The 72,089-nt window shown below is 45.8% G+C and overlaps 1 protein-coding gene across 2 annotated transcripts; it reads left to right on the top strand.

Moving 5' to 3' along the window:
* Positions 1-12,727: 12,727 nt before the first annotated feature.
* Positions 12,728-52,587, top strand: LOC134965028 (phospholipase A2 inhibitor and Ly6/PLAUR domain-containing protein-like). Of its 2 annotated transcripts, none has more exons than XM_063941614.1 (6): positions 12,728-12,749; positions 14,236-14,330; positions 22,094-22,210; positions 48,294-48,437; positions 51,537-51,680; positions 52,268-52,587. In XM_063941614.1, exons 2-6 carry the CDS (start codon positions 14,285-14,287, stop codon positions 52,462-52,464), a joined length of 648 nt encoding a protein of 215 aa, XP_063797684.1. In that variant the 5' UTR covers positions 12,728-12,749; positions 14,236-14,284; the 3' UTR covers positions 52,465-52,587. The 2 variants fall into 2 exon arrangements, with proteins under 2 accessions (XP_063797684.1, XP_063797683.1); XM_063941613.1 differs by lacking the exon at positions 12,728-12,749 and adding an exon at positions 13,046-13,144.
* The last annotated feature ends 19,502 nt before the right edge of the window (positions 52,588-72,089 follow it).

Below are 72,089 nucleotides of genomic sequence, written 5' to 3'. Positions count from 1 at the left end.
CCACATTGGAGCGCAATCTACTACACTGCGAGCTTTAAGCTAAGCGACTACTAAGAACTCTGTCTGTATATAAAAAGGACAGATCTGAATACAAGCTTTAACTAATTGCCGGCAATGGATTAGAACTCACAGTGGCCAAATAACAATGCTTCATGATAAGGTGTTGTAATTATACAGCTGTGGACAGCCTCTCTGACAAATATATTGAGGACACATTTCACCTTTTTAAAGTGGTTAAATAGTATCTGTTTTAGCTGTGAATAGTTAGTAAAGACCAAACTGTTGCAAGTTAATGTCATTTATCCAGGCTCAGCTGAAAATGCTAGTATAATTAAATCTGCTAAAATAATGCATTTCTGAACTAGGATAAATGAAATAAAAATTGGAATATATGGTTTATGAATATTGCATATTGTATGTTAAGATTTTATATATGTATGAGATATAAATCCTATTTTAGAAAAGAATAAATAGAATATATCAAATAAAAGTAAAGCCTTTTTTACACGGTTACCAGCGCTTTCTATTATTTATTTATCCCATATCTGTGACGATGTCATTCACAGACACATCACAGGTTCATTTAGCTGAGAACGCTGCAGTTTGAAGTTCAGCTTTACATTAAAGCACATTTCACCTTTCACATTTCATGAAGGGCCTAATTCAGACCTGATCGCTAGCAAGCGATTTTTGCAGCCCTGCGATCAGATAGTCACCGCCTATAGGGGGAGTGTATTTTAGCTGTGCAAGTGTGTGAACACATGTGTAGCAGAGCTGTACAAACAGGTCTTGTGCAGTCTCTGCGCAACCATGGACTTACTCAGCCGCTGCGATCACATCAGCCTGTCTGGGACTGTAATTGATGTCAGGAGCCTTCCCTGAAAAAGCATGGACATCCCTGCATTTTTCCAACCACTCCCTGAAAATGGTCAGTTGACACCCACAAACGCCCTCTTCCTGTCATTCTCCTTGTGAACGCCTGTGCGAATGGATTCTTTGCACAAACACATTGCTGAGAGGCGATCCGCTTTGTACCTGTGCGACGTGCCTGCACATTGCGGAGCCTACGCATGCACAGTTTAGACCTGATCGCCCGCTGTGTGAAAATGCAGCCTAGCAATCAGGTCTGAATTACCGCCGAAGTGCGCTCTGGATTCATGTATTATTCAATTAGAGATGGCATACCCCAATGTTGTACATTAACTCTGCAGTGTGTGACCTATGTGTAGAGTGGGGGATAATCCTGAACCCCAAAATGGCAAAAAAGATAGTAGGAAGCTTTTATTGGCCATAAGCAAAGCATTGGAGGCTGATAAATGGTGTAAAATTGTTGATTTTAGCAACTTTTATAAAAGATGGAAAAATGAGAATGTCCAGGGTTTTGTGGGGGACATTAAAATGTCTCATTGGGATTTTTTACGTATATACAAACAAGTTCAAAAACTGGGGGGGGGGGGGGGACACTTGCAACTTCCATCTGTAAGTTCAGAGACCCTTTTCCCATGAATACAACACCTCAACATTCATGTCCCACATCATTACACCCATTAATCTGGTTTTTAGAGAAAATTACATTTGGCAGCATGGCCCTCATATGCAATATTGCACATCTGACCTGCATACAGGCCCGGCGTGAGATGCAGGTTACGACCAGTAGCGGACCTTGCCACTGGCAAGCAGGACTTTTGCCCGGGGCGCTGCCTTCCGGAGGGCGCCGTCGCCATCCGGAGGGTGCCGCACCATGGCAAGATCCGCTACATGGCAAGATCCGCTGCCTGCTGTGTCCCCCTGGTTCCCCGCTGTCCTTCGTAGAGAGGACCTTTGCTGTGCGGTGCGCGATGACCTCATCGCGCACCGCACAGCATTGTGGGACTGACAGACGCTAGGGGTCATAATTGACCTCTAGTGTCTGTCTATGGCAGATGCGAGGAGAGGAGCGGCGCCGGCGGAGGTCTGCAGCGGTCGGGAGCGGGGATAGTAAGTATTCTTTTTTTTTTTTTCATTTTCAGCGGCGCTACTCTACTGTACAGGGGGCGTAACTGACCACGCCCCCTGTATGAAGCCATGCCCCTATTTCCCGCCCGGGGCGCCAAAAGGGCAAGAACTGGCCCTGGTTACGACCCACGGAACGTGCATCATATCCTGTATCAAGCATACACACTATTCAATATCGCAATGAGCAGGCCGATATCAGCCAGATTGTATGCGATATTGCATAGTGTGTACATACCCTTAAGGCTGCAGACAGGGGTGCCGACAGCTGTGCTGGGCCCAGATAATGGGAAGGGGCTTAGCCAATGCAGGAAGGTGTGGCCAGTCGCCTCCTTCGGAAATATAAAAAAAATGTAGGTATTGTCGGTCACAAACACTGCACGGGGGCACTGGCATGGGGGCAGTTGGGCACCGGTGGCAGGTGGGCGATCGATCACCCTCCGTGCTTTCCAATAATATCCCCCAAAAAGGTGGGAGATGAACTCATGGCCAATTATCATATGAAATTCTACAAATACCAACATTCGGTACATTTACTTCCATTGTGACCCCTTCCAGCTAGCACTATATAAATACTTTGCACAGTAGCTCCCCACTGTCCTTATTATTATATAGTATTTATTATTGTATTGCAGTCAGCAACACACATTTATCTTTGCCTGTAGATTAAAAATTAAATTGCACCAAATGCTAATTTAACTTGAAAAAGAAAATTACATCTGGTTTAAGTCTAGAAGAAATGCAAATTTCTATGAGGTAAATATTACATTAAATCAATATAAGCAGATGGAACACTTATATTCCCAAATACCATACACAATGCCTTATATACCCTAATTGTATTATCCAGATTGCTAATGTTTTCTTTTCCATCCAACACAAAATACTCCAGACTGTAATTTACACATGCAGTTACCTGTGCTGACCAAATGAATGAATGACAGTGTGGTTTATTTATTTTAAACATACATATAACTGCACTAATAAATTAGATGGAAAGTACCAAAGCACAGCATTCCCAGCTGTGGGAAAAGGGACCGCTTTGCAAGTTAGGGATCACTAATCCCTTAGTATCATACCATACCCTCCAACATGACCCGCCCCACTAGGTACAAAATGCTCTGTTTCTGGACTTCCCTCTTAATTTATTTTTGCCATCACCTGTGAAGAAACAGCTTTCTTATCATTTAACTAGTTCAACACAGGTGATGGAAATCATAAATTAAGAGGGAAGTCCAGAAACAGAGCATTTTGTACCTAGTGGGGCGGGTCATGTTGGAGGGTCTGTCATACACGTGTCTTGAGTTCGGATAAGTAAAATAAATCTGGTCACGCACCTGTAGATATAAGAGCAGATATTGCACATACAGCAATGAGTGTCACCCTCATGGTTTCGGCACAAGTTACATAAGCGATATCTTTCCATACTGTACCCAGACTGGGAGTCTGTGAACAGGTGGCTCAGCCTCCTACAGCTGGGAAATAATGACTGTCACTCAGGGGAAACATGTTTTCTGAATAAGAATCAGTGAACTGTTTGACAAGAAGAAGACACTGAACTGTTTGTAGGAAATGTCAGAGAGCTAATCCTCGTAGTTAGAGGGCTGCTACTCAAAATGCTGTTTGTTCCCACGTAGGTAGGTCTTTGGGAATGAAAGTACAGTAACTTGGTCATCTTTTAAAATACCTGGATTTGTAAGGGGAAGAAAAACATAATATGAATAAAGAACAAGGGGTAAATTTACTAAGATGGGAGTTCTATTTAAGATGGGATGTTGCCCATAGCAACCAATCTGATTCTTCTTCTCATTTATCTAGCACCTTCTAGAAGATGGTACCTGGAATCTGATTGGTTGCTATAGGCAACATCCCATCATAGTAAATTTAGCCCCAAGTGTATGTAGTCAGTTAGTCACATACATAACATCAACATTGACAGAATGTCTACACCCGATTTCAGGGTTAGACTGCGGGTAGAGTTAAAATTAAGACGGGTACAAAGTAGACGATATCATGGATGATGTTCCCAATTCTGGCACATCGTTCACAATATCGTCTAGTGTGTATGCACTATGTTGCTGACAATGCGTGTCGTCAGCAACATCGTCCGTCGGACCTGCATGCAGATCCGATGGGCAAGATCGCCAGCGAGGGCCATGCTTCCAAAAGGAGTTTTTAATTTTCAGCACTGCATCACTTTACTTAAGAGTATGTTGAGGTTTCTTTCATTGCATGTGATCTGTTCTGTATTCCAACCTCAAAATAGCACAAAATAATACAATAGATACAGTATGAACCATAAATAAGTCCGCAGGGGAAGCAGTTACTTTCCCAGCGAACAGGATCCTGTTGGTCAATATACCAATGCCGGGATCCCGACTCAGGACAGAAACCTGGCGTCACTACACCGACACTGAACAGGATGCCGGCATCAAAATACCGACAGCTGGCATCCCAATTGTTATCCGGGAGTGGGGTGGGGGGGGGGGGGTAGGTTTAGGCTGCAGAAGGGGGGATAGGGTTGGGCTGCAGCACCGGAAAGGTTAAGGTATGCATCGGGGAGGGAGGGTTACTTAGAGTTAGGTATATAGAGGGGGAAGTTAGGTTTAGGAACTTATGTTGGAGGATTAGGTTTAGGCAGCGGGGAAGGGAGGGTTAGGGTTAGACACCTAGCGAGGAGGGTTATTGTTAGGCTGCGGGGAAGGGAGGTTTATGGTTAGGCAGCGGGGAAGGGAGGGTTATGGTTAGGCACCTAGTGAGGAGGGTTATTGTTAGGCTGCAGGGAAGGGAGGGTTAGGGTTAGGCAGTGGGAAAGGGAGGGTTATGGTTAGGCACCTAGTGAGGAGGGTTATTGTTAGGCTGCGAGGAAGGGAGGGTTAGGGTTAGGCAGTGGGAAAGGGAGGGTTATGGTTAGACACCTAGTGAGGAGGGTTATTGTTAGGCAGTGGGGAAGGGAGGGTTATGGTTAGGCACCTAGTGAGGAGGGTTATTGTTAGGCTGCGGGGAAGGGAGGGTTAGGGTTAGGCAGTGGGAAAGGGAGGGTTATGGTTAGGCACCTAGTGAGGAGGGTTATTGTTAGGCTGCGAGGAAGGGAGGGTTAGGGTTAGGCAGTGGGAAAGGGAGGGTTATGGTTAGGCACCTAGTGAGGAGGGTTATTGTTAGGCAGTGGGGAAGGGAGGGTTATGGTTAGGCACCTAGTGAGGAGGGTTATTGTTAGGCTGCGGGGAAGGGAGGGTTAGGGTTAGGCACCTAGTGAGGAGGGTTATTGTTAGGCAGTGGGGAAGGGAGGGTTATGGTTAGGCACCTAGTGAGGAGGGTTATTGTTAGGCTGCGGGGAAGGGAGGGTTATGGTTAGGCACCTAGTGAGGAGGGTTATTGTTAGGCAGTGGGGAAGGGAGGGTTATGGTTAGGCACCTAGTGAGGAGGGTTATTGTTAGGCAGTGGGGAAGGGAGGGTTAGGGTTAGGCAGTGGGGCATGGGAGGGTTTGGGTTAGGCACCTAGTGAGGAGGGTTAGGGTCAGGCAACAGCCGGGAGGGTTAAGGTTAGGCACATGAGGGTAGGGGAAACATGAGGGTTAGGGGGCTTACTGGGGGACTGTCAGGATTTTGATGGACGAGATGCCAGTGTTGGTATACTGAACTGCCGGCATCCCGTCCATCCCTTATGAAAATTTCAGTGCAACAATATTTGGCCACCACCTCTTATTGAATATGTTTGACGGTGTTACCACCAAATCGTAACGCAATTGCTGAATATGGGCCGTGTTAGGCAGTTCTTGGTGGTGTGTCTGGAACCACTTAGAATAAGATGACATCAACCGTGAATAGTTAATAACCAGAGGATAGTAAAACCTGATAGTGTAAAACTGTTTAATTAAGAATCAAACATAACGAAGGAAAACACAAACTCCTGTGTACTCTAGCCATGGGCCTTATTCAGGTTTGTTAGCAAACCAAAAAAGCAAGCAACTGGGCAAAACTAGGTTGCACTGCAGGTGGGGCAGATGTAACATGTGCAGAGAGATTTAAGGTGCGCTCACACGCACCGATGCAGGCTAACAACCAATACTGACTACATTGTGCCCGGCGGCATGTAGTCAGTATCAGCACCGCCTGCACACACTATATTTTCTTGCAATGCCTATCCCACAGGAACGTGCATCGGCATCGTAAGTGCATACACACAGGCCCTCATTCCAAGATGATCATAGCTACGATCATTCACACTGACATGCGGGGGGACGCCCAGCACAGGGCTAGTCTGCCCCGCATGTCAGTGCCGGTCCCCCCCCCCCGCAAAAGTGCAAAGGCATCGCACAGCGGCAATGCCTTTGCACTTCCAGAGTAGCTCCCGACCAGCGCAGCTTTAGCGTGCTGGCCAGAAGCTACTCGTCACTCCCCGGCCCGCAGCGGCTGCGTATGAGGTCACGCAGTCGCTGCGGACCACTCCCCGCATGGTCCGGCCACACCTGCAAAACAGCGGCCAAACGCCACCGTTCCTCCCCCTCTCGCCCAGCGACTACCTCTGCTGTCAAACAGGCAGAGGCAATCGCAGCCTTTGGCTGTCTGGCATGTGCCGGCGCACTATGGTGCCGGCGCATGCGCAGTGGGTATCCGTTCGCTCGGCTGCAATAAAAAGCAGCGAGCGAACGGGTCAGAATGACCCCCACGGTGCGATATGCACTATGTTTCCGTGCGATATAGACTATATAGTCCTTATCGCATGGAAAATCGCACAGTGTGTGTGCAGTTTTAGATTTGGGTGGGGTGGGTTCAAACTGAAATCTAAATTACTGTGTAAAAAGAAAGCAGCCAGTATTTACCCTGCACAGAAACAATGTAACCCACTAAAATCTAAATCTCTCTGCACATGTTACATCTGGCCCATCTCAGAGCAACATGGGCCCTCATTCCGAGTTATTCGCTCGCTAGCTGCTTTTAGCAGCATTGCACACGCTAAGCCGCCGCCCTCAGGGAGTGTATCTTAGCATAGCAGAATTGCGAATAGAAAATTCTTAGCAGTTTCTGAGTAGGTCCAGACTTACTCCTACATTGCGATCAGTTCAGTCAGTTTCGTTCCTGGTTTGACGTCACAAACACACCCAGAGTTCGGCCAGACACTCCCCCGTTTCTCCAGCCACTCCCGCGTTTTTCCCTGAAATGCCTGCGTTTTTCCACACACTCCCAGAAAACGGTCAGTTTCCGCCAAGAAACACCCACTTCCTGTCAATCACTCACCGATCAGCAGAACGATGAAAAAACTTTGTTACGCCGTGAGTAAAATACCTAACTTTTGTGTAAAATAACTAAGCGCATGCGCTATGCGAACCTTGCGCATGCGCAGTAAGCGATTAATCGCAGTATAGCAAAAATCGGCAACGAGCGAACAACTCGGAATGAGAGCCTTGGTTTTGCCCAAGTGCTTACTTTTTTGGTTTGCTAACAAACACATATATACACATATATATATACACATATATACACATATATATACCGTATATACACCTATGTATATATTTATATACATATACACATAGCATATTAAACGTGTGTGTATATATATACATACAGTACACGTATATATACGCATGTATATATATCATATGTGTGTGTGTTTATATGTATGTATATGTATGTATGTATTTGAAAAAGTCACGTTAATCGTGACGAAACGCGTTAGGCTCCTCCCTTTCTACTCTGATTCACCGGCACTACAGCTCTAAGGAACTTTGCCTATAGCGGAGAGTTCATTTGTCTGCACGGTGGCTCCATTGCGGTCTCTGTACGGCACCAGCCTGTATTGTCTGACGGCTGCAATTGGCCGCGGGACATCGCCAGCCTGCATCATCTGACGGCTGTGTGATGACGCCAGCCCGTCTCATCTGACGGTAATATCTGGCTGTGGGACAGCGCCAGCCTGTATCATCTAAACGGCTACATTCAGCCGTGGGACAGCGCTTCAGTCCTTGAAATTCAGTGCCAGCAACGGCTCCGGCTAACGTTACACCTGTGCATCTTCTCCGCAATTAGTGGCCACAGCGTGTGCTCCTCTGATGTCTTGGAAGATGTGTGATTCCCTACATCTAGGGCAATAAAAGGATTTCCACCAGCCCAAGGGAATATACAGGCATCTGTCCTGCATCCGGGACTTACAGATTAAGGAGCAAGCTTAAATAATCACTCCCTCATTGAATTTCTCTCCCTAGCATCACACTGTGGGCTCTATATAGGACTTTACCGAGGACGCTCGGTAATACCAGCCCCTAGGAGAGGTAATATTGCATATTGCTCATTGTATATTTGACCGCTGGGCCCTCCTTTCTTCTCCTATTACTGGAGAAAAAGTTCTGCTGCTTTTATATATTTTAGTTACAATAAACTGTAGAGAGTAAAATTGTAACTATTTAGTTACATTATTGTTACAATTTCATAGAGTATCAACCTTATACCCTGAATCAGGGGAATACTATACACAAGCTTTGATTGATACTGTGTGTTCATACAACGGTGTTTTAGAGTACAGATATTCATCTTTTTACATATGGTTAATTTTATTTGCTGTTGATGTATTTAACACTATAATAAACAATTTTATATAGAAGACTGTCAACTCTCCATGATTTACACCCATTTGCAACACCCTAAGCGCAGCCGTTTTTCTTTTTTTACATGTGTATATATGTATGCACAAATTGCACATGGATATATATATATATATATGTACTATAATTAAAATTAAGTAAACTTTTATTAAGCACTTACAAGTGCCACCAGGAAGAAAGCAGGCTGCAGAGGACGCTAGACAGCCATTAATAATACTCATGAAGCAAAAAAAAAAACATTTTTTTTTGGTGGAGGAGGGTTTCTGGGTGCTCGGAAACCCCCCCTGGGTGCGCCACTGATCTAGTGTGTGTGTGTGTGTGTGTGTGTGTGTGTGTGTGTGTGTGTGTGTGTGTGTGTGTGTGTGTGTGTGTGTGTGAAATGCAACAGAGAGTAAGCAGGAATTAGACCACCTAAATTAAATATGATACGTATCATATAATGCAACCTAAGGGGTCCATGTGTTAGGAGCCCTCAGAACGGTTCATTGCAGCAGCAATAATAATTACAAAAAATTGGTCATTATATGAAAAAGGTACCTGATCAGCTGAGCAATGCTCGCCCCCCGGCCACGTTGGTCAGCAACAGCAGAAGAAGTTTCACCACTTCTTGTAATGGCTCAAAAAACATTGAAACCTGTTAAGGTGTGTACACACGGTGAGATATTTTCTTTCGATTTTGACTATATAGTAAAAATCTCAAGAATAGTGCAGATCGCAAGGTGAAAGTCACCTTGCGATCCCGATTCGATCCCGATGCGCGGTCCCGCCAGGTCAGCATCGCAAGAAAAGATAGACTGTGCAGGCAAGTCAATCCTTGCTAGATCAGTGTACTGCAGTGGCGTCATGAGGTGGGTGCGGGGGGTGCGGCCCGCACCCAGGTGTCACCCTTCAATAGGGTGACACCAAAAAGAGCTGTACACCCGCCTGGCCTGACTACTTTCACCGCCGCGGCGTCGCCAGGTCTGTACTGCCGCAATCAATAGATGCCGGGTGCAGTATGTCACTCACCGTGACGTCATGCCGCTCTTAGCAACCAGCCGCTGGCTTCCTTAACTACCCACCCGGCATGCTCCCGGCAGCGACACGCCTTTCCCAGCAACCGCCCGCTGGTGTCCTTAGTAACGGACCCAGCATGCATCTCGTCCAGCTGCCCAGAGTCACGTTCAGTGCGCCGGTTACGTCACAGTACCGGCGCCACCCACGGAGAGGCGGGAGAGACACACTGTTGGACTCACATTCCTCTTATATATAAGGTATGTTCATCTTTTATCGCTTTTATTGCACCTGATGAAAAGGCATTTGGGCCTTAAACGTCGTTCTATTAAAAGCAACAGCTTATTTGAAAAAGTCCGGAGGAGTGCCGCCTGTTCCTTTCTCTAAGGGGGGACACCTGCATTTGTCTATTATTCATTTGGGAAGGCACCCCGGCTATTACAATGGATATCCCAGAGTGCCCTTTCCAGTGACTGTGTATATATATATATATATATATATATATATATTGTGTGAGTGTAATGTGTATATATATATATATATATATATATATATATGTCATCACGCACGCCGGCACCGCAGGGCAGGCCATTCGGGGGGGTAGACCGTAGATGTATTATTCTGGGAGGAAGAATGGGAGTCCAGTGTATGGTGCCCACGTGGGGTGCGCCTGGCTCCTGTCTTTGCAGCTAGCGGGTACCCGGGCCGGCTCTCATCCCTGCCTGCCACCGCCAGAGCACCGCCGGGCGCGCACGGGAGATGCGCATGGATCTCGTCACTGCCGCTGAAGGAGCACCGCCGGGCGCTTGGTTCCTGTACCTGCCGCCGCTGGAGCTGGTAGGCTTTAAAATGAAATGACAGTCTGTCCAGTATGTTTCTCTCCAACCCTGTGTCCCCAGTCTGTCCCCATCCCACTCTGCATCCTCTCCCACCCGGCGTCCCATTCTCTCCCACTCTGCATCCTCTCCCACCCAGCGTCCAAACCTCTCCCACTCTGCATCCTCTCCCACCCAGCGTCCCAGTCCCCAGCATGTCCCCCTCCCACTCTGCGTCCTCTCCCACCCAGATCCCAGTCCCCAGCATGTCCCCTCCCACTCTGCATCCTCTCCCACCCAGCGTCCCAGTCCCCTGCATGTCCCCCTCCCACTCTGCGTCCTCTCCCACCCAGCGTCCCAGTCCCCAGCATGTCCCCCTCCCACTCTGCGTCCTCTCCCACCCAGAGTCCCAGTCCCCAGCATGTCCCCCTCCCACTCTGCGTCCTCTCCCACCCAGCGTCCCAGTCCCCAGCATGTCCCCCTCCCACTCTGCGTCCTCTCCCACCCAGCGTCCCAGTCCCCAGCATGTCCCCCTCCCACTCTGCGTCCTCTCCCACCCAGCGTCCCAGTCCCCAGCATGTCCCCCTCCCACTCTGCGTCCTCTCCCACCCAGCGTCTCAGTCCCCAGCATGTCCCCCTCCCACTCTGCATCCTCTCCTACCCAGCCTCCCAGTCCCCAGCATGTCCCCCTCCCACTCTGCGTCCTTTCCCACCCAGCATGTCCCCCTCCCACTCTGCATCCTCTGCCACCCAGCATCCCAGTCCCCAGTATGTCCCCCTCCCACTCTGCGTCCTCTCCCACCCAGCATCTCCCCCTTCCTCTGTCCCTCTATCCATTATGTCCTGCTCCCACCCTGCATCCCCCTCTCACCCAATGCCCCCGTCCTCCTCAGTCCCTTCCTCCACCATGTGTCCTCCCTCTCACCCAGTGCCTCTTAAGGATACCCCCCTTCTGATTGGACACTACCCCTTTCAATTTTCCATATCCCCACTTCAAAATTCCTTCTTCGATCACCGTATGTGTGTGTGTTTACATATATATATATATATATATATATATATATACACACACGCACGCACGCGGAGGTCCATGGGGGGTGACACCATGAGTTACCACACCGGGTGACACCAACCCTAGTGACGCCTCTGGTGTACTGTCTAGTTCATCTCACATGTCAATGACATGTCACATAAGCCAAAATCTCACATAAGCCAAAATCGTAAGCACACATAGTCCATATCTCAAGAAAAGTTAGTCAAAATCGGTGGTGCTGGGCTTCGGGGAGTTCAAGGGAAATAGCATAGTCAAAATCGGCCATAGCAAGGATCTCACCGTGTGTACACACCTTTAGATTCTCAAGAACAGTGGTTCTCAAACTCGGTCCTCAGGACCCCACACAGTGCATGTTTTGCAGGTAACCCAGCAAGTGCACAGGTGTATTAATTACTCACTGACACATTTTAAAAGGTCCACAGGTGGAGCTAATTATTTCACTTGCGATTCTGTGAGGAGACCTGCAAAACATGCACTGTGTGGGGTCCTGAGGACCGAGTTTGAGAACCTGTGCTCTAGAATGAAGCAATTGAAAAAGAAAAGAAAAAATAGCGAAAAATTCAAGACATTTTTCCAAATGTTACATTTTTGGAGTGTGCATTAAAGGTCATTTTGAGCAAATGTCTCCTTTATCCTCCTTGTACAGCATGAAATAATTCTGTGCATTATTTTGCAAAATATTGGGTGCAGGTAACAAGGCATATGGGGGTCTATTCATGAAGCATTGAAAAGTGTGGAGAAGTGAGCCAGAAGAGAATTTGCTCATGGCAACCAATCAACTGCTACTGCAATCATTTTATAGAATGCATTTTATAAATGTCACTTCAACACTGATTGGTTGCCATGGGTAACCTCTCCACTCTTTTCACTGCTTTAGAATAGACCCCGTGGTATGAAGGATAAAAAGGGTTACCACCTCATCCCTTTAATTCTGGATACATATTAATTACACAGGTTCTGTGGCTGGCTGACTTCAAGACTTTAACCTGGTTTTAATCTGCCACAGAACCTGTGTAATTAATATGTGTCCAGAATTAAAGGGATGAGGTGGTAACCTTAGTAACCATGTAACCTCAAACTCCACCTACTGTGACATACAGTGTCTCCCAACATGACCCTTTCCAGTAGGAACAAAATGCTCTGTTCCTGGACTAACGTTTTAATTTATGACTGCCATCACCTGTGTTAAACTAGTTAATGGTTAAGAAAGGGGTTTTGCTACATGTGATGACAATCATAGATGAAGAGGGAAACAAAGCATTTTGTCCCTCCTGGAAAGGGTCATGTTGTGAGGTATGCTATGATTGTGCCAGGGTTAATTTAGTAAATGTCTTGAAGCTGACAAACCTCACTGGATAAGATAGATATCTGTGCAATGCACATCAGCTATTTAACATTTACCTGTGTCTTCATAACTTAACTGGTAACAAGGCAAACTGGGATATCTTGGAACAGCTCTAAAAATATAATACATGATTACATAGATCAGGTCTACATATTGTCTGATATAGGTTCAGGGGGATGGAGAACAGGGCTAATAACCACTGAAAAAGACCTTCGTTTAAAGAGCAAATCAGCTGAATCCTATTAGAGAATTTGGTATTGGCTACACCCTCTATGTGACTCCACTTTTACGCAATACAATAAATAGGGAGCCTGGCTTTCTCACTTCATTCAAAGTGATCAGGGTAAGTGTGAAAAGAAATATAGATCAAAGTTGGATATTTAATAAAAGTGGTATATGGAAGAAATAGGGAGGGAGTTTTTTGGGTGGTAGTTAAGGAATAGCCAAATCTTATTTAGAAATACATGTTTAGTGTTGGTACACAGAGAAGATGTAATCATATTAGTGACAGGATCTGCACTAGCTACAAATGAGAGGCAAAGGGAGATATTCTATTACAATTGCTCATGGTGCTAGTAGCTAGTGGAATTTCCATGGGAAATGTATATATTTTTAAAAAATATATTTTTCTAGGTCTCTCTCAGCTGATCCACTGTGCATATATATATATATATATATATATATATATATATATATATATATATATCTCCCCCCCCCCCCCCCCCCCCCCAGTGTACAGGAGAGCATGCACATTAAATGCCTGTCCGTGGTTTGAATCCGCTCTCTTGATGCTGAAGAGTCTGTAAATGCAGTTTGCAGGAACATGCACTGTCTCTGACGTAGCAAGTTTAGCCCCCTACACACTGGCTGTTATAGTGAGCGATATGGATGATATCGTTCATATTTATTTAATTTTTTTTTTTAAACAATATATCGTTCATATCATTGTGTGGAGTCACCAACGATAAACGATACGCGTCCCCGTGCTCGTTCATCGTTTGTCTCCCGTCGTTTGAACGTGCAGGTCGATGTGGACGACCTGCATGTTCGGAAATGGGGCTGGGTGACTTGGGGAGTGAAAAAAACTTTCACTCCCCTCGGCACCTGCGGCGGGTTGGCCATCAGACACCTCGGCCGCAGGTTTGGCGAGTGTGTAGGAGGCTTTAGTGAAGGGGTCTATTTAGCTGTGGATGGAGATAAATTACCAGCCAATCAGCTCCTAATTGCCATTTTTCGAACACAGCCTGTAACATGGCAGTTAGGAGCTGATTGGCTGGTACTTTATCTCTGTCCACTTTATCTTAGTCCAAGGCTTAGTAAATAGACCCCTAAATTACTGTAGATCTCATCAATCACTTACTGTGTTATGTGGGTGCTACAACCAACTTGGGATGGGTATGCTCTGCATTTTGCTATGTACCATTTATTTTAAAGTGCAAGGAGCTGTGACCTGTCCTGCAGGCTTTGACCATCGCTCTCCATTATGAACAGTCTACTTATTTGTGTCTTACTGAGCCTGGTTACCACAGGTGAGTGTATGTTACAGTACCCCTCTCCTTTGTACAGCATTGTGAGATCTTTTTTACCATTTTTTTTTTTTTATGGCCTTGCTCTCTGATCCAGTGTTGTCCATCAATTGTTTTGCCATCCATGGTGGAGTTGTGATGTTTCTCCACCATCGCTAGCAGAGATGTGGTGACATCATGTGCTTAGCCCTGCCCCCTTTCCCTGATTGGAGTGTTGCACATTGCTGGTTAAACCATCAATGCTTTCCTGCCTTCATTATAAAGTGTCAGTGGCCCCACTGAAGGAGTTTACAATGGTCTGTTGTAGTATATAATCAATGGGCAACATTCTGGTGAGGTAGAATTTTTAACTCAAACCAAAACATGCAAGATGAATTTCCTTATTTTATAACTGTATTGCTCTTATTTTTATGAATGGGAGAGTACAGTATATAGAGCCTGATGCAGAGGTGCAATGTTGGTCGCAGTGGAGCGGGTGTGCATAGTAGTTTGGGTATATTAAATTTAAACCAATGTTGTAATTTAGATTTAAACTAAAAATGCCTGGGCACTATTTGTAGCTCCACATAATAGACGGATAACTATTTTTTATAAGTTTTCTTGTGAATGTGCTCCCCATCAAACAGATCAATTGTCTAACTGTGTATGACAATGTCCAATAAGTGGTCTGTTTATCTGATGCCGAGTTTTGTCTTAAGGGGCATACACACTCAGGGAGAAATGAACAACGTTCCTCATTTTCATTTCCTGAGCGACAATGTTGATTTTCTCGTCAAGTGTGTATGCCGGCAATGACCCTCGCTCTCGGTCATGCATGCAGCTTAATTTGGACTATTATCCAAGAGCTGTCTGCCCAGCTGCGGCATGACATCACTGAGTGATATGGTCGTCAAATTGCTTAGTGTGTATGCACTGCTGCCGACCACCCGGCCTGAGAGGGGGAAACACTAGGCGACGCCGCTCATAGAGCACATCGCCTAGTGTGTACTCGCCTTTAGTGTATAGCTAACTTTTAGGTAAACTATCATAGTATTGACCCTCAGATGGGAAGCTTAATCTTGGTCCATTGCACATGATCTGTGGAGTCCTTAAATTCTGTGTTAAAGGGACATCTTTCAAAGTTGCCAGAGGAGTCTATTCAAAGTTGCATGCGCTGGTGAAGCAGGTAGGCCAGTCCGGAGCAAATTGGTCTTCTACATGCTTGATGAAGGGCTCTACTGCAGCTTCCAGTGACTCTGGTAATACCACGCCTCTTTGTGGGAACAAGAAGTCGCAGGAGGCCAGGTCTGGACTGTACGGCAGATGACCAAGTTTCTGGATGCGATCATAAGCCAGAAAATTCACCACTTTCCTGGCCTTGTGGGCAGTTTCATTGTCATGAAGAAGGGCACCAAGTGTGTAAGTTCTTGGAAGGTACCTGGAAATGGCTTTCAGCACTCGCAGCAGGCATTGGTTGGCATACCAGTCCCCAGAGATGGAGCACTGCTGCACGAGAGCTACGGTAGCTACATGACCAGTCTTGGCCACAAAAATAGCCACCATTTGCATGGTGACACTGCACTCATGTGTAAACTGTAGTAGTGCACCTCCAACTGGGGTCCACTAGGCCAACTGTCTGGTCTTGGGGTTGACCAGAGTATGAAGTGGATGTATCCTAATGAGATGCGATCTTCTTCTCTAACTGATCCATTCTCGCATGGCACCAGCATGGTCCTGTGGTGGACACAGGTCCGCAACAGCACTCTTTGTCTTCCAGGGACTGTCTCCCGCACTGAAATTCTGGAAACCATTTAAACACAGTGGTTTGGGACAGTGCAGTGTCTCACAGTCAAACTCTTCTGCTGTAGTAGACCAGTCTTAGAGGATCATGGCTCTCCAGTGGCCTCTGTTGAGCTCCATAACGAGTTTGTGAAGAAGTGAACATGCTGACTTTTTCAGTGTGCAGTGCATTTGATTCCTTAGAACTACTGTACAGTATATTTGCTCTGGGAGCAGACTCTACATTGCAAAGGTCTAAAAAACTGAGTTTAAGGGAGCCCTATTGATGCATTATTGAATGTCATATTCCTTACTGTGACTTCTGGGAAGACTGTGAAAACAATTACCTGGTCCACTAGGGAAGATTGTTTACTTGATAGTGAACCTCTCATCTAGCAGGAAATTCTCCATTGTTTACTTGTAGAAGCCACAAAACTGAGGCACACATCAACCAGTTAAAAATCTTAAGGGCCCCATACACTAGAACGATAATGCTCGATTTCATCCAAATTCAGGCCAATATATCGGGTGAAATCGGGCATTTTGGAGGTGGACCGGATCCGATCCAATCTGATGCGCGTTCCCGTGAGGGTCGGATCGGCTTACCTAGATCGTTAAGGGCCCCATACACTACAACGATATGTCTGAGGCGATTTCCATTGAACTCTCCCGGGAGCGGTTCCATACGATGCCATACATTTTGCATGCGATATATCGTATGCGATCCCAGCCATACCTGCGGGAACTGACATATCACGACTGCAGCACTAATGATATAGGGGAGCCGATCTGACCCTCATGGGAACGCGGATCAGATCGGAAGCACATCCAAAATGCCCGATTTCACCCGATATATCGGCCCGAAATTGGATGAAATCGGGCATTATCGTTCTAGTGTATGGGGCCCTTTAGTGCTGCACTCGTGATATGTCTGTTCCTGCAGGCATGGCTGGGATTGCATATGATATATCGCATGCAAAATGTACCAAATCTGCTGGAACCGCTCCCGGGAGAGTTCAAGGGAAACTGCCTCCGACTTCAGCCTCAGGACATATCGTTGTAGTGTATGGGACCTTTACAATCATACAGTACCTTTTTAAAAGAAGCACTAAGATTCAGATGTTATGTGCTGCAAAAGTTTAAAAGTATTACTTGCTCAATTATTAGGATTTGTCTTTGAGAGTTTCATCTATAGCAACCCCCAGTCTCATGGGACCCAAAGGGCCAAATGCAATTGATGGCAGTGATCTCAGTGAGCTACTGTAGCAGTCAGATGCAATGTTGAGTGCGTTTTGTCAGATTTGAAATTATGATTTTTTTTCTTGCCACTTTCAAAAACCCGTTACCTAGGTACACTGTATGTTCACCAGTACTTTGATCTCCTCAGGATTTAACATCAAGTACTGTTTATGTAACAGGTGCACCATATGTTGTAGTAAGATACAGATGTGGCCTCATGCACCTATCCTGTTTGTCATATGCAGTGAGGCACCTAGGGCAACTTAGAATGAACACTCCATGACTGGATGTATCGCTGCAATAGGGATGGCCATCGACCATTAATGGTTAACAACAATCCTATGGATTGCAACAGATGGTCAAAGGTTTTATCATCAATGACGGAGATCGGATGGTTTTCCACCATTGAAATGTACCTGCACCATGTACGCTGACACTGTGCTGTCCCACTTGTGCCCCCACTGTGTATACAGTCACTGTGCAGCCCCCCTCTGTGTATAGGACACTATGCAGCTCCACCTGTGCCCCAACCCTGGTACCAGTGGCGGCTCCTACTTGCATTTACTACGGGGGCTGCCGCTACGCCTGTCTTCGAAGAGGAGACAGCCAGTACCCAGGTCCTGACAACTGCGCAATGGATCTGACATGTGCCAGGACCGGTGCATGCACAGATGCCGCTGTGTGACTGCCCATATGCAAACCCCTGGCTTCTATGGACTGCAACAACTGCAGCCAATAGAAGCCAGATAGGGCTGTGTAAAGGCAGAGTGGCTTCCTACAAGAAGCCAGCTCTGTTTATCGCAACCCTGTCTGGCAGTCCCAGAGGAGGAGACCCCTCCCAGTGGGACTCATTTGTGTGTCTGTGACTGACAGGTAGGGCTTCCAATCAGAAGTCACTGCCAGTCACAGTGAAGCCAGTGCAGTCACAAATTGCATCTAGCTTCACTGACACTGAGGGGGGTGGTGGATCTTACCTGCAGCCATGAAGTCCTGCAGCCCATAGGTAAAATCCACAATTGACTGGTACGGGATGCAGTTATCTTACCAGCATTCGTGATCCCAGCAGTCAGCATGCTGACGCAGGAATCCCGAATGCTAGAAATGCTGGCACATTGAATGCTGACCCACAGGCTCTATTCCCACTCGTGGGTGTCAATGACACCCACAGAGTGGGAATAGAACCTGCAGCGAGCCACTGAGCCTGCTGTGTGGAAAGTGCAACAAGGTCAAACTGTGAAAAATTCCTGCCTGTTTTTGTATTGTAAGGCGTTACGCAGGCTGATTGACAGGAAGCGAATGTTTGGTGGTAGCAACTGTCCATTTTCTGGAGTGTCAGGAAAAACGAAGGCTTTCCAAAGCGTTTTCAGGGAGGTTGTGTGATGTCTGCTTAGGCACGATCAGCCTGTTTGTATCTCACTGTAGGAGTAAGTCCTGGGTTACAAACAGACTGGAAAAATCATTCGACGGTGAGTGAGTTGCGAACTGATTTGCAGATGTCTGGCGAAGTTTCCGCATGGCATACACATACATTCGCACAAGTTGCACGGGGTAGGTTTTCACTCTCTGTGGGCGGCTAGCTGATTGCATCCCTGTGCAAAATTTCAGAGGCGTGATCAAGTCTGAATTGGGCCCTGTGTCATCTGTATGCTCCCGGAACAGTGATGTTGGTTTATTGTGATTTATGAATTGCTTATTCAAAAGCCTCAGTATTGTGAATGTTTGTTAAATTTTATGTCATTTGGACATTGAGGGAGCTGAGGGAGGTGGTTACTGTACAATATGTTGGACCTCATTCTGCTCCTGTTGTTGTTGCTGCTGTTGGTTATTATCGGTACTTTGCTCATGAGCAGAACCCATTGAGCACAAATGGGTCCTCCGATGTAGGAAGTAGAATGGCAGCAGATTGTCAGTGATGGACAGTCTGCTGCCATTTTGGCTCGGGAAGGGCTGGCAATGCCCAGTTTCCCATAATGGAGGCATGTCGCTGATGTTTAGTGGAGGGAAGAGGCCAGGAATACCCACAAGCTGCCCGATGGGGAGTCAGTGATTCGATGCCTGCATCCTAGGACGCAGGTTTGAGCACTAATGCAGCAGGAGATGTCTACTTGTTATAGACTCATACTCTCCAACATTTTACACACACAAAAAAAAAAGGGTACAAATTCGAAAAGGGGGCGTGGCCACGTCCCTTTTCCTATACTTTCAATGGAAGTTTGGAGAGCCAAAAATCGGTACAGACCATAAAAAAGGTACTGTACCTGCTAAAAAGCTGGAGGGTATGTAGACGCCTCCTGCTGTATCACCATACAGCGCCATCACTGCTGCTTCCAAGTAAGTGACAGCCACTCCATCCATATCTGAATTTGGCCCATTGTTTCCTATGTTTAATATCAGTCATTAGAATGGTTTCTGTTTGAGACAGGGCTGGTAGGCGATGTATTTGATTATTGTCTTTAGACATTCTGATGATTCGGATATTTTACTACACATTTAAATGGCTTCCACATTAGATAAACCACACAGTTTTTCTGCCACATCCATTTTGCCATTGCTGCATGCTGGCAGAGAAGCTGGGGCCACTTGTTGCATTTGCCTCCCAGGCTAAAAGTTGCAAGGCAGCCCCTGCTGGTGGTGTTACTGTGGGGTGTAGTATGGTATTCCTGCGGCCAGCATACAGGTGTCGGGATCCCGACCACCGGCATACCAACAGCTGGGCGAGCGCAAATGAGCCCCTTGCAGGCACGGTGGAGCACTACACACACCACGCTATTTATTCTCCCTCCAGGGGGGTCGAGGACCCCCAAGAGGGAGAATAGTTGTCTGTATGCCGGGTGTCGGGATTCTGGCGCTGGTATACTGAGCGCCGGGATCCCAACAGCCGGCAAACTGAATACCACCCGTTACTACTGTGTACAGAGCTGCAGAATATGGGCATCTCGGTGCTTGCACCTTCCATCACACGCTACCAGGGTCGGACTGGCCAACAGGGGTACCAGGGAAACTACCGGTAGGCCCCACTGCCTGAGGGCCCACTCCTTCCTCTCGGGATCAGGTTCCAGACTGTGCACCTGTATTATACATGGTAGATATGTTGCATTACACTGCACAAGACTATTGTGTATTTCAAGCCTCTGTGGCGGCTGGCCACACCCACTAAGTATGGGCCCCTATCACTGCATTCCCCCGGTGGGCCCTTTATACCTCAGTCCGACGCTGCACGCTACTGCACAAAGGGAAGGCCGAAACCAGCATTTACATATTATCATGCCTGCGTATCTAGCAAAGGGCATTAGGGCAGATAACATTTCGTCCACCTCTGTATCAGGCCATGTATGTTTGGGTGCTGACAGTTGGCTGGAAAACCTGACCACTATCTTCAGTGTCCTCAGTATGGTCCTGATTCAGTCGCACGTTATGCTGATATTCACACAGGTGGGCGATGTTTTAATGCTGTGCACGGCGCGTACCTCCTGACTGTTACTGCACTGAGACACAGAGTGAATGTGGACGCAGGAAGTGTGGATATTAGTGGGCATTCCTATGATGTAAGATGGAGGCGAGTCAGATCTGGGATTGTTGCTGACAACGGCTGTGTCTAAAGATGCTCATCTGCTCACACACGAGGCTGCAGTTCGTTCAGACATAGAAACTGCACCTGCCATAGCGCTGGTCCAAGTTCCAATGGTGTATCGAAAGACGCACAGAGAGATTTACAAACAATAACGTGGCATCTCAGTATTTGGTAAATCGCCTGTGGAAGTAGCAGAAGATGGAGCTGAGGCAAGAGCCACGTCTGCATCCAACTTAGGATGAGGCCCTATGTGGTGTGTGTTGGTTTTTTTTTTTTTTTTTTTTTTTTTTATATATTTACAATGATTGAAAATGATAGAAATGTATCTATAGGAGGACGTACTTTGTGATGGAATTATGGGGGGTAATTCAGACCTGGCCGTAGATGTGCTATATTTAGCACATCTACGATCGGTTTCACAGACATGCGGGGGGGGGGGACGTCCAGCACAGGGCTAGTCCACCCAACATGTCTGGCTCTGCCCCCCCCCCCCCCCGCAAGGGTGCAAATGCATCACATGATGGCGATGCTTTTGTACCTGACAAGTAGCTCCCTGCCAGCACAGCTCCTGTGCTGTACCAGGGAGCTACCCACCATGTAGTCGCGGCTGCGTGTGATGTCACACAGCTGCCGTGCCCCACCCAACGGTCTGGACTCGCCTCCATTGTCCAGGCTGTGCGCTGCAAATGGCATTCTAATGCCGTTGGCACGCCCCCTCCCGCCTCTCGACCGCCTTTGCCTGTCAATCAGGCAGAGGCGATGGCACCAATGAGATGCTGATAGCATCTCACTAGGCCTCCTGGGGTGCGCACGCGCAGTGCGCCCAAAAGTAATTCAGAATGTGATCGCTGCAGCGATCCAGTCTGAATTACCCCCTAAGAACTGTACTTCATTAGCAGCACCTGACTCAAGTTAATTTTTCATTTAAACAGTAAAGGAATACAGACTTCACATGTGGGCTATTTTATTGTGGCTATCAAACTTAAGGACTTGGCAAGGGACTGGGTTTTGTGTAAGACCTAAGAGTGTGTATACTAGTATCCCATGAATGTGTGCCTGCATATTCCTTATTTCAGTTTTTTGTTTTGGGCAAAATAGATTTGCTTAGTTCCTGTACTAAATAAAGCTGAAGTTTCTGGAAATATACATGAACTCTGTTCCCGTCTTATGCTGACGCTCTTTGTCTACCTCTCCCCAGGGCTCTGTCTGCAATGTATAGAATGCACAAACACCTCTTCATTCTGCAGCGGTCCAGTGGTGAATTGCACTGCAGGAAAAGTATGTGTGTCTGCACTTACACAAATGACACCTGCTGGTAAGTGTCTTCATAGATAACATTAGAATAATGTACAGTATTGGTGCGTTAATTCTAGATCCAAACCAAGTTTAATGAATAGAAGTATAAGTGATATGTGAGGACGTGACATGTGTGACCAAATACACTGAGAGGTGTAACAGTTTTTTTTTGTTTTTTTTTGTGTTTGCAGTCTTTTGTAAAGTAATACAGCTTCCCCTTTACCGAACTTGGTGATAGCCAAGGGCAAAGCTACAGTGAGTGCAGTTGGTGCCAGAGGTTTAGGGGGCCCAGGCTTAGGAGGCATGTCTCTTGAGATTCCCCTACTCTCAGGTATACCAACTTTCTGGAATTATCCACTACGCAATTGTGTTCAGCCTGTTGCCTGGCCTGAAAAAGGACTTGTCGGAACTCATATTGGTCGTGGTCGGTCTGTCTGTCTTGCTCAGTAAAACTCCACACTGGTATGATTCATCTCCCACACTCCTGTTCTAGCCTCACAGGCCATACTTGCCTACTCTCCCAGAAATTATAGGAGACTCACGATTACAGGGTGTAAGTCCCTCGGAATGACCTGTCAAAGATGGCCCTTCGGCGAGAGCTGCTCTGGCCCAGATTTGGCTGCTGTTGCTGCCATGACTTTCCTGTTCCTGTGCTGCTGAATTAATCCGCAGGATGCAGGCTTAAGGAGGCAGGGATCGCTCATAAGCAGCAGCACCCAGAGCCTGCCATTAGCTCACACTGGTGAGCGGCAGCAGCTCCTGGAGCTGGGACTTTGGCTGGGAGAGACAAGAGGCGGCAGCCTCTACCTGGTAGGTGGAGAGGGCTGAGTGCTGCAGAGGCATGAGGGCCCCCTGTCTTAAGTAACCTGGCCCCTGAAGGCTTAATCTGGCCCTGCTTGCGGTGTCTCCTTTCCGGGCTTCTCCCATATAGGAGACAATAAAAGTAGGTAAGTAGGGGGGAATATTGTGAACTGGAGCACTACACTCTGGTGTAATATGAACTGAACTAGGGAAATTGTGTGGAATAATGTGATCTTGGATACTACTAAACTGTAGACTGTACATTTAATTAGGGAACTACAATGGTTCCTAAAATGAACTAGGGTACTACCTGGGCAATAAAATGTACTGGGGAAACTGCTATGAGCATAAAAATAACTAAGGCACTACTATGGGGGCATAAAATTAACAACCTCTTCAGAGAGAGGTGTCTCTCTAGAATCATTGGGACATGGGCCCCTTCAAAATGTTGCAATATGGCTTACAAAGTTATGGCTATACCCCTGGTGGTAGCTTTTTCTCTATCATTCCTTCTCTGCAATGTTGGTTGAGAGAGTTTTTAGACCAGTGGTTTCCAAACTTAGTCCTCAAGGACCCCCAACAGTTCATGTTTTCCAGATCTCCTCACAGAATTACAAGTGAAATAATTACATCCCCCTGTGAATATTTTAAAATGTCAGTGAGTAATGAATACACATGTGCACCTGCTAGGTGACTTGGAAACGTGAACTGTTGAACGTCCTTGAGGACTGAGGGGCAGATGTATTAACCTGGAGAGGGCATAAGGAAGTGGTAAACCAGTGATATGTGCAAGGTGATAAATGCACCAGCCAATCAGCTCCTAGCTGGTAATTTACATATTGGAGCTGATTGGCTGGTTCGTTTATCACCTTGCACATATCACTGGTTTATCACTTCCTTATGCCTTCTCCAGGTTAATACATCTGCCCCACAGTTTGGGAACAACTTTTGTTGTGGAGGGTATATTTTTGTTTACTAACCTGTTTTGTTCTAAAATGCAGCCCGGTGGTCTCTCCTTTGGATAGAGATTGTGCTGGCAGTTACTGTCTAATTTCACTACACCTCCCAGCATACTACTTTTTGATTTCCTGTTTTGCTGGCCCTGGGAAAGAACTTGCCATTAGTCATGTTTTATTGTGGCTTTAAAAGAAAACAGGGCTGGGGAAGTGGTGTCAGTCTTTCCAAATCCTGTGCTGCTGGAAGCTCCTGGAAACTGTGTATGTGTTTGGCAGCACAAGAGAAGTGAGAGGCAGCAGGAGCTGGTTATGCTAGCATAGCCTAGGCAGCAGGTATTTTGTAGGCACTGGAAAGTCTGCTGAGGTATCCCTGTAAGCTGCAGATTATAGGACATAGGGGTCTATTCACGAAGCAATGAAAAGAGTGGACAAGTGAGCCTGTGGAGAAGTTGCCCAGCTGCTCCATACAATTGTGTAGTATGCAAATTATAAATGTTACTTCAATGCTGATTGGTTGCCATGGGCAACTTCTCCACTGGCTCACTTCTCCACCCTTTTCACTGCTTCATGAATAGACCCCATAGTTGCTGGGACCCTGCCATGTTGGTGAAGCACAGTGGCCTAGCGGCCAGGACTCTGAAGAGTCTTCTAGAGTTGCTACCTGGGATCTGGGTAGGAAATGTATTAAACTGGTGTAGCTGCCTCTGAGTTTTGGGGACTCTGCTAGGACTTTTGTGAGATTGGTGTTCAATCCAATAATTATGATAAGTTGTTAAAAGCCCTTGATAATGTGATGTTACCTAGGAACAGGGGTGTATTAAAAGAGGAGGGGGCCCGTGTGCAGTCTCCATCCAGGCCAATTCCTCACTAGCCGACAGCATAATCGCGGTTCCAGTATATGGATTCTTATTACTAGGTGGTGAGCTAGTAATTCTATTTACCCAGTGAGTTTACCTACTGTGCAACATGCCAGGAAAAGGGATGCCATGTCATTTTACTGGTGATTTGAGCAGCACTGCTTCCTCAGGACTCTGGAGAATTAAGTATTGCAAAAATGGGTGCAGGGTGTGTGGTGTGGGCCCATGTGCACTGCGCACCTTCTACCCATTATAAATATGCCACATCCTAGGAGGTTTTTATTGGTGGTTACAGTACATTATCTTCCAATGAATGTCTGAATATAAAGGGGGGTACACACCGAGCGATGTTCACTTAATTTCTAAGCAATCTGACCAGATTGCTTAGAAATTAAGCACACATCGCTCCGTGTGTAGGGGTGTCGGCGTCAGCGATTTATGGCGCCGCGCGTCTCTATCACCGGCTATAGATTTGGCATGCATGCCAAATCTAGTATATCGCTTATTTCTCTGGATGAAATGAGTGGTCCTACCGTCATCCCCCTCGTTCAGCACACATTGCGCTGTACTGAGCAGGGGGAGAGATGTGTGCTGAGCGGTCTGTGATAGATCACTCAGCACACATCTCTGGGAGAAATATCCTGTGTACCCCCCTTTAGACACTTTCTCCTTATCTGTGTTAGTGCTGAATTTAAGGGGGGGTCTGAGAATAAAGGTGGGCTTTACATCCTAAATGTAGAGCCTGATATGCGATCAGGCAAAATTTGAGTGTTACAGCATGTTGTACCTGCTCAATTCAAGGTTGTCTGTTGACCAGGGCCGTAACTAGATGTGTGCAAATGGTGCCTTACCCACAGCGCACATGCACTGAAGAAGCACCATCGGCAGCACCCCCCTTTCCTCCCCCCGCACGGCCGCAGCCACTGTCAGCAGTGATTGCAAAATAAGCGCTATAGCACATCTTTACGCGCAACAGGCAGTGAAAATGAGCGGGTCCCGCAGGACACGCTGTCTCTCACTGCCCTGTGCGTCTCAGCCAATACAGTTCCTCATTGCCGGGTTCCTCCTCCAATTGCCGCCGACAGCGTCTCCTCCATCCAGAAGCAGACTCGCAACCTCCCGCCCATCACACCGAGCCAGGCAAGACCGTCTCCAGTGCTTCGTCCCCTGCCACCTGAGATTGGCACCCGGGGGACAGGCTGAGGCCAGCTCAGGTGAGCAGGACAGCGGCACGTAGCATATACCACTCATGAAGTCAGCATATGAGGGGTGAAAGGATGCAGGGTAGAGGACTCTGTTACCGTGTCAGGTCAGGCCATACTTGCCTACCTGACCCTCTCCATGAGGGAGAGAATGCTGTTCCTGGACTTTCCTGGTAATGTATGATTGCCATCACCTGTGGTGAAACGCCTTTCTTTTCAATTAACTAGCTCACCACAAGTGATAGCAATCATACATTACCAGGAAAGTCCAGGAACAGAGCATTTTCTCCCTCATGGAGAGGGTCAGGTGAAGGAGTGATGAGGAGGGGCAGGAGCAGGATACATGAAAGCAAGGGGCCCTACACACTCGGCGATGCGCCGCCGAGGTGCCCGACGGCCGACGAGCAACCCGGCGGCGGGGGGGCAGTGAAGTTTCTTCACTCCCCCCGTCACCCGGCTGCATTGAAGTGCAGGCAAATATGGACGAGATCGTCCATATTGGCCTGCATGCACAGCCGACGGTAGATCAGCGATGAACGAGCGCGGGGCCGCGCATCGTTCATCGCTGGAGTCTCCACACTGAAAGATATGAACGAGTTCTCGTTCAATTATGAACGAGATCGTTCATATCTTTCAAAATATCGCCAAGTGTGTAGGGCCTATAAGTTATAACAGGGACTTATGGAGCTGTTATAGTGAAACCTGGGATTGCAGGGACAGGTGAGGCTATGATGGTGACACAAAAGCAACCTCAAACTTAGAAAGCGCTAAGCTCTTGTGTGTGTCAGCTGTGCAGCTCCTTAAAAATACACCTCCTCTCATTTGTGCACTGCTGCTTTCAATAGTGGGTTTGTTGAGTCCCAATAATTTAAATATAAATCAAGGAAAGAAGTTGAAAGCGCTGTCCACAATAAAAGTTTTTTATTTGATTAAAAATTATAAAATCACTATTCACATATATCCTTATCAATACTGATCTAAAGGTTTAGACATTAAAACATATTACAGACCATAGCTGTTTTCAGTGGTACCTATTAGTGAAACAGTTTAAACACAGTGGGTAACTTGCATTAAATTGACACACTCTGCATCCAATTAAACAATTGTGTTAGATGTCACACACTAATCCCCTCAGTGTTTATTCCTTTTTGATGGTTCACTCCTTTGGGCAGCCTCCTATAAACATAATTGGAAGGGTTAAATGCCGACAGTCCCAGACATATCCGGAGAGATATGTTCACCACAAATCTGAATTAAATATATATCCTCCCGCTGGGACAATAATACATCCAAAGCCACAGATTGAGAGCACGCAATGTCAAATTTAAGGAGATAAAGTAGCTACTTTTCTTGGTACAATCCCTTAATTGGCGGCTATTGATACTGAATAAATTGCCGTTCTGACGGGCGTCCCCGTCTGGTGATAAAGTTACTTATATACAGTAGGACTCCTATTTAATAAGCATGCTCCACAGTTCATTCGTGAGTTCTTATTCAATAAATGGAGGCCGCATGCACGGCTGATCTCACCCCTGTTCTTATCGGCTACTGCTCCCGCCGGGCGTCCGTGGATGTCTTAGGCAGCATCTGGCTGCTTCTCCTGCACAGAGATTCTCGCGGACCGCCTCTCCCAAAACAGTACCACAGAAAACTTGCAGTGGTGTGGTCTGTCGGGCTGGTTCGCTCCGGCGGTATCTGTCAGCGGCTGCGCGCTGCCTGCACAGCTCCCGAGATTTTGCCAGGTGTCTTGCCGACAGGGGGGAGATCAAGACTGTTTTCACAATAAGGTCCACATACACAAGGGACACTCTTGACGCGTTTCTCAGCCGTATGTCTATGGCTGTTTCCTCAGAAGAATGTGCTCCCTTTCCTATTCACTGCTTTTATCCTCAGTGAGATCTCAATCAGTATCTTAATAGGGTCCTTCTGTTCATTAACCCTTTTGCTTTCAGGATCCATTCATATACCTGTAGTTGCTAACAGCAACCTTATAATTATTGATCCTAGAAACCTACACAGTATTGAAACATCTCTAATAACAACCTATATAGGAACTGTTTTGTCACACAGCCGACACACACTATAAGACATCCTCTAAATCACAAATAAATTATATAAAATAAACCATGTCACTTATAATAGATGTTTACTGCTTAGATCAGCCATCCAATAATTTATATCTATTAATAATCCATATTGTCATGAACAGGCTATATACATTTAGCATCAAATTTCTACAATATATAGAGTTAAGAATGAAAGACAGACTATGAATCATATATAATTAAAAAATATATATTGTGGAAATTTTTTTTTTTTTTTTTTACATACCCCTATTTCCCACAATATAAGTTTAAAACGTAGGGAAATACCCATACTATGCATTTTACATGGACAAACACGTTATGGTAATTTATCAAGGACCCAGTTAATAATTATGGGTTCATTATAGACTAGAGACCCAGGTTCACATTACACCCATATTTAACATAGGGAATTGATCAATTAGTAATAAATCCTAAACCAAATATCCACGTACCAATGTTATTAATATTAATAATAACCTCAATATTTAATATTAAATAAAAAATACTATAAAGGAACTGAAAAAGAGAGAGACTAAAAAATGAGACTACAAAGGCAGGAATCCATGGGGTGTCTCTCTGTAATTAATCATATCAACCACATCCTTTGTAGAAAAATTGGAACCCTAATGGCTCATCACCTTAATCCCCTTTCAAACAGAGTGGGCAACTCAATAACGTAGATTGAATAGTATATATACACACATAGTATAATATATGTGAATATATAGAGAATACCAACAAGTACACCTTTAACTACACATTATTCAGTTCAATTGTATCATTAAGACCACATGGTACCAACGTCCCTAACTTGAAAATCCAAAAGGCTTCTTTCTTGCATAGCTCCCGATATCTATCCCCTCCCCGTGTTGTGGCTTTAATCTGTTCTATCGCCTTCACTTTTAAGTCCCTTAGGCTACTTTTCTCACAGTTCAAGATATGTCTTGTCAGACTATGTGTTTTAGAGTTATTTAATACCCCTCGTCTATGTTCCAAAAATCTGACATTTAGGCTACGTATCGTTCGGCCCACATATTGGATTCCACATCCACATGTCAGAACATAGATTATATATGAGGACTGACAGTTCATAAACTCCTCTATTGGATATGAATTGCCATCTGAATATGAGATGGTCTCAGTGCTTCTATGCTCTGCATGTGGACATGTTAAACATCCATTCCGGCCACATTTAAAGAACCCTTTCGGCTTCGGTGGTAACCAGCTCAGTGCCTCGTTTGAACTACGTATAACTTCCGATCTCTTTTTCCGTAGCATACTAGGTGCCAATTTCTGTTTCAAGTTCATGGATTTCCTGAATATTACCTTCCTTTTTTCCTCCAATAGGGGGGCCAGGAATTTATCATGTTTTAACAATGACATATTATTTTCAACAATATGTTTAATCTGTTGTGCCGCTGAATTATATTGGGTTATAAAGGACAGGGAACCCTTGCTTGTATTTTCTACATTTTTCTTACATTCTTTATTCTTCAAAAGCATAGACCTATCTATTTTCTCCACCTCCTTCAATGCTCTTTGTAACAGGCCATCTGGATATCCTTGTTCCACAAAGGAATTATACATAGACAAAGATTGTCTTGCATAGTCCTCCTTCCTGGAACAGTTTCTCTTCAACCGAAGAAACTGTCCCTTCGGGATATTTTCCTTCCATTTCTTATGGTGACAACTTTGGAAGTTAAGATACTTATTACAATCTACAGTTTTAGTGTAGGTAGATGTACAAATCCCGCCATCCACAATCCTGACTGAAATATCTAAAAAATTAATAATATTATCACTAAAAGTGCTTGTGAATTTCAAACCATAATCATTAATATTAAGGTGCTCCACAAAACTCGTGATGGAGTCAAAATCTCCATTCCAAACAAAAAACAAATCATCTATGTATCGACCGTAGAGGACCAGGTTCGCCCCGAAGTCACCACCCCAGATGAGGTCATCCTCCAGTCGCCCCATATATAGGTTGGCGAAACTCGGAGCGAACCTGGTCCCCATAGCGGTCCCGTGAGTCTGTAAATAATATTGTGTGTCGAACAAAAAATAATTGTGAGTAAGAACATAATCAATTGCCTGCAAAATAAATTGTCGCGATATATCTGACCGTGATGTGTCCTGTTTTAAATAATAATCAACAGCAGCCAATCTTGTGGAGTGCGGGATATTTGTGTACAATGCCTCAACATCACATGTGAGGAGTTTGTATGTACTCTTCCATTCTACCTTAGCCAGCTTTTGTAAAAAATGTGTAGTGTCCCTGATGTGGGATTCCAAGGATATCACATGTTCCTGTAACTGAGCATCCACATAGGCCGACAGATTTGAGGTCATTGAATTTATCCCCGAAATAATCGGGCGTCCTGGGGGGTGCTCAAGGCACTTGTGCACTTTCGGTAGATGGTAATAAATAGGTGTTACTGGATAACGGTTGAATAAAAATTGCCACTCCTCCTTAGATATCACCTGTTGTTCAAGTGCCTTATCCAACAAGTTCTTTAATTCTATTTGAAATTCCACTGTAGGATTATTGTGAAGTTTCCTATAGAATTTGACATCATTCAGCTGTCTCCAGGCTTCCTCTAAATCAGGCCTGGCCAACCTGTGGCTCTCCAGATGTTGTGAAACTACACATCCCAGCATGCCTTGCCACAGTTTTAGCATTCTCTAATAACAAATCTGTGGCAAAGCATGATGGGACTTGTAGTTTTACAACAGCTGGAGAGCCACAGGTTGGCCAGGCCTGCTCTAAATAATCTTTCGTATTCTGTATCACGATTCCCCCCCCCCCCTTATCGGCCTGTTTGATAATTATGTCCCTGTCCCCCATTAGTTTTTTCAATGCCGGTCTTTCTTTTTTTGACAGATTATCCCTGCTTTTAAATGAACCCGGATTTATACATAGGTTTTTAAATTCCTCTATTGTGGATGTATAAAAACTCTCCACAAATGGACCTTGATATTGTAGGGGATAAAAGTTAGATGGATTCCTGAAAAGCCTATTTGGTACTCCCTTAACATCATATATTTTTTCTGTTTGTAATTCATCGTTCTCTAAAAGCAAGGTCTCTAAAATTTCTAATGGCACCTGATCATTCTTATCTAGAGTAATAGGAGTCCCCTCAATTCCCTTCTTCTGAAGATCCTTGATGGCAAAATACCTTTTTCTACTGAGTGTTCTCACAAATTTGTTGAGATCCACAAAAAGATCGAACAAGTTAGGCTTCATAACTGGAGCAAAACTCAGTCCTTTATTCAATAATGATGTTTCTTCAGAAGAAAGGGATCTGGAGGACAAATTAAATATACCCTTTGGTCCTACTTCCATCGGGTATTTTTGCTTGGATTTTTGACATTGTCTTCCCCCTCTTTCTGTATCTCTGTCTCTTTTTTTGTGGTTTCTGTTCCACTGTCCTACATCGTCCTCCCCTCTTGTCACTGAGAGGGGTGTTTGACCTGGGGATTTCTGATGATTCGTCGCCCTGTTTCTCCCTAAAAAATGACGCTGTCTGGTTTCATTAGACCATTGATCTCGTGATTCCTGTGTCCCAAAATTTCTCAACCTTTCAAACCTATTGGTATGTTCATAGTCCCCCCATGAGGATTTTCTATATCTCATGGTGTTCCTATGGTCTCTTATGGGTGTAAATTGTCTCCTTTGTCCTCTCTGATAATAATCCAATCCCTTCTTGGTTTCATTATATCTCTGATTTCTTTGTCTGGATGGGGTTCTGAAATTCCTTCTATCGGATGGAGAACCCTGTCTCTTATTATATGTCCGTACTCTGTCCCTCTCATAGTCTGTCCTATCTCTGTTCAATTTCTCATCTTTTTTAAGTATTAGACTTTTCTCAAAGTCCTCAATTCTCCTATTAATTTTTAAATCTCTATCCTCATAGCCTGTCTGTTTTTCAAAATTCTTTAGATCATTTGTTATTTTCTCTATCTCCCCCTGAATCTCTGTTACTTTCTCCATTCGATATTTAATTAGTAACCTCATCAAAGATTTAGAACAATCATCCAATGTTTTATTCCATAAATGTAAAAAGCCTGCATCATTTTGAAAGGAGGAATTTTTAAAGATTCTTAGACCTCTAGGGATCAGGTCCCTATCCAAATATTTCTGCAGGGTTATCTGATCCCACCAGTGTCCAGTTTCTGCTAAGCAGAGTGATTCCATTTTATTAAATAATTTATGCATATCATTGCTTTCATTACTTTCATCTGTAGTAAAATCTTCTTCACCATTAGTTGATAAACTACTAACATAATTATTCCTCCTTTCAAGTCTCTCAGCAGTACATCTTAAACCTGGCATGATGTCTTGCAAAGCTGCTTTCAATCAATAAACCAAAAAAGCAACCTCAAACTTAGAAAGCGCTAAGCTCTTGTGTGTGTCAGCTGTGCAGCTCCTTAAAAATACACCTCCTCTCAATTGTGCACTGCTGCTTTCAATAGTGGGTTTGTTGAGTCCCAATAATTTAAATATAAATCAAGGAAAGAAGTTGAAAGCGCTGTCCACAATAAAAGAGTTTTTTATTTGATTAAAAATTATAAAATCACTATTCACATATATCCTTATCAATACTGATCTAAAGGTTTAGACATTAAAACATATTACAGACCATAGCTGTTTTCAGTGGTACCTATTAGTGAAACAGTTTAAACACAGTGGGTAACTTGCATTAAATTGACACACTCTGCATCCAATTAAACAATTGTGTTAGATGTCACACACTAATCCCCTCAGTGTTTATTCCTTTTTGATGGTTCACTCCTTTGGGCAGCCTCCTATAAACGTAATTGGAAGGGTTAAATGCCGACAGTCCCAGACATATCCGGAGAGATATGTTCACCACAAATCTGAATTAAATATATATCCTCCCGCTGGGACAATAATACATCCAAAGCCACAGATTGAGAGCACGCAATGTCAAATTTAAGGAGATAAAGTAGCTACTTTTCTTGGTACAATCCCTTAATTGGCAGCTATTGATACTGAATAAATTGCCGTTCTGACGGGCGTCCCCGTCTGGTGATAAAGTTACTTATATACAGTAGGACTCCTATTTAATAAGCATGCTCCACAGTTCATTCGTGAGTTCTTATTCAATAAATGGAGGCCGCATGCACGGCTGATCTCACCCCTGTTCTTATCGGCTACTGCTCCCGCCGGGCGTCCGTGGATGTCTTAGGCAGCATCTGGCTGCTTCTCCTGCACCGAGACTCTCGCGGACCGCCTCTCCCAAAACAGTACCACAGAAAACTTGCAGTGGTGTGGTCTGTCGGGCTGGTTCGCTCCGGCGGTATCTGTCAGCGGCTGCGCGCTGCCTGCACAGCTCCCGAGATTTTGCCAGGTGTCTTGCCGACAGGGGGGAGATCAAGACTGTTTTCACAATAAGGTCCACATACACAAGGGACACTCTTGACGCGTTTCTCAGCCGTATGTCTATGGCTGTTTCCTCAGAAGAATGTGCTCCCTTTCCTATTCACTGCTTTTATCCTCAGTTTCGCCAACCTATATATGGGGCGACTGGAGGATGACCTCATCTGGGGTGGTGACTTCGGGGCGAACCTGGTCCTCTACGGTCGATACATAGATGATTTGTTTTTTGTTTGGAATGGAGATTTTGACTCCATCACGAGTTTTGTGGAGCACCTTAATATTAATGATTATGGTTTGAAATTCACAAGCACTTTTAGTGATAATATTATTAATTTTTTAGATATTTCAGTCAGGATTGTGGATGGCGGGATTTGTACATCTACCTACACTAAAACTGTAGATTGTAATAAGTATCTTAACTTCCAAAGTTGTCACCATAAGAAATGGAAGGAAAATATCCCGAAGGGACAGTTTCTTCGGTTGAAGAGAAACTGTTCCAGGAAGGAGGACTATGCAAGACAATCTTTGTCTATGTATAATTCCTTTGTGGAACAAGGATATCCAGATGGCCTGTTACAAAGAGCATTGAAGGAGGTGGAGAAAATAGATAGGTCTATGCTTTTGAAGAATAAAGAATGTAAGAAAAATGTAGAAAATACAAGCAAGGGTTCCCTGTCCTTTATAACCCAATATAATTCAGCGGCACAACAGATTAAACATATTGTTGAAAATAATATGTCATTGTTAAAACATGATAAATTCCTGGCCCCCCTATTGGAGGAAAAAAGGAAGGTAATATTCAGGAAATCCATGAACTTGAAACAGAAATTGGCACCTAGTATGCTACGGAAAAAGAGATCGGAAGTTATACGTAGTTCAAACGAGGCACTGAGCTGGTTACCACCGAAGCCGAAAGGGTTCTTTAAATGTGGCCGGAATGGATGTTTAACATGTCCACATGCAGAGCATAGAAGCACTGAGACCATCTCATATTCAGATGGCAATTCATATCCAATAGAGGAGTTTATGAACTGTCAGTCCTCATATATAATCTATGTTCTGACATGTGGATGTGGAATCCAATATGTGGGCCGAACGATACGTAGCCTAAATGTCAGATTTTTGGAACATAGACGAGGGGTATTAAATAACTCTAAAACACATAGTCTGACAAGACATATCTTGAACTGTGAGAAAAGTAGCCTAAGGGACTTAAAAGTGAAGGCGATAGAACAGATTAAAGCCACAACACGGGGAGGGGATAGATATCGGGAGCTATGCAAGAAAGAAGCCTTTTGGATTTTCAAGTTAGGGACGTTGGTACCATGTGGTCTTAATGATACAATTGAACTGAATAATGTGTAGTTAAAGGTGTACTTGTTGGTATTCTCTATATATTCACATATATTATACTATGTGTGTATATATACTATTCAATCTACGTTATTGAGTTGCCCACTCTGTTTGAAAGGGGATTAAGGTGATGAGCCATTAGGGTTCCAATTTTTCTACAAAGGATGTGGTTGATATGATTAATTACAGAGAGACACCCCATGGATTCCTGCCTTTGTAGTCTCATTTTTTAGTCTCTCTCTTTTTCAGTTCCTTTATAGTATTTTTTATTTAATATTAAATATTGAGGTTATTATTAATATTAATAACATTGGTACGTGGATATTTGGTTTAGGATTTATTACTAATTGATCAATTCCCTATGTTAAATATGGGTGTAATGTGAACCTGGGTCTCTAGTCTATAATGAACCCATAATTATTAACTGGGTCCTTGATAAATTACCATAACGTGTTTGTCCATGTAAAATGCATAGTATGGGTATTTCCCTACGTTTTAAACTTATATTGTGGGAAATAGGGGTATGTAAAAAAAAAAAAAAAAAATTTCCACAATATATATTTTTTAATTATATATGATTCATAGTCTGTCTTTCATTCTTAACTCTATATATTGTAGAAATTTGATGCTAAATGTATATAGCCTGTTCATGACAATATGGATTATTAATAGATATAAATTATTGGATGGCTGATCTAAGCAGTAAACATCTATTATAAGTGAAATGGTTTATTTTATATAATTTATTTGTGATTTAGAGGATGTCTTATAGTGTGTGTCGGCTGTGTGACAAAACAGTTCCTATATAGGTTGTTATTAGAGATGTTTCAATACTGTGTAGGTTTCTAGGATCAATAATTATAAGGTTGCTGTTAGCAACTACAGGTATATGAATGGATCCTGAAAGCAAAAGGGTTAATGAACAGAAGGACCCTATTAAGATACTGATTGAGATCTCACTGAGGATAAAAGCAGTGAATAGGAAAGGGAGCACATTCTTCTGAGGAAACAGCCATAGACATACGGCTGAGAAACGCGTCAAGAGTGTCCCTTGTGTATGTGGACCTTATTGTGAAAACAGTCTTGATCTCCCCCCTGTCGGCAAGACACCTGGCAAAATCTCGGGAGCTGTGCAGGCAGCGCGCAGCCGCTGACAGATACCGCCGGAGCGAACCAGCCCGACAGACCACACCACTGCAAGTTTTCTGTGGTACTGTTTTGGGAGAGGCGGTCCGCGAGAATCTCTGTGCAGGAGAAGCAGCCAGATGCTGCCTAAGACATCCACGGACGCCCGGCGGGAGCAGTAGCCGATAAGAACAGGGGTGAGATCAGCCGTGCATGCGGCCTCCATTTATTGAATAAGAACTCACGAATGAACTGTGGAGCATGCTTATTAAATAGGAGTCCTACTGTATATAAGTAACTTTATCACCAGACGGGGACGCCCGTCAGAACGGCAATTTATTCAGTATCAATAGCCGCCAATTAAGGGATTGTACCAAGAAAAGTAGCTACTTTATCTCCTTAAATTTGACATTGCGTGCTCTCAATCTGTGGCTTTGGATGTATTATTGTCCCAGCGGGAGGATATATATTTAATTCAGATTTGTGGTGAACATATCTCTCCGGATATGTCTGGGACTGTCGGCATTTAACCCTTCCAATTACGTTTATAGGAGGCTGCCCAAAGGAGTGAACCATCAAAAAGGAATAAACACTGAGGGGATTAGTGTGTGACATCTAACACAATTGTTTAATTGGATGCAGAGTGTGTCAATTTAATGCAAGTTACCCACTGTGTTTAAACTGTTTCACTAATAGGTACCACTGAAAACAGCTATGGTCTGTAATATGTTTTAATGTCTAAACCTTTAGATCAGTATTGATAAGGATATATGTGAATAGTGATTTTATAATTTTTAATCAAATAAAAAACTCTTTTTTTATTGTGGACAGCGCTTTCAACTTCTTTCTATGATGGTGACACCACTGACTCCACCCATAATATGTGATGGGACCCCCACAGTGCCCATAACACCCTCCATACCAACACACTGCTCATTATACACCCTTCATGCCCACACTGCCCAGCATATGTATACCCCCCACAGTGCCTATAATACCCTCCATACCCAGATGGTACACCCCCCACAGTGCCCATAACACCCTCCAAACGCACACAGTGCTCATTATACACACTTCATGCCCACAGTGCCAATAACACCACCCCAACTGCTATCCACCCTTACCCCCCTCCCTACCCCTATCACTGTCCCCAGTATTGCCCAAACTTTTCTACCCTTGCCCCCTCCATACCCCCAGCACTGCCCCCAGTACTGCCTGCCCATAACCCCCTTCTTGCCTGCCCTCACCCCCCATAATGTGATGGGACCCAGAAAAAGTGAGGGGTCACTTGGACCCATGATTTTTTTTGCTGCACAAGATTACTGTCAGTACTCCCTGTTCAGCGCTGCCGCCTGTCTCCCACCGGAGCCGCCGCTTCTGAAGGGTCTCTGAACGCAGCGTTCACCGCCGTCTCACTGCCACGATCTTAGGTCTTCGAGTCCCATCGCCGCCTCTGCAGGGGACTCGGGAGCGCTGCCGCAGCCGCCAGCTCCCGGGTCTCTGCCTCCTCTGCCATTTACAGCCTGCCATGGCTGTCTGGTCACAGGTGAGGGGGAGTATATATCTATCCCTCCCTCCCATTAAAGGGGGACTGCCTGCCATAATGTGTAAAAAGAGGGACTGCCTGCCGTGCTGTGTAAAAGGGAGCTCTGTAGCCGCGCCCCTATATTTTTGATGCGCACCTGCAGAGTGCACTGGCCCTTATTTTTATGTATGTGGGGGCGGGCACGCCAATGTTTCTTGGACACGGCGCTAAAATGTCTAGTTATGGCACTGCTGTCTACCATCTGTAATACTCCGCAAAACAGTGTACAGACGTTGTGCATTATTTGACCACCTTACCATGTTGTGATATCTGCTTCCCAGGTTCAGGGCCTTCAATTTGTCAGACGAGGTAAATAGTGTTGTCCAGACACAAAATTATCGCATTGGTTTTCCAACTAAAGTCTTGATTTTATTAAAGTTATCTCCACCTCAGATTTAGTCAAAAAGTGGTTACTGTCTTCCCATTAATGCATAGGGTACACTTGAGAACACTTAGCAATAAGTTACACATGGATCTACAGAAACCATTTATATTACTAGAATTATGCAACTGGAATTTGTCCTCTGATGAAAACGTGAACCATTACCTGAGTTTACCAAGCTCAGAACTACCTCCCCCCCCCCCCCCCAAACCCCCCCCGGCATATTTTTATATATTTTAATGATACACATGAATTGTTAAACCCTAAATATTCAGGCTACAATATATAGCAAACATTGCACAATACTGTAATCATTGTTAAATGCAGTACCTAAAGTGGTCCTTCAGAGGTGGTGGAACTCACCCCCCACCCCACGGCGCCCATGTAACAAAGGTATTGCGTGCGCCGCAAAAAAATGGGCGTGGTCTCAAAGAAAGGGGCATGGTCACAGAATAGTAATAATGCCCACAGTGGTAGCACCCCGTAATACACATAATGCCCACCGCAGTAGCGCTTCTTATACAATGCCCACAGTAGTAGTGCTCCTTATGCAATGTCCACTGTACTGGTAGTGCCCACAGTGGTAGTGTCCCTTATATAGACCCCATAGTAGTGGTGCCCCTTATTTAATGCCCGCAATAGTAGTGCCCCTTATGTCCCCAGGAGTGATGCCCCTTATGAAGTGCCCCCTTTACAATGCCCTCATTAGAAGGGCCCCCAGTAGTAATGTCCTTAATGGTAATGCCCCAGTGTAGTATTGCCCCCAGTAGTAATGTTGCCTATACTAATGCCCCCAGTCATTTAGCTCCCTGTAGTTTAGCCCTAGTAGTTATGCCCCCAGTGGTAATGCCCCTGCAGTTATGACCCCAGTGGTTTACCCCCCCCTTTAGTTTAGCCTCCCAGTGGTATTGGCCCCCAGTAGTTTAGCCCCAGTAGTTTGCCTGCTTGTAGTTTAGCCACCAGCAATAATGCCCCCCTGTAGCATGCCCCCAGTAATGTCACCCAGTAGTAATGCCCCGAGTAGTAATGTCCCCTATAGATGCCCCCCGTAGATGCGCCGCTACACTAAGGAAGGAAACTGTGACAATACTTACCGAGTCCCGCTCCTGCTTCCAGACCGCTGCAGTCCTGTCTCGCCGCCCGCTCCTCGGCACTGAGAGAGACGTCATGAGGTGAGTCGGGGGAGGTGGAACTGCGTTCCGTCTCCAAGTGGAACTGACGGAACGCAGTTCCGCCCCATTCCGGCTCACTTTAACCCCTGGTTAAATGAAAGCTTATCTAGCGAAACATTCATAAATGCACAGATAACACCATGAATATGTAAACATATTTTCCACTAAACACTGTGTTCCTAATTAGGCCAAGTTATTAAGTTCAGTTGGGATCTTTACAGGTGATGTATTTCCTGTAATCTTTAGGAATATTACATAAATGCAACTAATACCCCGTTCACACTGCCAGAAAATCCTGGGATATTACCAGGGCAAGCGCTGATGACCCGGGTCATCTCTCATTGTGAACGGGTGTCTCTGCATCTTTTCGTGTCTATTGACCCGGGATTTGTATCTCTGTCTTTTGAACTGTAATTTCCATGTATTACACGGATAGCCGCCAGTGTGAACGGCGTGACCTGGCTTTTTCTATCAGTGTGTGGAAAAAATTTGCTGATTGCAGCATTAAAAGGACGTCGGATGTCACATGATCTAATGCCTCAGAGTCGAGAGTAGACATCTCAGCCATAAATTGCACCCTTCACCTCCGGAAATGACATTGTATCAGGTAGCACAGTGTTAGCAACTGCACCAAGCTCTGAGTTGCTGTATGAAACAAAAAACAGGCACTCCGGGCTACAAAGTTGTCTCATCGGCAATGATTACAGCAATGCAGTGTGCAGTTCCCATCCACCTATTAGTGTTAAAACAAAAAAAAGTCCACTTTAAATGGCATCATCTTTACCAGACAATCAAAGCTGTTCTTTTCATGCATCACACTTGTTGCCAGGGCAGACCAGTGTTTAGTGTGAATGGTCACGACCTGGGAAATTTCCGGGTCGTTGGTGCAGTGTGAACGGGGTGTAATGAGTTTAGATCTGTGATCATTTCAAAAACCCGTGATTTTTGCTGGGGCGGCAATGAGAACATGGTATAAGTCTTTACAAATGGTTTCATGGAATTATTTGATCGTGCAGTAACTGTTTGGATTCCTTTTACAATAAATAAAAGTATCTTTTTGCTGTACTCTTGGCTGATATTTTGTAATGTACTTTAAGGAACTAGCAACTAAGTATCTTTTTAGCCTGTATTCCAGCAGAATTCTATCTCCGGCAATTACTATTCCTGTAACCTGTTTTTCGGTCTATCCTCTTTCGGTATCCAGTGTCTAGGGCGACCACTATTGGTCAACATGCATTAGGTCGATATGGACACTAGGTCGACATGAGTTATTTTTTTTTTTTTTTTAACGTTTTCATACTTTACGATCCACGTGGACTACGATTGGGAATGTTAAACACGGTGCACTAATTGGGGTTCCGGTCACGCTACGAAGAAAGACACAACACCCCCCCAAACCCTCATGTCGACCTTGTACATGTTGACCTAATGCTTGTGTCAACCTATTTCAGGTGTCAACTTAGTCACTGTTGACCTAAGTGTGGTTGAATCTATGATCCACACCCCTTCTTTCTGTGTAGGAAACAGATATCAAACAGCAGAGAGTGCTTAATTGAGCTGTCTTAGCTGAACCTGCAGATGATATGTTGCTGATATCTGCTTACAAACTGGCTGAGCCTTTCTCCTGCCTGACAGTGGGCAGCCTCAATAGCCGTTCTCTGGTATAGGTTTAGCAATAGTAATGGCACCTTTATATCATGTAGGGCCTCAACCGTTATGTAGTTAACCTTTGAATAGAATGAGCTCCCGCAATACAGTGGGCTGTAGTATACACTGTTCTGTTGTGGCTAGCCTGCACCTTATGAAGCCAGTCTCTTTAACCAACTGTGGCTTCCAGCTGGAGTGTAGTATAAGCTTGCAATACTAAGGCAGTACAGATGGGATGTAGTTGCCATCCCGGCGGTCAGCATGCCGAGATCCCGACCACCAGAATGCCATAAAGTGGGCCCAGGGCTATTTCCACTCCACTCGTGGGTGTCCACGACATCCATAGAGTGGGAATACAACCTGTGGCGCTTGCCCCCCTGTCGGCATTCTGGTGGCTGGGATCCCGGCATCGGTATGCTGACTGCTTGGATCCCGCCCACTGGTAACCCCATACCAAATGCATACAGTCACCTTCTGATGGTCCCCAAAGCTGGTAGTGCATGTTACTGAAGGTTCTTCTTGGGGGCTGGATGCTCCCTTAAGTGGATCGGTCTCTTGAAATGTCACTCACCCATTGTCTTATAGGGGTAATGGACCACCTCCCAGCCTGCTTCTGGTGGGAAAAAGGTCTGCCTCCATCCTCGCAGCACCTGCCACCTAGCATCAGTTACCGAGGAGATCTTTGATGGAAAGTACCACTGCTCTGTCCTCTAACGCAGCGCTGCCGCTTCCCTTCATTCACCAAGAAATATCGGTACTAGGCAGAGGCGGATTGGCCATATGGTCTACAGGGAAGATTCCCGGTGGGCCGACGCACCCGCAGGGCCTGTTTTGTTTGAGGACATGTGGCCCTATTTATAGACATGATGAAAAAGATGGCAAACAATTTACATATATGATAATTACTTTGCCACTTAGCCTGTGATTGCAGGTGATCTAGTGTATGCTCTGTCTGTCTGCTTGGCTGACATATAAGATTGAGTGAATAGTGATTGGGATACAGTTGGTGTAATAAGCAAGAAAATATATCGTTCTAAAGAATGATATAGTTTCCTAAATTCTGAAGATGTATCATATAATGTGCTCATAATATTTAATTTTATTTCTTTTTAACTTACCCCTTGATGCTGGACATGCCCACTATCTGGAAAGTCTTGGGGGGAGGGTGCTGCTGCCATGGCCCATGGCTAGACCTTACACATCTGGTGCTGCCCATGTGGGGCCACTAGTACAAATTTTTCCAGGGCCGCTTTTTGTTCCCAATCTGCACCTGGTACTAGGGTAAACCCACAAAGCATGTTCAGCCCCTTATCGATGGTAAGCAGGGATTGACTGGGGCTGTATAGTGGCCCTGGCATAGTAGCAGTCATGTGTGACCAGAAACAGCTTGGTCATGGGTCACATGAGCCTGGTTTTTCAGCATTCACTTGTGTTTCGGGGGGAGGGGGAAAAATAGGTTTAGCAACCACTGAGGACGATAAGGTTTAGGCTGCGGGAATGGGGGTTAGATATAGGCACCACCGAGGAGGGTCGGGGGGATGGTTAGTTACTATTGTTTCCAGACCCATTGGGATGCCGGTCAGTAGTTCGACCACCAGCATCCTGACCGCTGGCACTTCAGCTCCAACCTGTTTTCTCTGACGTCCTAGTGGATGCTGGGAACTCCGTAAGGACCATGGGGAATAGACGGGCTCCGCAGGAGACTGGGCACTCTAAAAGAAAGATTAGGTACTATCTGGTGTGCACTGGCTCCTCCCTCTATGCCCCTCCTCCAGACCTCAGTTAGATTTCTGTGCCCGGCCGAGCTGGATGCACACTAGGGGCTCTCCTGAGCTCCTAGAAAGAAAGTATATGTTAGGTTTTTTATTTTACAGTGAGACCTGCTGGCAACAGGCTCACTGCAACGAGGGACTAAGGGGAGAAGAAGCGAACCTACCTGCTTGCAGCTAGCTTGGGCTTCTTAGGCTACTGGACACCATTAGCTCCAGAGGGAACGACCGCAGGACCCGTCCTTGGTGTTCGTTCCCGGAGCCGCGCCGCCGTCCCCCTTACAGAGCCAGAAGCATGAAGATGGTCCGGAAAATCGGCGGCAGAAGACTTCAGTCTTCACCAAGGTAGCGCACAGCACTGCAGCTGTGCGCCATTGCTCCTCATACACACTTCACACTCCGGTCACTGAGGGTGCAGGGCGCTGGGGGGGGGGGGGGGGGGGGGGGCCGCCTGAGCAGCAATAAAAACACCTTGGCTGGCAAAATCACAATATATAGCCCCAGAGGCTATAAATCCAGAATCCATAAAAAAGCGGGAGAAAAGTCCACGAAAAAGGGGCGGAGCTATCTCCCTTGGCACACTGGCGCCATTTTCTCTTCACAGTGTAGCTGGAAGACAGCTCCCCAGGCTCTCCCCTGTAGTTTTCAGGCTCAAAGGGTTAAAAAGAGAGGGGGGGCACTAAATTTAGGCGCAATATTGTTTATACAAGCAGCTATTGGGGAAAATTCACTCAGTGATAGTGTTTATCCCTACATTATATAGCGCTCTGGTGTGTGCTGGCATACTCTCTCTCTGTCTCCCCAAAGGGCTGTGTGGGGTCCTGTCCTCAGTCAGAGCATTCCCTGTGTGTGTGCGGTGTGTCGGTACGGCTGTGTCGACATGTTTGATGAGGAGGCTTATGTGGAGGCGGAGCAGATGCCGATAAATGGGATGTCGCCCCCTGTGGGCCGACACCAGAGTGGATGGATAGGTGGAAGGTATTAACCGACAGTGTCAACTCCTTACATAAAAGGCTGGATGACGTAACCGCTGTGGGACAGCCGGCTTCTCAGCCCGCGCCTGCCCAGGCGTCTCAAAGGCCATCAGGGGCTCAAAAACGCCCGCTCCCTCAGATGGCAGACACCGATGTCGACACGGAGTCTGACTCCAGTGTCGACGAGGTTGAGACATATACACAATCCACTAGGAACATCCGTTACATGATCCCGGCAATAAAAAATGTGTTACACATTTCTGACATTAACCCAAGTACCACTAAAAAAGGGTTTTATGTTTGGGGAGAAAAAGCAGGCAGTGTTTTGTTCCCCCATCAAATGAGTGAATGAAGTGTGAAAAAGCGTGGGTTCCCCCGATAAGAAACTGGTAATTTCTAAAAAGTTATTGATGGCGTACCTTTTCCCGCCAGAGGATAAGTTACGCTGGGAGATATCCCCTAGGGTGGATAAGGCGCTCACACGTTTGTCAAAAAAGGTGGCACTGCCGTCTTAGGATACGCCCACTTTGAAGGTACCTGCTGATAAAAAGCAGGAGGCTATCCTGAAGTCTGTATTTACACACTCAGGTACTAGACTGAGACCTGCAGATAGTGCTGCTGCAGCGTGGTCTGTAACCCTGTCAAACAGGGATACTATTTTGCGAACATAAGACGTCGTCTTATATATGAGGGATGCACAGAGGGATATTTTGCCGGCTGGCATCCAGAATTAATGCAATGTCCATTCTGTCAGGAGGGTATTAGAGACCCGACACTGGACAGGTGATGCTGACTTTAAAAGGCACATAGAGCCTTATAAGGGTGAGGAATTGTTTGGGGATGGTCTCTGGGACCTCGTATCCACAGCAACAGCTGGGAAGAAAATTTTTTACCTCAGATTTCCTCACAGCCTAAGAAAGCACTGTATTATCAGGTACAGTCCTTTCGGCTTCAGAAAAGCAAGCGGGTCAAAGGCGCTTCCTTTCTGCACAGAGACGAGGGAAGAGGGGAAAAAGCTGCACCAGTCAGCCAGTTCCCAGAATCAAAATTCTTCCCCCGCATCCTCTGAGTCCACCGCATGACGCGGGGGCTCCACAGGCGTAGCCAGGTACGGTGGGGGGCCGCCTCAAAAATTTCAGCGATCAGTGGGCTCGCTCGCAGGTGGATCCCTGGATCCTTCAAGTAGTATCTCAGGGATACAGGCTGGAATTCGAGGCGTCTCACCCCCGCCGTTTCCTCAAATCTGCCTTGCCGACAACTCCCTCAGGCAGGGAGGCTGTGCTAGAGGCAATTCACAAGCTGTACTCCCAGCAGGTGATTGTCAAGGTGCCCCTACTTCAACAAGGACGGGGTTACTATTCCACACTGTTTGGGGTACCGAAACCGGACGGTTCGGTGAGACCCATTTTAAATTTGAAGTCCTTGAACACATACATAAAATAATTCAAGTTCAAGATGGAATCGCTCAGGGCGGTTATTGCAAGCCTGGAGGAGGGGGATTACATGGTATCCCTGGACATCAAGGATGCTTACCTACATGTCCCCATTTACCATCCTCACCAGGAGTACCTCAGATTTGTGGTACAGGATTGCCATTACCAATTCCAAACACTGCCGTTTGGACTGTCCACGGCACTGAGGGTCTTTACCAAGGTAATGGCAGAAATGATGATACTCCTTCGAAAAAAGGGAGTTTTTAATTATCCCGTACTGGACGATTTCCTTATAAAGGCGAGGTCCATGGAGCAGTTGTTGGTCGGAGTAGCACTATCTCGGGAAGTGCTACAACAGCACGGATGGATTCTATACATTCCAAAGTCACAGCTGGTTCCTACCACACGCCTGCTGTTCCTGGGGATGGTTCTGGACACAGAACAGAAAAAAGTGTTTCTCCCGCAGGAGAAAGCCAAGGAGCTGTCATCTCTAGTCAGAGACCTCCTGAAACCAAAACAGGTATCGGTGCATCACTGCACACGAGTCCTGGGAAAAATGGTAGCTTCTTACGAAGCAAAATTCCATTCGGCAGGTTCCATGCAAGAACCTTTCAGTGGGACCTCTTGGACAAGTGGTCGGAATCGCATCTTCAGATGCATCGGCTGATACCCTGGTCCTTGGAGACAGGGTTATCTCTACTGTGGTGGCTGCAGAGTGCTCATCTTCAAGAGGGCCGCAGATTCGGCATACAGGACTGGGTCCTGGTAACCACGGATGCCAGCCTTCAAAGCTGGGGGGCATTCACACAGGGAAGAAATTTCCAAGGACTTTGGTCAAGTCAGGAGTCGTCCCTACACATAAATATTCTGGAACTGAGGGCCATTTACAATGCCCTAAGTCTGGCAAGGCCTCTGCTTCAAAAGGATGGCGATGGCAGAAGCCACAAGGATTCTCCGATGGGCGGAAAATCACGTATTAGCACTGTCAGCAGTGTTCATTCCAGGAGTGGACAACTGGGAAGCAGACTTCCTCAGCAGACACGACCGACACCCGGGAGAGTGGGGACTTCATCCAGAAGTCTTCCAACTGTTGGTAAACCGTTGGGAAAGGCCACAGGTGGACATGATGGCGTCCCGCCTAAACAAAAAACTAGATATTGCGCCAGGTCAAGGGACCCTCAGGCAATAGCTGTGGACGCTCTAGTGACACCGTGGGTGTACCAGTCGGTTTATGTATTCCCTCCTCTGCCTCTCATACCAAAGGTACTGAGAATAATAAGAAAACGAGGAGTAAGAACGATACTCGTGGTTCCGGATGGGCCAAGAAGAGCTTGGTACCCAGAACTTCAAGAAATAATATCAGAGGACCCATGGCCTCTACCGCTCAGACAGGATCTGCTACAGCAGGGGCCCTGTCTGTTCCAAGACTTACCGCGGCTGCGTTGGACGGCATGGCGGTTGAATTCCGGATCCTAAAACAAAAGGGCATTCCGGAGGAAGTCATTCCTACGCTGATAAAAGCCAGGAAAGAAGTAACCGCAAACCATTATCACCGCATATGGCGAAAATATGTTGCGTGGTGTGAGGCCAGGAAGGCCCCAACAGAGGAATTTCAGCTGGGTCGTTTTCTGCACTTCCTACAGTCAGGAGTGACTATGGGCCTAAATTTGGGTTCCATTAAGGTCCAGATTTCGGCTGTCTATTTTCTTCCAGAAAGAACTGGCTTCACTGCCTGGAGTTCAGACATTTGTAAAGGGAGTGCTACATATTCAGCCCCTTTTTTGTGCCTTCTGTGGCACCTTGGGATCTCAACATGGTGTTGAGTTTCTTAAAATCACATTGGTTTGAGCCACTTTAAAACTGTGGATTTGAAATATCTCACGTGGAAAGTGGTCATGTTATTGGCCTTGGCTTCGGCAAGGCGTGTGTAAGAATTGGCAGCTTTGTCATGTAAAAGCCCTTATCTGATTTTCCATATGGATAGGGCAGAATTGAGGACTCGTCCCCAGTTTCTCCCTAAGGTGGTATCAGCTTTTCACTTGAACCAACCTATTGTAGTGCCTGCGGCTACTAGGGACTTGGAAGATTCCAAGTTACTGGACGTAGTCAGGGCCTTAAAAATTTATATTTCCAGGACGGCTGGAGTCAGAAAAACTGACTCGTTTTTTATCCTGTAGGCACCCAACAAAATAGGTGCTCCTGCTTCTAAGCAGACTATTGCTCGCTGAATTTGTAGCACAATTCAGCTGGAGCATTCTGCGGCTGGATTGCCGCATCCTAAATCAGTAACAGCCCATTCCACGAGGAAAGTGGGCTCATCTTGGGCGGCTGCCCGAGGGGTCTCGGCTTTACAACTTTGCCGAGCTGCAACTTGGTCAGGGGCAAACACGTTTGCTAAATTCTACAAATTTGATACCCTGGCTGAGGAGGACCTTGAGTTCTCTCATTCGGTGCTGCAGAGTCATCCGCACTCTCCCGCCCGTTTGGGAGCTTTGGTATAATCCCCATGGTCCTTACGGAGTTCCCAGCATCCACTAGGACGTCAGAGAAAATAAGATTTTACTCACCGGTAAATCTATTTCTCGTAGTCCGTAGTGGATGCTGGGCGCCCATCCCAAGTGCGGATTGTCTGCAATACTTGTATATAGTTATTGCCTAACTAAAGGGTTATTGTTGAGCCATCTGTTGAGAGGCTCAGTTATATTTCATACTGTTAACTGGGTATAGTATCACGAGTTATACGGTGTGATTGGTGTGGCTGGTATGAGTCTTACCCGGGATTCAAAATCCTTCCTTATTGTGTCAGCTCTTCCGGGCACAGTATCCTAACTGAGGTCTGGAGGAGGGGCATAGAGGGAGGAGCCAGTGCACACCAGATAGTACCTAATCTTTCTTTTAGAGTGCCCAGTCTCCTGCGGAGCCCGTCTATTCCCCATGGTCCTTACGGAGTTCCCAGCATCCACTACGGACTACGAGAAATAGATTTACCGGTGAGTAAAATCTTATTTTAAATGGCAAAATACAATTTGCTGCATTGAAGGACGATATTTACCTGAAAAGGGGTTGTACAAAATGAGCTGTTACAATCTGCAACTGTCCCTAAACTGCTTTGCCTATAACCCTGAATCGGGCCAAGTGATTGGTCATTTATCTATTTATCTATGGAGTGAATGATCCGAGTGTAAGGAACAAGTCCTAAAATATTACTGGCATGTATAAAATATGCTAATAACATGTATAGCTATATATTTGAATATCTAATTTGCTTCTAAGTACTGATGATATTTCATGTAACTGTGGATACCTGATATCCTGTCTTTACAATATGATTGCTGACTTTTATTTTGTTCTTTAGCTGGAGACCAAACGCAAACCTTTGAGAGAAGCTGTGGGTATGCTGATCATTGTAATGCATATGGAAGTATGTCCAGCTTCATCACCACTGAAACACTTAGCACGTGTTGCAATGCAAACTCCTGCACACCGCCCACACCTACCTGTGAGTGCACAAGGCCTGGGCCACATTATAAATACAAATCTATATAGCCTTATTGTAAAGTATTGCCTTAGACATTGAATGGTTATCAACATTGATCCTGTGATGTTTTCTGAACGGCGTTGCTCTGCTATAAGGCACTAGGCACTGTATTCTGAGATGTATCAAACCTAGGATGCGTGTGGCCTATAATGGGGTATAAGTGGATTCAGGAGAAGGTGTGGAAAGTGCATGAGTGGACCCTGTTGGAGGAAATATTGCTTTACCTGGGATTGGACCAACTTGTTGATGGCCAGTAGTATCATAACACGCCGATATTGCAAAGCTGGCAAGCCAGATTTGAAAAATCATTGGGGAGGAGCACCATCGAACTCCAGCTTGTAACCCTGAGAGATCAGGTCCCTTACCCAGACATCTTGGCAGGAACTGTCCCAGAGGTGGCTGTAGTTATGTAATTGAGCTCCCACCGTGAGATCCCCTTGGAGTGGGTGGGCACCGTCATACTGAAGTCTAATCAGTATCTGATAGAAGTGCAGGTAAAGCACATTTTTCCTCCAACAGGGTCCACTCATGCATTTTTGTGCACCTGTAGTGGACAGAGGGGGAATGTTTAACAGCTAGATTTGCCACTACTTGTTGCAGTTCCTGAGTTTTATTGGCATTTGCAGTGAGTTGAGATGACGTATCAAACATCATAGTTTTGATAGCCCCCAACAAGGAGGGCTCTGGACTCTCTCCCACATTATTATTAGCATTTTGTGATTACTGACTACACTGCTCACATGATATTGAGCTCACATGATATGGAGTCATATGAGCTAGGGGAAAATCTAGCATTACACATACTGCATAACTTCTGTTTTATCATTGTGAAAAGAAAACAGGTACAATACACATACAACACAGCCTGTAACACAATACAAGCCTGCCCTATTGCATGTGAGCGGAAACACTGGAGAGAGGACACCATCGCACCCAGCGCTGCATAGCCCCAGTGAGGCTTTCAGCGTTTTATATATCAAACCTATAAACAGCAAGTCTGTCTAATGAAAAATATATATATGATATTTGTGGACAAAATAGCAGCTCTCCCCCTCTACACCATGTACCAGTGATCCAGCGTGTGACCGTTATGGAGGAGCTCTGTGTGAGGCTGCTGCTTATGCAGTGGAAGGAGCCAAAATGCCGCTGAGCCCACTCTGATGTAGCTCTGCCCCCCGCTATGGCACCGGAGCTACTGTGTAACTTTTATACTGGCCAGGTCTCCTAAATGTTAGTGACCTCACATAAATGCTTGGTACCATGTAAGAAGCCAGTCTCACACAGGGGTCCAAGTGGGCCCCCCCCCCCCCCAGGAGGGACCTGTATGCCTCACCTGCGCTTTTGCCGCACAGTGAACAAAGTGTGTCTTCACCACAGATGATCACCTTCAGGCAGCGTTAGGGGTGTACGGTATGCTGCGACAGCCAAGGCACCATGCCCCGCTGAACAAACAACCCCTCATGGAAACTGCTCTTCACCTCAAGAGGCCGGTGACCATCTCCCCCCACCCCCAAACTCCCACTGTGCAGGTATGCTGTTGCCCAAGCAGCATACTGAAAGAAATAAAAGTTTAAAAGAGCCTGAAGAAAAACTCTGGAGCTTGCAGAGTGTGCATCCTCTCCTGAGGGCACTTTTTTCTAAACTGACCTGTAGGAGGCATAGAGGGGAGGAGCCAGCACACCCAGCTGAAGAAATTTAAAGTGCACTTGCTCCTTTGGACCCGTCTATACCCATCGTACTAACTCTGTCCCCAATATCCCTTATGGACTACAAGAAAAAGATTTACCAGCAGGTATTTAAAATCCTATTTTTACAACATTGAGTAAATGGCTGCAGTATAATACAGCAGCTTTGTGCACATACAAATTCTATTAAACCTAAAGGCCGGTATGTATAGAAGTACAAGTTCAGCGGCCGTGCAGGATGATGGCTGAACTCGTATGTTTTTTAGAGGGGCAATTGTGTACAAGGCATGTTTTAGCCTTGTACATGATTGCCCCTTTAAAAAAAACATGCTGGCATCTCGCATGGCCACCAAACTTGACTTCATTACATCCCGGCCTTTGTGTTCTAGTAAATGGCCTTAACCGTTGGTTGGAGGCTGTGTATAGCAGTAAAGGGCCCTACACACTGTTAGATATTTAATACGATATGGACAATATCGTTCAAAAATGAACACTATATATTGTTCAGTGTGGAGGAACGATGTGCGTCCCCGCAGTCCATCATTGGTCTATCATTGGTCTATCATTGGTCTATCATTGCAAGCCAAGTTGGACGATATCGATGTTTGCAATGTCAAATCGATCATACAAATCGTTCAGTGTGTATGCAAAAAAAATCGTTAATGAAAAATCATTCATTGTTCAAATCATGCTGTGTGTAGGACCCTTAACTGGAAGGGTTGGTCACATTTCCATTTCCTCACAGGGTGGTAAGCATAGCATGTCAATGGGCATCATTGCTGCACCCATCACCATGTCAGCAGTCAGGTCAACATGTTGGTTAGTGTCAGCAAATTGTGTAATTTTTTCAAAATGTGCAACATTTCAAACACCTCTCTACAGCATGCTTAAGGGCACTTAATTAAAATTAAAGTGGCATGCATTATCTTATTCAGTAAGATTTCCCTAGGAGGGTGTGGGTCTCAGTATACAGTATGAATATTTATCTACTACTGGACATCTGCAAACAGCATTAGGGATCTGTACATTGTTCAGTTGGCCCTATTACATATCCGCTAGTCACCCAACAGTATACTTATAAAACATCTTCTGTGTGATCCAGGGAGGTGCTATTTTATGGACCTCTATAAACTAATGTTTATTGGTATTTGTAGAACAATAGACAGAATGACCAGTTGAAGTTGATCTTCAATTAAAGCTATTGAACTGTACAATCCATAGAGTGCAGATTAGTAGATGCATCACTCCTGTCTCATAGGCATTAAAGGTTCTTAATGATATGCATAGGAATATGGGCAATGAGTAAAAATATTCTTGTGGGTTGTCTGGATAGCATTGCACTGAAGCGCACCGTTATACAATTCATATTTTTCAGTAAATTATTCAAAAAAGGTCCAAAATGGCATTCAGTGTCCAGCCTGTCTTGCCCATGACATAGACCAGTGTCCTACCCAAGCAGTCAAAAACTGCACCAACAGTGAGGAATACTGCGTGGAATATGAGGTGACAAGTGACCAGGGTGAGTATGAATTAACACTATTAGGGAAAGTTGGTTTTGGCATCCAAACAAATGTCAATGTGTCCCTCTCTCTCTCACAAACTCTCGTTTTTAATAGCCTGAAACACTCTAATTTGCAGACTATTACATTTGCGAGATGCAGGACAAACTCGCACCTAAATATTGTGCAAGTTTGATCCTGCAAATTAACTTGCATGTTATTACGTTGGGCCGTGTGTGTGTGTGTGTGTGTGTGTGTGTGTGTGTGTGTGTGTGTGTGTGTGTGTGTGTGTGTGTGTGTGTGTGTGTGTGTGTGTGTGTGTGTGTGTGTGTGTGTGTGTGTGTGTGTGTGTGTGTGTGTGTGTGTGTGTGTGTGTGTGTGTGTGTGTGTGTGTGTGTGGTTTTTTTTTTTTTTTTTTTTATGAGAGAGATTTTTAAAACCGGGACGGAAAATGGTTTTGCAGAGCTTTTTATCATTTGAAAGATGCACAGTAAGTGAATGTTCTACCTAACTGTCCTCTTCAGAGGTGTCTGTTTTGGTTAATGTTTCAAGTTTTTGCAGAGTTACTGTCATTTACTTGGTCAATATATTTAATTATGTCTTTCAGGAAAAACGGTTATCATGGGCTGCGCAAGCAAGAACTTCTGTGCCACAGCTCACAGCCAGAAGCTTGTAGATGGCAAAGTGACAGCAGTATCGGCAGTATGTTTCCGAGCTAGTAGTGGTGCTCTGAGATACCAAATATACAACCTTCTTCCTTTTCTGCTGCTCTGTCAGATGATTGCTGTTCTCCCATCAGTATAAAGGACGAGCACAATGTGAAATGGTCAATAAGTTGCGATTTGAGTAGAGCTGTAACCAGAAGTCGAAGGATCACTTGCTGGCCTGTGTAGCTATTAATGGAAATAAAATGCTTTTGAAAACTTGGCTGGTAGAAAGTGATTACCAGTCCTGTGTCTGTACAGTACTTTTATTCTGTGGTTTTGTCGGCACTCTCCTGGGCGTTGGGGAAATATTCTTATCTTTAAATGTCAGTTTCTTTGTGCATTAGGTGACATTTTAATAAATCCATATTGTATGATTAGAAACTAAATGCAATATGTATTTAAACATCACTGTTATTGATATCTGTAAAAAGAGATTCTCTGTGGTATTGTATATAAATTTGTTCTTTGTCCCCAGGAAGAAGTTGGGCACACCATAAGTTGATCTATGCAATTAACGATCAGAGGATAACTGAACCCTAATTATGATCCTAATTAGTTTGCTAAATCCTAATTAGTCTATACAGTATGTCTTCTCCTAGTATCTGCTAGAGTCCAAACTCCATATATTTTATATTCAATATTACCCCCTACGCCACATTCCTTCTATGCAAATTAAGGCCCACAAATGCCCTTATTTATCAATGAGTGATAAATTTCCCTGTGAGTAATAGATTGCACCAGCCAATCAGTTTCTATCACTCACAGGGAAATTTATCACTCTGATAAATAAGGGCATTTGTTTGAAAAATAACTTATGAGCTCATTGAATGGTACTTTATCACCGTGCAATTTATCACTCACCGAAGCTTGCTAGATATGGGCCTAAATGGTTGTTCTTGTGTAAGCTGGTTGTCCAACTCCATAGCAAAACAGCATGAATCTTGCCCCAAATCCAGTTGCCTACTGCTGTCCCTAACTATCACGAACAGTCCCAGATTTTAGGTTTATCCATTTTGCCCAAATTATCATCAGTTCCTGTTCATGGAGCTTTACAAGATATTAAAGAGGGGTTACTGTAAAATTCTATATTTAAAAAAACAAAACAAAACAAAACCCAGTTTAGTAAACCTGTTATGATGGTAGTAATGCTATAGGGTCAGGGGTGTATTAAGAGGGGAGGGAGCTCTGTGCAGTCTCAGTCTAGGCTCCCGCCTTTCTCTCGGTCTGTGCGAGTGTGTAGACTTTGCTCATGTCTCCAGGAAAATGACATGGCTGCCATTTTCTAGGTGATTTATCTACTGTGCATGTGGGTCTTGCCATGAAAATGGCCACTGCACCATTTTCTAGTGATTTGTGCAGATATCCTCACGTGTCCCTAATGATTTGCACTGACATTTGCAGCACTATGGGTTGATTATCAGTTGTAGATTCACACTTTGTGATTGCAAATGTCCTTCTTTAAAGTTGCACAGTGCATGTGTCCCATGGTGTCTGCTTACTGGGCACTGAACCAATTGAGCCGCACTGGCTCTGGAATGTTTTGGATGGTGATTGGGATATAGCTAAATGGGTGCTCAAAGATGTTCCATCTGATTGGTGTGTTATGGGAATGGTTGTGAACTCCGATGAATAATCGCCTACATTGGAGGCCATTCTCAGATAGATTCTGCACCTAGCATGGGGCTAATGCACGTCCCACTGGTGCTTCTGATGGGTGTGACTGCCGAATGCCGTAGTGGGCATCTCAGGCTTTGAGCATTTTGATGCAGTGGAGGATAAGGGCTTTTATTAGCCTTAGCATAAAGCGACCGAAGCAACTATACATTATGAGCGGATTCGGTTTTACTCGGTTTTACTCATATACTGCACAGGACTATGGTGTATTTTGTAGTGATGAGCACCGGAAATTTTTCGGGTTTTGGTTTTGGGTTCGGTTCCGCGGCCGTGTTTTGGGTTCGAACGCGTTTTGGCAAAACCTCACCGAATTTTTTTTGTCTGATTCGGGTGTGTTTTGGATTCGGGTGTTTTTTTCAAAAAACCCTAAAAAACAGCTTAAATCATAGAATTTGGGGGTAATTTTGATCCCAAAGTATTAACCTCAATAACCATAATTTCCACTCATTTTCAGTCTATTCTGAACACCTCACAATATTATTTTTAGTCCTAAAATTTGCACCGAGGTCGCTGGATGGCTAAGCTAAGCGACCCAAGTGGCTGACACAAACACCTGGCCCATCTAGGAGTGGCACTGCAGTGTCACGCAGGATGGCCCTTCCAAAAAACACTCCCCAAACAGCACATGACGCAAAGAAAAATAGAGGCGCAATGAGGTAGCTGTGTGAGTAAGCTAAGCGACCCTAGTGACGCAAAGAAAAATGAAAGAAAAAAGAGGTGCAAGATGGAATTGTCCTGGGGCCCTCCCACCCATCCTTATGTTGTATAAACAGGACATGCACACTTTAACCAACCCATCATTTCAGTGACAGGGTCTGCCACACGACTGTGACTGAAATGACGGGTTGGTTTGGACCCCCACCAAAAAAGAAGCAATTAATCTCTCCTTGCACAAACTGGCTCTACAGAGGCAAGATGTCCACCTCATCATCATCCTCCGATATATCACCGTGTACATCCTCCTCCTCACAGATTATCAATTCGTCCCCACTGGAATCCACCATCTCAGCTCCCTGTGTACTACTTTGTGGAGGCAATTGCTGCTGGTCAATGTCTCCACGGAGGAATTGATTATAATTAATTTTAATGAACATCATCTTCTCCACATTTTTTGGATGTAACCTCGTACGCCGATTGCTGACAAGGTGAGCGGCGGCACTAAACACTCTTTCGGAGTACACACTTGTGGGAGGGCAACTTAGGTAGAATAAAGCCAGTTTGTGCAAGGGCCTCCAAATTGCCTCTTTTTCCTGCCAGTATAAGTACGGACTGTCTGACGTGCCTACTTGGATGCGGTCACTCATATAATCCTCCACCATTCTTTCAATGGGGAGAGAATCATATGCAGTGACAGTAGATGACATGTCCGTAATCGTTGTCAGGTCCTTCAGTCCGGACCAGATGTCAGCATCAGCAGTCGCTCCAGACTGCCCTGCATCACCGCCAGCGGGTGGGCTCGGAATTCTGAGCCTTTTCCTCGCGCCCCCAGTTGCGGGAGAATGTGAAGGAGGAGATGTTGACAGGTCGCGTTCCGCTTGACTTGACAATTTTGTCACCAGCAGTTCTTTGAACCCCAGCAGACTTGTGTCTGCCGGAAAGAGAGATCCAAGGTAGGTTTTAAATCTAGGATCGAGCACGGTGGCCAAAATGTAGTGCTCTGATTTCAACAGATTGACCACCTGTGAATCCTTGTTAAGCGAATTAAGGGCTCCATCCACAAGTCCCACATGCCTAGCGGAATCGCTCTGTGTTAGCTCCTCCTTCAATGTCTCCAGCTTCTTCTGCAAAAGCCTGATGAGGGGAATGACCTGACTCAGGCTGGCAGTGTCTGAACTGACTTCACGTGTGGCAAGTTCAAAAGGTTGCAGAACCTTGCACAACGTTGAAATCATTCTCCACTGCGCTTGAGACAGGTGCATTCCACCTCCTATATCGTGCTCAGTTGTATAGGCTTGAATGGCCTTTTGCTGCTCCTCCAACCTCTGAAGCATATAGAGGGTTGAATTCCACCTCGTTACCACTTCTTGCTTCAGATGATGGCAGGGCAGGTTCTGGCGTTTTTGGTGGTGCTCCAGTCTTCTGTACGTGGTGCCTGTACGCCGAAAGTGTCCCGCAATTCTTCTGGCCACCGACAGCATCTCTTGCACGCCCCTCTCGTTTTTTAAATAATTCTGCACCACCAAATTTAAGGTATGTGCAAAACATGGGACGTGCTGGAATTTGCCCAGATTTAATGCACACACAATATTGCTGGCGTTGTCCGATGCCACAAATCCACAGAAGAGTCCAATTGGGGTAAGCCATTCTGCGATGATCTTCCTCAGTTGCCGTAAGAGGTTTTTAGCTGTGTGCGTATTCTGGAAAGCAGTGATACAAAGCGTAGCCTGCCTAGGAAAGAGTTGGCGTTTGCGAGATGCTGCTACTGGTGCCGCCGCTGTTGTTCTTGCGGCGGGAGTCCATACATCTACCCAGTGGGCTGTCACAGTCATATAGTCCTGAGCCTTCCCTGCTCCACTTGTCCACATGTCCGTGGTTAAGTGGACATTGGGTACAACTGCATTTTTTAGGCCACTGGTGAGTCTTTTTCTGAGGTCTGTGTACATTTTCGGTATCGACTGCCTAGAGAAATGGAACCTAGATGGTATTTGGTACCGGGGACACAGTACCTCCAACAAGTCTCTAGTTGCCTCTGCAGTAATGATGGATACCGGAACCACGTTTCTCACCGCCCAGGATGCTAAGGCCTGAGTTATCCGCTTTGCAGCAGGATGACTGCTGTGATATTTCATCTTCCTCGCAAAGGACTGTTGGACAGTCAATTGCTTGGTGGAAGTAGTAAAAGTGGTCTTACGAGTACGACTTCCCCTCTGGGATGACCATCGACTCCCAGCAGCAACAACAGCAGCGCCAGCAGCAGTAGGCGTTACACGCAAGGATGCATCGGAGGAATCCCAGGCAGGAGAGGACTCGTCCTAATTGCCAGTGACATGGCCTGCAGGACTATTGGCATTCCTGGGGAAGGAGGAAATTGACACTGAGGGAGTTGGTGGGGTGGTTTGCGTGAGCTTTGTTACAAGAGGAAGGGATTTACTGGTCAGTGGACTGCTTCCGCTGTCGCCCAAAGTTTTTGAACTTGTCACTGACTTATGATGAATGCGCTGCAGGTGACGTATAAGGGAGGATGTTCCGAGGTGGTTAACGTCCTTACCCCTACTTATTACAGCTTGACAAAGGCAACACACGGCTTGACAAATGTTGTCCGCATTTCTGTTGAAATACTTCCACACCGAAGAGCTGATTTTTTTGGTATTTTCACCAGGCATGTCAATGGCCCTATTCCTCCCACGGACAACAGGTGTCTCCCCGGGTGCCTGACTTAAACAAACCACCTCACCATCAGAATCCTCCTGGTCAATTTCCTCCCCAGCGCCAGCAACACCCATATCCTCCTCATCCTGGTGTACTTCAACACTGACATCTTCAATCTGACTATCAGGAACTGGACTGCGGGTGCTCCTTCCAGCACTTGCAGGGGGCGTGCAAATGGTGGAAGGCGCATGCTCTTCACGTCCAGTGTTGGGAAGGTCAGGCATCGCAAACGACACAATTGGACTCTCCTTGTGGATTTGTGATTTCGAAGAACGCACAGTTCTTTGCTGTGCTTTTGCCAGCTTGAGTCTTTTCATTTTTCTAGCGAGAGGCTGAGTGCTTCCATCCTCATGTGAAGCTGAACCACTAGCCATGAACATAGGCCAGGGCCTCAGCCGTTCCTTGCCACTCCGTGTGGTAAATGGCATATTGGCAAGTTTACGCTTCTCCTCCAACAATTTTATTTTAGATTTTTGAGTCCTTTTTTTACTGATATTTGGTGTTTTGGATTTTACATGCTCTGTACTATGACATTGGGCATCGGCCTTGGCAGACGACGTTGCTGGCATTTCATCGTCTCGGCCATGACTAGTGGCAGCAGCTTCAGCACGAGGTGGAAGTCGATCTTGATCTTTCCCTATTTTTGGAACCTCAACATTTTTGTTCTCCATATTTTAATAGGCACAACTAAAAGGCACTTCAGGTAAACAATGGAGATGGATGGATACTAGTATACTTATGGATTGACGAGCGACTGCCGACACAGAGGTAGCTACAGCCGTGGACTACCGTACTGCGTCTGCTGCTAATATAGACTGGATGATAATGATATAAAAAATATATATATATATCACTACTGCAGCCGGACAGGTATATATTATATAATGACGGACCTGCTGGACACTGTCAGCTCAGCACTGCAGACTCCTAAAGTAAGCTACTAGTATCAAGAAGATAGAAAAAAAAAAAAAAACACCACGGGTAGGTGGTATACAATTATGGATGGACGAGCGACTGCCGACACAGAGGTAGCTACAGCCGTGGACTACCGTACTGCGTCTGCTGCTAATATAGACTGGATGATAATGATATAAAAAAAATATATATATATATCACTACTGCAGCCGGACAGGTATATATTATTTAATGACGGACCTGCTGGACACTGTCAGCTCAGCACTGCAGACTCCTAAAGTAAGCTACTAGTATCAAGAAGATAGAAAAAAAAAACACCACGGGTAGGTGGTATACAATTATGGATGGACGAGCGACTGCCGACACAGAGGTAGCTACAGCCGTGGACTACTGTACTGCGTCTGCTGCTAATATAGACTGGATGATAATGATATAAAATATATATATATATCACTACTGCAGCCGGACAGGTATATATTATATAATGACGGACCAGCTGGACACTGTCGGCAGAATGCGTTTATAGAATAAAAACACCACACGACGAGTGTTTAACTTTTTCAGGCAGACAATCACAATATACTGGTGGTCAGTGGTCACTGGTCAGTCACACTGGCACTGGCAGTGGCACTCTGGCAGCAAAAGTGTGCACTGTTAAAATATGTACTCCTGCTATAACTGCTCCCCAGTCTCCCCCACAATTAAGCTGTGTGAGCAGTGAGCACTCAGCACAGTCAGATATACAGTATTACATAGATGATGCAGCACACTGAGGGCACACTGAGGCTGAGCACAGATATGGTATGTGACTGTGTCACACTGTGTATCGTTTTTTTTCAGGCAGAGAACGGATTAATTAAACTGGTGGTCACTGGTCACACTATCAGCAAGTAGTACTCCGTCCTAATATGCTCCCCAAAATTAGTAAATCAAGTGTCTCTACTCTCTAGTCTACTCTAAACGGAGAGGACGCCAGCCACGTCCTCTCCCTATCAATCTCAATGCACGTGTGAAAATGGCGGCGACGCGCGGCTCCTTATATAGAATCCGAGTCTCGCGATAGAATACGAGCCTCGCGAGAATCCGACAGCGGGATGATGACGTTCGGGCGCGCTCGGGTTAGCCGAGCAAGGCGGGAAGATCCGAGTCTGCCTCGGACCCGTGTAAAAAGGCTGAAGTTCGGGGGGGTTCGGTTTCCGAGAAACCGAACCCGCTCATCTCTAGTATTTTGTACAGTGTATTGCTGTTATTGATCTGGTACATTATGAATGCACTAGCAGTATATATTTATCAAGGGGCCCAAACCATGCAAACCTATGTTGCGGCTGTCTTTACCCCAAAACATGGGCCCTATAACTGCATTCCCCCGGTTGACCCTTTATGCCCCAGTCTGACACTGCTCAGAATCATCCCCTACAGTCAGGGTCGGACTGGCCCACAGGGGTACAGGGGAAACCACCAGTGTGCCCCACTGCCTGAGGGCCCACTCCTTCCTCTAGGGATCAGGTTCCAGACTGTGCACTTGTATTATACATGGTAGATATGTTGCTTTACACTGCACAAGACTATTGTGCATTTCAAGCCTCTGTGGAGGCTGGCCACACCCCTATCACGGCATTCCCCAGTGGGCCCTTCATAACCCAGTCCGACACTGCCTACAGTATATATCAAATAAGTGCCCAGTGTAATTCAGTGACAGATAATAGAGTTCTGCTTCAAACTGTGGAAATGTTTTTGCCATGATTTTAGAGTAATGAAAATGGTGGTTCCTAACAGAAATCTTTGCGAATGTAACTCCTTGGGGATGAACGGAGTCATTGTTTTAGTTCTCCTTGTATATAAAATCCAATGTATTTAAATTTGTCATACTGTAGTTTTTCAATTATTATGTCATTGATTATGCATGGGAATCAGTGGCGTATCTATAATGGGTGCAGGCTGTGCAGTGCATATGGGCCCCTGCGTCACACACCCTGCACCCACTGGCGTGCGCAGCACATTTTATTAGGGGGTGCACCGTTGGAGGGGTGTGTCTAGCATCGCCTTTTGGGCGTGTCTAGCACCATCTATTGATGGTCAACGCATATAAAATATCCACCTTTGTAGCAATCCTAATAAAGCAGATACATTGTCAGATGTTGTGGGGTGCACAAAATAAACACCCCTGATGGCACTCACTGCAATTACACAGCTCCTCCTCAGCCTGGTCTGGCTCCCCCTCTCTTTCCCCTGCAAGCTGCAGCAGCTTACTTACAAGTCACTCACTCACTCACTCACTCACTCACTGACACTGACAGTCGCAGACTAGTACTGCTGCTGCTGCTGGAAAAATGAGTGACGTGTCAATGTTGCTGCCCACCGCCGGCCAGTATTGAATTTGTCTTCCTAAGAGGAACGCTGGCTGCATGCTGATCCTCATCAGTGGCTGGCATTGGCATAGCATAGAAGGAAAGAGGTGGGCATGCGAGCAGCATGATGTAATCACGTCACATCACGCTGTTTTTGTACATGGATGTGGAGCCGGGAGTTTGAAAGCCGGTGGCAGTGGCACCCTTGATTAACCCCAGTGTCTGGTCAGTAATGCAGTCCTGACAGGGTGCAGCGCAGAGGGGACAGTAATCAGCCTGCTCGGCGATCGCTGCATCAGGCATGTGAGATCGGGGTGCCAGACATTAGGGGGTGCCTGTGCGCACCAGGCACCCCCCCTGCGCACACCTATGCCTGCACCCATGTCTTACCGCTGTGAAGTCCAGTGTCGGCAGCAGCGTTGCACAAATCACTGGGAAAACGGCATGGTGTTTTTTTTTCTGGTGTTTTGTCCCAGCACAGAAGAGAAGTCACCAGAAAAAAAGGCCACCAAGCCATTTTCCTGGAGACCTGCGCATTCTCTAGTGCTTACTTATACACTGCGGGCTACAGAGGAGGGGGCTTGGATAGACACTGCACATGGGCCCGCTCATCTCTTAACTAGAGATGAGCGCCTGAAATTTTTCGGGTTTTGTGTTTTGGTTTTGGGTTCGGTTCCGCGGCCGTGTTTTGGGTTCGAACGCGTTTTGGCAAAACCTCACCGAATTTTTTTTGTCGGATTCGGGTGTGTTTTGGATTCGGGTGTTTTTTTCAAAAAACACTAAAAAACAGCTTAAATCATAGAATTTGGGGGTCATTTTGATCCCAAAGTATTATTAACCTCAAAAACCATAATTTACACTCATTTTCAGTCTATTCTGAATACCTCACACCTCACAATATTATTTTTAGTCCTAAAATTTGCACCGAGGTCGCTGTGTGAGTAAGATAAGCGACCCTAGTGGCCGACACAAACACCGGGCCCATCTAGGAGTGGCACTGCAGTGTCACGCAGGATGTCCCTTCCAAAAAACCCTCCCCAAACAGCACATGACGCAAAGAAAAAAAGAGGCGCAATGAGGTAGCTGTGTGAGTAAGATTAGCGACCCTAGTGGCCGACACAAACACCGGGCCCATCTAGGAGTGGCACTGCAGTGTCACGCAGGATGGCCCTTCCAAAAAACCCTCCCCAAACAGCACATGACGCAAAGAAAAAAAGAGGCGCAATGAGGTAGCTGACTGTGTGAGTAATATTAGCGACCCTAGTGGCCGACACAAACACCGGGCCCATCTAGGAGTGGCACTGCAGTGTCACGCAGGATGTCCCTTCCAAAAAAACCCTCCCCAATCAGCACATGATGCAAAGAAAAAGAAAAGAAAAAAGAGGTGCAAGATGGAATTGTCCTTGGGCCCTCCCACCCACCCTTATGTTGTATAAACAAAACAGGACATGCACACTTTAACCAACCCATCATTTCAGTGACAGGGTCTGCCACACGACTGTGACTGATATGACGGGTTGGTTTGGACCCCCCCCAAAAAAGAAGCAATTAATCTCTCCTTGCACAAACTGGCTCTACAGAGGCAAGATGTCCACCTCATCTTCACCCTCCGATATATCACCGTGTACATCCCCCTCCTCACAGATTATCAATTCGTCCCCACTGGAATCCACCATCTCAGCTCCCTGTGTACTTTGTGGAGGCAATTGCTGCTGGTCAATGTCTCCGCGGAGGAATTGATTATAATTCATTTTAATGAACATCATCTTCTCCACATTTTCTGGATGTAACCTCGTACGCCGATTGCTGACAAGGTGAGCGGCGGCACTAAACACTCTTTCGGAGTACACACTTGTGGGAGGGCAACTTAGGTAGAATAAAGCCAGTTTGTGCAAGGGCCTCCAAATTGCCTCTTTTTCCTGCCAGTATAAGTACGGACTGTGTGACGTGCCTACTTGGATGCGGTCACTCATATAATCCTCCACCATTCTTTCAATGGTGAGAGAATCATATGCAGTGACAGTAGACGACATGTCCGTAATCGTTGTCAGGTCCTTCAGTCCGGACCAGATGTCAGCATCAGCAGTCGCTCCAGACTGCCCTGCATCACCGCCAGCGGGTGGGCTCGGAATTCTGAGCCTTTTCCTCGCACCCCCAGTTGCGGGAGAATGTGAAGGAGGAGATGTTGACAGGTCGCGTTCCGCTTGACTTGACAATTTTGTCACCAGCAGGTCTTTCAACCCCAGCAGACCTGTGTCTGCCGGAAAGAGAGATCCAAGGTAGGCTTTAAATCTAGGATCGAGCACGGTGGCCAAAATGTAGTGCTCTGATTTCAACAGATTGACCACCCGTGAATCCTTGTTAAGCGAATTAAGGGCTGCATCCACAAGTCCCACATGCCTAGCGGAATCGCTCCCTTTTAGCTCCTTCTTCAATGCCTCCAGCTTCTTCTGCAAAAGCCTGATGAGGGGAATGACCTGACTCAGGCTGGCAGTGTCTGAACTGACTTCACGTGTGGCAAGTTCAAAGGGCATCAGAACCTTGCACAACGTTGAAATCATTCTCCACTGCGCTTGAGACAGGTGCATTCCATCTCCTATATCGTGCTCAATTGTATAGGCTTGAATGGCCTTTTGCTGCTCCTCCAACCTCTGAAGCATATAGAGGGTTGAATTCCACCTCGTTACCACTTCTTGCTTCAGATGATGGCAGGGCAGGTTCAGTAGTTTTTGGTGGTGCTCCAGTCTTCTGTACGTGGTGCCTGTACGCCGAAAGTGTCCCGCAATTTTTCTGGCCACCGACAGCATCTCTTGCACGCCCCTGTCGTTTTTTAAAAAATTCTGCACCACCAAATTCAAGGTATGTGCAAAACATGGGACGTGCTGGAATTTGCCCATATTTAATGCACACACAATATTGCTGGCGTTGTCCGATGCCACAAATCCACAGGAGAGTCCAATTGGGGTAAGCCATTCCGCGATGATCTTCCTCAGTTGCCGTAAGAGGTTTTCAGCTGTGTGCGTATTCTGGAAAGCGGTGATACAAAGCGTAGCCTGTCTAGGAAAGAGTTGGCGTTTGCGAGATGCTGCTACTGGTGCCGCCGCTGCTGTTCTTGCGGCGGGAGTCCATACATCTACCCAGTGGGCTGTCACAGTCATATAGTCCTGACCCTGCCCTGCTCCACTTGTCCATATGTCCGTGGTTAAGTGGACATTGGGTACAACTGCATTTTTTAGGACACTGGTGAGTCTTTTTCTGACGTCCGTGTACATTCTCGGTATCGCCTGCCTACAGAAGTGGAACCTAGATGGTATTTGGTAACGGGGGCACACTGCCTCAATAAATTGTCTAGTTCCCTGTGAACTAACGGCGGATACCGGACGCACGTCTAACACCAACATAGTTGTCAAGGACTCAGTTATCCGCTTTGCAGTAGGATGACTGCTGTGATATTTCATCTTCCTCGCAAAGGACTGTTGAACAGTCAATTGCTTACTGGAAGTAGTACAAGTGGGCTTACGACTTCCCCTCTGGGATGACCATCGACTCCCAGCGGCAACAACAGCAGCGCCAGCAGCAGTAGGCGTTACACGCAAGGATGCATCGGAGGAATCCCAGGCAGGAGAGGACTCGTCAGACTTTCCAGTGACATGGCCTGCAGGACTATTGGCATTCCTGGGGAAGGAGGAAATTGACACTGAGGAAGTTGGTGGGGTGGTTTGCGTGAGCTTGGTTACAAGAGGAAGGGATTTACTGGTCAGTGGACTGCTTCCGCTGTCACCCAAAGTTTTTGAACTTGTCACTGACTTATTATGAATGCGCTGCAGGTGACGTATAAGGGAGGATGTTCCGAGGTGGTTAACGTCCTTACCCCTACTTATTACAGCTTGACAAAGGGAACACACGGCTTGACACCTGTTGTCCGCATTTCTGGTGAAATACCTCCACACCGAAGAGCTGATTTTTTTGGTATTTTCACCTGGCATGTCAACGGCCATATTTCTCCCACGGACAACAGGTGTCTCCCCGGGTGCCTGACTTAAACAAACCACCTCACCATCAGAATCCTCCTGGTCAATTTCCTCCCCAGCGCCAGCAACACCCATATCCTCCTCATCCTGGTGTACTTCAACACTGACATCTTCAATCTGACTATCAGGAACTGGACTGCGGGTGCTCCTTCCAGCACTTGCAGGGGGCGTGCAAATGGTGGAAGGCGCATGCTCTTCACGTCCAGTGTTGGGAAGGTCAGGCATCGCAACCGACACAATTGGACTCTCCTTGTGGATTTGGGATTTCAAAGAACGCACAGTTCTTTGCGGTGCTTTTGCCAGCTTGAGTCTTTTCAGTTTTCTAGCGAGAGGCTGAGTGCTTCCATCCTCATGTGAAGCTGAACCACTAGCCATGAACATAGGCCAGGGCCTCAGCCGTTCCTTGCCACTCCGTGTGGTAAATGGCATATTGGCAAGTTTACGCTTCTCCTCCGACAATTTTATTTTAGGTTTTGGAGTCCTTTTTTTACTGATATTTGGTGTTTTGGTTTTGACATGCTCTGTACTATGCCATTGGGCATCGGCCTTGGCAGACGACGTTGCTGGCATTTCATCGTCTCGGCCATGACTAGTGGCAGCAGCTTCAGCACGAGGTGGAAGTGGATCTTGATCTTTCCCTAATTTTGGAACCTCAACATTTTTGTTCTCCATATTTTAATAGGCACAACTAAAAGGCACCTCAGGTAAACAATGGAGATGGATGGATTGGATACTAGTATACAATTATGGACGGGCTGCCGAGTGCCGACACAGAGGTAGCCACAGCCGTGAACTACCGCACTGTACTGTGTCTGCTGCTAATATATAGACTGGTTGATAAAGAGATAGTATACTCGTAACTAGTATGTATGTATAAAGAAAGAAAAAAAAAACACGGTTAGGTGGTATATACAATTATGGACGGGCTGCCGAGTGCCGACACAGAGGTAGCCACAGCCGTGAACTACCGCACTGTACTGTGTCTGCTGCTAATATATAGACTGGTTGATAAAGAGATAGTATACTCGTAACTAGTATGTATGTATAAAGAAAGAAAGAAAAACCACGGTTAGGTGGTATATACAATTATGGACGGGCTGCCGAGTGCCGACACAGAGGTAGCCACAGCCGTGAACTACCGCACTGTACTGTGTCTGCTGCTAATATATAGACTGGTTGATAAAGAGATAGTATACTCGTAACTAGTATGTATGTATAAAGAAAGAAAAAAAAACCACGGTTAGGTGGTATATACAATTATGGACGGGCTGCCGAGTGCCGACACAGAGGTAGCCACAGCCGTGAACTACCGCACTGTACTGTGTCTGCTGCTAATATATAGACTGGTTGATAAAGAGATAGTATACTCGTAACTAGTATGTATGTATAAAGAAAGAAAAAAAAACCACGGTTAGGTGGTATATACAATTATGGACGGGCTGCCGAGTGCCGACACAGAGGTAGCCACAGCCATGAACTACCGCACTGTACTGTGTCTGCTGCTAATATATAGACTGGTTGATAAAGAGATAGTATACTCGTAACTAGTATGTATGTATAAAGAAAGAAAAAAAAACCACGGTTAGGTGGTATATACAATTATGGACGGGCTGCCGAGTGCCGACACAGAGGTAGCCACAGCCGTGAACTACCGCACTGTACTGTGTCTGCTGCTAATATATAGACTGGTTGATAAAGAGATAGTATACTCGTAACTAGTATGTATGTATAAAGAAAGAAAAAAAAACCACGGTTAGGTGGTATATACAATTATGGACGGGCTGCCGAGTGCCGACACAGAGGTAGCCACAGCCGTGAACTACCGCACTGTACTGTGTCTGCTGCTAATATAGACTGGTTGATAAAGAGATAGTATACTACTAATATTATATATACTGGTGGTCAGGTCACTGGTCACTAGTCACACTGGCAGTGGCACTCCTGCAGCAAAAGTGTGCACTGTTTAATTTTAATATAATATTATGTACTCCTGGCTCCTGCTATAACCTATAACTGGCACTGCAGTAGTGCTCCCCAGTCTCCCCCACAATTATAAGCTGTGTGAGCTGAGCAGTCAGACAGATATATATAATATTATATATAGATAATAGATGATGCAGCACACTGGCCTGAGCCTGAGCAGTGCACACAGATATGGTATGTGACTGACTGAGTCACTGTGTGTATCGCTTTTTTCAGGCAGAGAACGGATATATTAAATAAACTGCACTGTGTGTCTGGTGGTCACTCACTATATAATATATTATGTACTCCTGGCTCCTGCTATAACCTATAACTGGCACTGCAGTAGTGCTCCCCAGTCTCCCCCACAATTATAAGCTGTGTGAGCTGAGCAGTCAGACAGATATATAATATTATATATAGATAATAGATGATGCAGCACACTGGCCTGAGCCTGAGCAGTGCACACAGATATGGTATGTGACTGAGTCACTGTGTGCTGTGTATCGCTTTTTTCAGGCAGAGAACGGATTATAAATAAAAGTGGTGGTCAGTCACTGGTCACTATCAGCAAAACTCTGCACTGTACACTACTGAGTACTCCTAATGCTCCCCAAAATTAGTAAATCAAGTGTCTAAACGGAGAGGACGCCAGCCACGTCCTCTCCCTATCAATCTCAATGCACGTGTGAAAATGGCGGCGACGCGCGGCTCCTTATTTAGAATCCGAGTCTCGCGATAGAATCCGAGCCTCGCGAGAATCCGACAGCGTCATGATGACGTTCGGGCGCGCTCGGGTTAACCGAGCAAGGCGGGAAGATCCGAGTCGCTCGGACCCGTGAAAAAAAACATGAAGTTCTGGCGGGTTCGGATTCAGAGAAACCGAACCCACTCATCTCTACTCTTAACATGCCACTGTACGTGCGAGAAAAAAGATGCATAGAAATCACTGCCTCTCATAATCTCTCTTTTAACTGAATAGCAAATGCCGCTGCTGCAGGTTTTTACATCTTCTGTGCTTAATTGAATTCCCCTAAATATGTCCCTATGTGCATAATTCAGACCTGATCGTAGCACCAAATTTGTTAGCATTTGGGCAAAACCATGTGCACTGCAGGTGTGGCAGATATAACATGTGCAGAGAGAGTTAGATTTGGGTGGGTTATTTTTAGAGATGAGCGGGTTCGGTTCCTCGGGATCCGAACCCCCCCGAACTTCACCCATTTTACACGGTTTCGAGGCAGCCTCGGATCTTCCCGCCTTGCTCGGTTAACCAGAACGAGGCCGAACGTCATCATCCCGCTGTCGGATTCTTGCGAGATTCGTATTCAATATAAGGAGCCGCGCGTCGCCGCCATTTTCACTCGTGCTTTGAAGATTGAATGAAGAGGAAGCGTTCTCTCCCTGAAAAACTCCGTAATCTGTGCTCAGTGTGCTGCAAATATCTACGTTCTCTGCCTGAAAACGCTCTGTATCTGTGCTCAGTGTGCTGCAAATATCTGATCAGTGTGCTGCATTGTGGGGACTGGGGACCATATATTATATATATATATATATATATATATATATATACACATACACATATAATTTATTAATATTATACTTTTCTATAGCTTCTATACTGCTTGTCAGGACACATGGTCACAGTTACACCGCTCCATACTGAATTGTATACAATAATTTTAAATCATTTTCTATAGCTTCTATACTGCTTGTCAGGACACACATGTGTCACAGTTACACCGCTCTGTACTACTACAGATATACAGTAATATATATATACTTTTCTATAGCTTCTATACTGCTTGTCAGGACACATGGGTCACAGTTACACTGCTCTGTCTGTACTGATATATACAATAATATACTTTTCTATAGCTTCTAGTATTACAGTGCAGCATTTTGGTGACTAACAGTATATAGTTGTACAGTAGGCCATTGCTGTATCTTGCAGCTCTGTGTCACTGCAAGTATCTATCCATTCCATTTTCTTCCAGTGATTTGGACCAATAATACCATTGATTAGAATGAATAATTCCAGTGATATTGAGGTGTTTGTGTCGCTTAGCGTAGACGTCCAGCGACCACAGTGCACCTCTTTTTCTCTTTTCTTTGCATCATGTGCTGTTTGGGGCCAATTTTTTGAAGTGCCATCCTGTCTGACACTGCAGTGCCACTCCTAGATGGGCCAGGTGTTTGTGCCGCCCTCTTGGGTCACTTTGCTTAGTCATCCAGCGACCTCGGTGCAAATTTTAGGACTAAAAATAGTATTGTGAGGTGTTCAGAATAGACTGGAAATGAGTGGAAATTGTGGTTATTGAGGTTAATAATACTATGGGATCAAAATTACCCCCAAATTCTATGATTTAAGCTGTTTTTGAGGGGTTTTTGGAAAAAAAACACCCGAACCCGACAAAAAATTTTCAGGGAGGTTTTGCCAAAACGTGTCCGAATCCAAAACAAGGCCGCGGAACCGAATCAAAAAAAACACAAAACCCGAAAAATGTCCGGTGCACATCTCTAGTTATTTTTAGAGATGTGCACCGGACATTTTTCGGGTTTTGGATTCGGTTCCGCAGCCGTGTTTTGGATTCGGACGTGTTTTGGCAAAACCTCCCTTAAGAATTTTTGTCTGATTCGAGTGTGTTTTGGATTTGGGTGTTTTTTTTTTCAAAAACAGCTTAAATCATAGCATTTGGGGGTAATTTTGATCCTATGGTGGTATTAACCTCAATAACCATAATTTCCACTAATTTCCAGTCTATTCTGAGCACCTCACACCTCAGAATATTATTTTTAGTGCTAAAATTTGCACCGAGGTCGCTGGATGACTAAGCTAAGCGACCCAAGTGGGCGGCACAAACACCTGGCCTATCTAGGAGTGGCACTGCAGTGTCAGACAGGATGGCACTTTAAAAAAAATAGTTCCCAAACAGCACATGATGGAACGAAAAAAAGAGGTGCACCAAGGTCGCTGGATGGCTAAGCAAAGCGACACAAACACCTCAATATCACAGGAATTATTCGTTCTAATCAATGGTATTATTTATTGATCCAAATTACTGGAAGAAAATGACAATCACTGGAATTAAAAGCCAGTAACACAGGAATTATTCGTTCTAATCAATGGTATTATTGGTCCAAATCACTGGAAGAAAATGACAAAATCATTGGAATTAAATGGCAGTAATGTCGGGAATTATATCAAATGGCAGCACCACTGGACATATACGAAAGTGTCAGACATGATGGCACTTTAAAAAATTTTTTTTTATTATATAACAGGGACAACCCCACTGTCCTAACAATTGGTAGGGCTGATTAAACAAACAGACAGGGGGAAACTCCTGAATCCAGTTTCTAACCCCCTGGGTAATAGTTTTTATTACCCGGGATATAATAATAATCACTAAGGCTCCCCTCTAGTGATGTAGATAAGATTCCTACCCCCCCCCCCAGTGGACCCCCACATGGGAGTTTTTCCGCGTCATGCTGAGGACACTAAGGGAGTAGAATCCAACCTCTGAACCCGTGCACCTGTAGAGGGTGCAAACTTTCTGCTCTTTCTATGGCCTAGCCTCGTGCAGAAGTAGGCCCTCCCAAATTTTCTCGATCTGGCAGCCCAAGGGGACTGCATCAGAGAATCAGAGTTACGTCTTCTCACAGGTGGTGCTGCGGAAGGATTTGTATTCAGAGTGTCCCCAAGCGGTGTCTCACCTGCGAAGGGGAGGTACCTCTTGGATTCGGCGTCTGCGTTCCATTGGTGGATCCAGAGACCTCTGCGAGCCGCTACTGCCATGGAGGATGCTCTAGAATTCATCAGCCCAATGTCCCTCATGGCTTTCACCATGAATTTAGCCGAATCCTTTGTGACCTAGAATCAAGACAACATCATCCCTATGGACTGTGTCAAGGTCTTCTATTAAATTGTCTGACCATTTTAACATAGCCCTAGCTACCCAAGTGCATGCAATAGTGGGCCTAAGGGCGGCTCCAGTAGCCGTGTAAATGGATTTTAGAGTTGTCTCTATCTTGCGGTCAGTCGGCTCCCTTAACAAGGCCAAGCCTGGTACAGGTAATGTCAGTGGCGGATCCAGGGGGGGGGCACTCGGGCCCGTGCCCCCCCTGTCATTTGTGGCCTCCCCCCCCCCCGCTTGTGTCACGGAGACACGCTGCCGCTCAGTCCGGCGGCAGCATGTCTCAGCTGTCAGGAGGAGAGCGCGGCTATGTCTGGTGGCGTGTAGCGGACTTCAAACCAGCTGCCGGTTCGTGAGCCAATCAGGAGCCGCCGGTCCGCGAGCTCTGATTGGCTCACGAACCGGCGGCTAGTTTGAAGTCCTACATGCCGCCGCCGCCGCCAGACATAGCCGCTCTCTCCTCCTGACACTCTCAGAGCCGGGCAGAGAAGCAGCAGCAGTAAGCAGCTGCAGCACTGCTGTGGGGGCATTTGTATACCTGCTGTGGGGGCATTTGTATACCTGGCACTGTGGGGGCAATTGTTTAACTGGCACTGTGAAGGCATTTGTATACCTGGCACTGTGGGGGCATTTGTATACCTGGCACTGTAGGGGCATTTGTTTACCTGGCACTAGGGGGGCAATTGTTTAACTGCCACTGTGGGGGCAATTGTTTAACTGCCACTGTGGGGGCAATTGTTTAACTGCCACTGTGGGGGCATTTGTATACCTGACACTGTAGGGGCATTTTTGGATCTGGCACTGTGGGGCATTTGTATACCTGGCATTGTGGGGCATTTGTATACCTGGCACTGGGGGGGCAATTGTTTACCTGGCACTGTGGGGGCATTTGTTTACCTGGCACTGTGGGGGCATTTGTTTACCTGGCACTGTGGGGGCATTTGTTTACCTGGCACTGTGGGGGCATTTGTTTACCTGGCACTGTGGGGGCATTTGTATACCTGACACTGTGGGGGCATTTGTGGATCTGGCACTGTGGGGGCATTTGTGGATCTGGCACTGTGGGGGCAATTGTGGATCTGGCACTGTGGGGGCAATTGTGGATCTGGCACTGCACTATTGGGGTATATGTCTGTGTATCACGTCTCATTTTAATTGGCCACACCCATTTTTTTGGTGCCTCCGGCGCGCGCACACAGTACCTCTGTGGGACACTCTCTGTCTGATTGGTCGCCGCTTAGCCCCGCCGGGAGTGCCCCATTCTAGTGAATGGGGCGCGTGCGTGTCACGGCCCAGGCACAGACGGAACTCCATCTGTAATGTAAGGAGGCATAAGTCAGAACAAAAATATAGTGCTATGGATTCTTTGAGGTAGGGGGGCCCCAAATCGGTATTTCGCTTAGGGCCCCATGAGGTCTAAATCCGCCTCTGGCCGCCGCCGCACAGGGAGATGACGGGTGCCTGTCTCTCCTCACCGAAAGCCGGAGGCAGGAGCTCAGTACTGAG

Source organism: Pseudophryne corroboree, chromosome 10, assembly GCF_028390025.1.
Source record: "Pseudophryne corroboree isolate aPseCor3 chromosome 10, aPseCor3.hap2, whole genome shotgun sequence".
Taxonomy (NCBI): Eukaryota; Metazoa; Chordata; class Amphibia; order Anura; family Myobatrachidae; genus Pseudophryne; species Pseudophryne corroboree.
This window is presented reverse-complemented; position numbering and strand designations above follow the sequence as displayed.

Bases quoted from the DNA above. Each gene is read 5' to 3' on its own strand.
- LOC134965028 (XM_063941614.1), top strand. From the start codon at position 14,285: ATGAACAGTCTACTTATTTGTGTCTTACTGAGCCTGGTTACCACAG. The intron at 22,211-48,293 runs GTAAGTGTCTTC...TTTGTTCTTTAG, and splicing joins TACACAAATGACACCTGCTG to CTGGAGACCAAACGCAAACC. The intron at 48,438-51,536 runs GTGAGTGCACAA...CATATTTTTCAG, and splicing joins CACACCGCCCACACCTACCT to TAAATTATTCAAAAAAGGTC.